At 41.8% G+C, this 62,934-nt stretch overlaps 1 protein-coding gene across 1 annotated transcript; it reads right to left on the bottom strand.

The window, feature by feature from the left end:
* Positions 1–32,962: 32,962 nt before the first annotated feature.
* On the bottom strand, positions 32,963–46,774 carry LOC124620741 (gamma-butyrobetaine dioxygenase-like). The gene is made up of 9 exons (XM_047147091.1): positions 46,645–46,774; positions 42,585–42,694; positions 38,975–39,166; positions 37,023–37,225; positions 36,249–36,383; positions 36,005–36,110; positions 35,692–35,894; positions 33,648–33,814; positions 32,963–33,535 (listed from the first exon to the last, which is right to left on the bottom strand). The coding sequence occupies exons 2-9, from the start codon at positions 42,681–42,683 to the stop codon at positions 33,372–33,374; spliced, it is 1,269 nt and encodes a 422-aa protein (XP_047003047.1). The 5' UTR covers positions 42,684–42,694; positions 46,645–46,774; the 3' UTR covers positions 32,963–33,371.
* Positions 46,775–62,934: the final 16,160 nt, after the last annotated feature.

The following is a 62,934-nucleotide window of genomic DNA, read 5'->3' as shown; positions in this document are numbered from 1 at the left end:
GAGTCATTCTACATTCACATTAGACTTCAATTTGTATATACGGTTACATTCTGAACATTAAGTTTTATTCCAAAAAGAAAAAAAGATATTCAAATGTTGCGAGTTAGTAAGTCCTAACAACCGCCTTTTATTCATTACAGGAATAGAAATTCTTCTACGGAATAGAAGGAGTTGTCTAGGAGAAGCTTCCTGTTTGTTTTAAAATTTTACTTTGCTGTATGTCAGATATTTTGTATCGCTGGGGAAGTGATCAAAAATTTTTATTACAGCACTGTGCATCCCTCTTTGTGCTAAAGACAACGTTAATGTGGAGTAATGAATGTCATTTTTCCTTCTCTTATTGTATTTATGCACATCATTGTTTCTTTTCAACTGTGGTTGTTTATTTACAACAAACTTCAAGCGGGAACAAATATATTGTGAAGCAGTAGGCAGAATACCCAGCTCCTTAAACAGATATGATTGGTTATTATGTTGTGCAGGCACCTTCATATCCAACAAAAAGAATGCAGAAAGTTGTACATAGTAATGATTGTGGGTGAGCTCCACATATTATTCTTACAGCACGTTTCTGCGCAGTGGAGACTTTCTTTCTGAAGGATATGTTAGCCCAGAACCTTATTCTATATGATGTTACTGAATGAAAATATACAAAATTTTTCAACTTACTGATTTGTCTCTCCCCAAGATTTGCAATGATTCTAATGGCAAATGTGGCTGAACTAAGATGTTTTAGAAATTCCAACATGTGCTTTTTCGAATTTAAGTACTCATCAATATGGACACCTAACGATTTTGAAGTTTCAAACCTATTTACTAGTTCCTCGCCATGTGTTACACTTATCATAGGTGTAGTACCCCTGAATGTGCAGACCTAAATTTTTTTTTTTTTTTAATGAGTATGAAACCATTCGCATAAAATCAGTCAGTGATACTTTTAAGAACTTTGTTTACCATTTTTTCTGTTTCTGTATGCATGCTTGGATTGAAAACAGTACCAGTGTTATCTGAAAAAGAATTAATTCGGCTTGTCGTATATTAGATGGAACATCGTTTACATATATGAGGAACAATAGTGAACCTAAGATTGAGCATTGGGGAAACCCATTTCGTGGATTCTCCCCATTCAGAATTATGTTCCCAGACTATACTGGTAGAATTACTAGGTACAACTTTCTGCATTCTTTTTGTTAAATATGAAGGTGCCTGTACAACATAATAACGAATCACCTAAAGTAACTGATGACAATGACCTGTTCTTTATTGCTCTGTTGATTTTATACTAAAGACAGGCATAAAATAGTAAACGTCATTAAAAGCTACAAGTCTATATCCTTCTTTAGGTACTTGACTAAACTGATGTATGTTAGTACCAGTTTGCATGTACACTTAATATTTGGGTACGAACTATGGTTAAACTACCTTCAAAGTAAAATGCTTAATTTTATCATAGCGTTCCTACCAGTCCAGCCTTTCTTAATATACGAGAAAAGACTGAACTGGAAATTGTTAGATTATTTGTTCAAAAGAAAGGGTAAAAAGACGTTAACGGTAGTGAACTAGACAAAAAGTCAGAGAACATAATATTGATAATTAAACTCAAAAATTAACCAACAACATGTCTTTGGGCAGCATGTAAGACCAGGCTAGTATTTCAAAAAACATTAACTTGCAAAAAAGAAGGAAGGTAACAGGACACACGATATGAGCTTTTACTAAACATATTTATTCATGGATAACCACAAAGAATCAATGGTGAACATCCTATCAACATTCTTAACTGATGCCTGAACATAAAGTAAATTAATCTGCTTTGAGAAAATAAAATTACTTTGTATGTACATGATGGGAAATAGAAGAAAAGGAACAGGAAACAAACAACTTCATTCATCCAATGAAGATTCACACGAAAAAAGACTAACTTCAGACAAACAAAGTACCACAATTACGTCCATGCACTAACCTCAAAGAGGTTTATACAGACTGAAACATCTTCTTATCATAAAAACACGACGCGAGAATTCACACACACAACATACAATGAACCGAACTGACCACGCAGTGGAATAAACATATATTTAACCGTTCCAAACAGAAATAAATGTAAAATCACGGGAAGTATGGAATCAATGAGGGAATACGACTACAGGAACGAAGAGATCATGAATGACACTGAATTGTTATCAAAACAAGCAAGGTGAAAGACGCCAATGGTTCAAGCAAACACGTGGCCTCCACTAAACAAAGGCAGTTACCAAACGTTCCCACAAAACACGAAGGTCCAACACTCAATTACATTATCCGGCACTGGTCAATTAAACGAGACGGGATAACACATAGAGACGAGGTAATGGGGCTGAAAGCCCAAAGAAACAGGAACACATGGGACAACAAGAACGAGACAGACACTATAACAGGCGAAAGATAAGTAGAATAAATAACAGGCAAAAGAAAACTAGAATAAATGAGAAGAATTATTGCACACACGTGAAGTCACAATTACTCCCGCATTCACACAAGGTCAAAAGTACCCTACCTCAGCCTAAATATATTCCGTGGAGCACACTCCACACAGCAATGTTCCTAACGAACAAAGCAAACTTCGAGCACGGATAAAATTATAAAATTAGCACTGCATGGAAGACCTCGATGAATTAATAGGAACACTTCAGTTAGGCTGGAGAAATTAAGTATCTCCATCGACTCAACACATGAAGACCGCAGTTAAAGATGCGACCCATCTCATCACTGGTAGCATACTCCTTACTTAAGAGCTATGAACCACACTCACCAATGGCTAGTACCAGAGCGATGCTCCACTCAGCGTACTCTAAGACCCACGTGTGAAACTGAAGCGACCAGAGGAGTCGTTTCTGTCACCAGCCTGATAGCTATCGAACAAAAGAGACAGATCTCTTTGTCCAGGTGACATATACAAGGTTCGTTAAGCTGTGCTCCCAGCAGACGGAAAGCATCACAACTACTAAACACAAACAAACCCGAAAAGACACAGGAAAATATGCATTGACTCACATTCTAGCACACTCAAGTCAAGGTAAAGGAGGGACATTATAAATATGGCTCTCTATTACTCATGGGAAATAAATGGATCATGTATAGAATTGACATACTGATGCAAAGCACTAGTTGCATGCATAACATTGAATTTTCATCAACTACATAGCTCAGTCTTATATTATACTAGAACTGACATGTGATTACATTTTCACGCAGTTTGGGTGCATAGATCATGAGAAACCAGAACCCAGAACAACCACTTCTGGCCGTAATAATGGCCTTGATACGTCTGGGCATTGAGTCAAACAGAGCTTGGATGGCGTGTACAGGTACAGCTGACCATGCAGCTTCAACACGATATCACAGTTCATCAAGAGAAGTGACTGGTGTATTGTGACGAGCCAGTTGCTCGGCCACCATTGACCAGACGTTTTCCATTGGTGAGAGATCTGGAGAATGTGTCGGCCAGGGCAGCAGTCGAACATTTTCTGTATCCAGAAAGGCCCGTACAGAACCTGCAACATGCGGTCGTGCATTATCCTGCTAAAATGTAGGGTTTCGCAGGGATCGAATGAAGGGTAGAGCCACGGGTCGTAACACATCTGAAATGTAACGTCCACTGTTCAAAGGGCCGTAAATGAGAACAAGAGGTGACCGAGACGTGTAACCACCCCATACCATCACGCCGGGTGGTACGCCAGCATGGCGATGACGAATACACGCTTCCAGTGTTCGTTCACCGCGATGTCGCCAAACACGGATGCGACCACCATGATGCTGTAAACAGAACCTGGATTCATCCGAAAAATTCGTCGTTGAGTACACCATCGCAGGGGCTCCTGTCTGTGTTGCAGCGTCAAGGGTAACCGCGCCATTGTCTCCGAGCTGATAGTCCCTGCTGCTGCAAACGTCGTCGAACTGTTCGTTCAGATGGTTGTTGTCTTGCAAACGTCTCCATCTGTTGACTCAGGGTTCGAGACGTGGCTGCACGATCCGTTACAGCCATGCGACTGCTAGCGATACGAGGCCATTGGGATCCAGCACGGAGTTCCGTATTACCCTCCTGAACCCATCGATTCCAAGCTCTGCTAACAGTCATTGGATCTCGACCAACGCGAGCACCAGTGTCGCGATACGATAAACCGCAGTCGCGATAGTCTACAATCCGACCTTTATCAAAGTCGGAAACGTAATGGTACGCATTTCTCCTCCTTACACGAGGCGTCACAACAACGTTTCACCAGGCAACGCCGCTCAACTGCTGTTTCTGTGTGAGAAATCGGTTGGAAACTTTCCTCATGTCAGCACGTTGTGGGTGTCGCCATCGGCGCCAACCTTGTGTGAATGATCTGAAAAGCTAATCATTTGCATATCACAGCATCTTCTTCCTGTAGATTAAATTTAGCATCGGTAGCACGTCATCTTCATGGTGTAGCAATTTTAATGGCCAGTAGTGTGATAGAACTATGCTGCTGACAAACTGTGCAGAGGATGACGTAAACAGAATCACATGGGACAAGAAGTCTTATGAAGCTACTCTCCAGAGACTTTCATCACCTCGAAAAGATCAAGCCAGCAGCACTGGCTATAGACCGCATTTGGGCTGTTCAGGACACGTGTAACCTTCCAAATATTCTCGTCATCCTTCTGGAAAATGTCAGTCACACAATGGTTTGTCCACTAGCAGAAAGACGAAGTAGTCACTGCGCGTCTTAACAAGGGACCGAGGCAAAATTTGACAGACCACAGAAGCAGCGTGTGTGTCTGTGTAGTGTGCAGAACGAACTGGGCCTGGCCGTGGAACGAAAACGACCCTTTGCAGAACTTCCCGCGACACTTCCTTTTGACAGCCTCCAATGATGGCTTCCTCTTTACAAGCATGGTCTGATAGAAAAAAAAAGTACGTGCAGAAGCATCGCGGCCAGAGATGTGTATTACGTGAAACACATATATTTGAAATAAAAATATGTAATGTTAAACTATTTCTATCTTGCATTTGAAATTCTGCTTTCAATAAGCATTTTCTGTTCTGCCTGAAATGGTTGAAATACAAGGCGAGTCAAAAAGGGCTTTACAACTTTGGAATGACATAAAAATGTATTGATCTAACTTACAGAATTTGCCGCAGTGGCTACACCGGTTCCCTTGAGATCACCGAAGTTAAGCGCTGTTTATTTATTTATTGTTCCGTGGGACCAAATTAAGGAGAAGTCTCCATGGTCATGGAACGAGTCAATACATGAAATTATAACACGATATTAGAAACAGATAAAATGAAATATAAAAAACCATATTCAGGTGACAAGTCGTAAGTTTAAATAAAGAAAATCGACAATGTAACACTGGAATTTGCTCAATTTTTTAGCTCTTCCAGGAGCTCTTGGACAGAATAGAAGGAGTGAGCCATGAGGAAACTCTTCAGTTTAGACTTAAAAGAGTTTGGGCTACTGCTAAGATTTTTGAGTTCTTGTGGTAGCTTATTGAAAATGGATGCAGCAGAATACTGCACTCCTTTCTGCACAAGAGTCAAGGAAGTGCATTCCACATGCAGATTTGATTTCTGCCTAGTATTAACTGAGTGAAAGCTGCTAACTCTTGGGAATAGGCTAATATTGATAACAACAAACGACATTAAAGAAAATATATACTGTGAGGGCAATGTCAGAATTCCCAGACTATTGAATAGGGGTCGACAAGAGGTTCTCGAACTTACACCACATATAGCTCGAACAGCCCGTTTTTGAGCCAAAAATACCCTTTTTGAATCAGAAGAATTACCCCAAAAAATAATACCATACGACATAAGCGTATGAAGATATGCGAAGTAGACTACTTTTCGTGTTGAAGTGTCACTTATTTCAGATACTGTTCTAATGGTAAATAAAGCAGCATTTAGCTTCTGAACAAGATCCTGGACATGGGCTTTCCACAACAGCTTACTATCTATCCGAACGCCTAGGAACTTGAATTGTTCCGTCTCACTTATAATATGCCCATTCTGTCTGATCAAAATATCGGTTCTTGTTGAATTGTGAGTTAAAAACTGTAAAAACTGAGTCTTACTGTGATTTAGCATCAAATTATTTTCCACAAGCCACATACTTATTTCATGAACTACATTATTTGATACTGTTACAATATTACACACAAGATCCTTCACTACCATGCTGGTGTCATCAGCAAACAGACATATTTTTGAATCACCTGTAATACTAGAAGGCATATCATTTATATAAATAAGAGACAGCAATGGCCGCAGCACCGACCCTTGGGGAACGCCCCACTTAACAGTGCCCCATTGGGACTGAATATCACTACCACTCTCAATATTGCGGAGAATTACCTTCTGCTTTCTGTTCTTAAAGTAAGAGGGGAACCAATTGTAAGCTACTCCCCTTACTCCATAATGGTCCAACTTCTGCAGTAATATTTTTGTGGTCAACACAGTCAAAAGCCATCGTTAAATCAAAGAAAACACCAAACTGAACATTTGACAGCAAATTATGTGAATTTAAATGTTCCAGTAACCTTGTATATACAACCTTCTCAATAACTCTAGCAGACACCGATGGAATAGAAATAGGTCTAAAATTGTCAACGTTATCAATGTCTCCCTTTTTATAAAGTGGCTTCACTACCGAGTACTTTAATCGGTCAGGAAACCGACCACTCCTAAAGGAAAAGTTACAGATATGACTAAGTACTGGGCTAACATACATAGAACAATACTTCAGTATTCTGCTAGATACCCCGTCATATCCATGAGAGTTCTTGGTCTTTAGATATTTAATTATTAACTCAATCTCCCTCTTGTCAGTATCATGGAGGGGCATTTCAGGTAACAGTCTCGAAACACTTTTTTCTAAGAGCGCTATATGATTCCCTGTTGGGACTAGGTTTCTATTTAGTTCACCTGCTATATTCATAAAGTGATTATCAAATACAGTACACATATGCGACTTATCAGTAACACGGACATTCCCACTACGCACTGATTCTATGACCTCGACCTCTCTCTGCAGACCAGCCACTTCCTTTACGACTGACCATATGGTTTTAATTTTATCCTGAGACTGAGCTATTCTATCTTCATACCACATACTTTTTGCCTTCCTAATAACATTTTTAAGCACCTTACAATACTGTTTGTAATGGGCTGGTGCATTTGGATTTTGACTGTTTCTAACGTTTTGATATACTGTAATTGCCACTTTGTTCTACAGGATATTCTTATCCCTCTAGTCAGCCACCCAGGCTGCCTGTTTGTCTGGTACCCTGTTTTGAACGTTCTAACGGATAGCAACTTTCAAAGAGCACGAGAAAAGTCTTGAGAAAAGCATTATATTTATCGACTACTGTATCAGCGCTATAAACATCTTGCCACTCTTGTTCCTTGATAAGGTTTACAAAGGTCTCTACAGCAACTGGATCAGCTTTCCTAAACAGTTGATGACTATATTTAACACGTGTTGCAGCACAAAAATCTTTTAGAGTTAAAATTTGTGCATCATGATCTGAAAGGCCATTCACCTTTTTGCTAACAGAATGCCCTTCTAGTAATGAGGAAAGAACAAAAATGTTGTCTATGGTTGTTCTACTGTTCCCTTGCACTCTCGTTGGAAAGAATACGGTTTGCATAAGATTATATGAATAAGGAGGTCTACCAGCATCCTCTTCCTTGCACAATCACTTAATATTGAAGTCACCACATATAATGCGAGAACTGTGGGAGACAGCGAGGTTCCAAGATACTGCATAAGGTTCCAAGATACTGCATAGCTTGGTACAAAGCTGGGAAGTAAGTTGTGTAACCAGGAAACGCCATATGGCCTCCTAATCCAGTGTGAGGGCCACGCATGGGGAGGATCCTATGCTTTGTAGAAGTGGGTCCAAAGGAACGATTCATTAGAGTGGACTGAGGAACACCTTACAAGGAATGTTGACTCACCGTTAATTTGCTCCCTGCTGGTGACGTTTCTGGTATAGATCAGAAATGGGGCGTTCACATGTTCTATTTTGCAGGTTGCATACTTTATAAATCAAGGCCCAGCTGTTACACCTGGAAAGACGATATCGATTTTTATCCCGCCTCTGTCTGTCCATCTCCTCCTCCCCCTTTCTCTGTCCACCTCATCCTCCCCCATCCCCCAGTCACTCTCCATCTCTCTCCTTCTCCCTCTCTCTCTCTCTCCTTCTCTCTGCTCAGCGGTGACCATCTGCACATAAGACCCCTGGCAAGCCTTGCAATACAACCTGCACAACACATTAGTCGTGCAGGAAGCCTGGATTCAGGGGGGGGGGGGGTGTTACAAAATGAAAGAGAGAAAGAAAACCCAACCCCCATCCCTATTGGAATTACGTGGTTCTTACCACCGCGTACTTCCTCCAGCCAATAAGTACCAAAAATCGATCCTTGGCTTAAGAGGAGGTGTGGAGCGCCCGCGCGCTCACACACACACACACACACACACACACACACACACACACACACACACACACCGACAGATTTACTTCAAATTTTTAACCAAAACTCTCATAAACATTCGGACAGATATATGTTATGTATTCCTTACTATACATATTATATTAATATGGGCAAGTCAAAAATTACCTACATTTTTCATTCTACGATTTATTAACATGAAGCTAGGGCTATACAATTCACATCATTTTTCTACGTAATCTCCCTTTTTCTCAATGCACTCGGCCCAACAGTCAACAAGCTTTCGTATTTCTGCCAAATAAAAGGCTTTCGGTTGGTCGTGAAGCCACTTTTGCGCCACATTTCAAAAATGGTTCAAATGGCTCTGAGCACTATGCGACTTAACTTCTGAGGTCAACAGTCACCTAGAACTTAGAACTAATTAAACCTAACTAACCTAAGGACATCACACACAGCCATGCCTGAGGCAGGATTCGAACCTGCGACCGTAGCGGCCACGCGGTTCCAGACTGAAGCGCCTAGAACCGCTCGACCACACAGGCCGGCCGCCGCATTTCGTACGTCCACATCTGAGGCAAATCGGCGACCATGTAAAGCACCCTTGAGTGGCCCAAACAAGTGAAAGTCACTTGAAGCAAGGTCTGGGCTGGAGGGAGGGTGTTCCAGTACCTCAAATTTCATATTGTTGATTGTTTCAATAGTGTGACTGGCCGTGTGTGGTCATACATCGTCATGCAACAACAACACCTTCTCCGACATCGGCGTTTGGTGCGAATTGCTGGCTTCAGCTTCTTTTCCAACAATTCACTATACCCCACACTGTTGATAGTTGTTCCGTTTTCCATGATCTGCCAGTATGAGTCCCTGTGAGTGCCAAAACACGGTTAACACAACCTTTCCTGCAGGTGTCTCGTCTTGAATTCTTTCTTCGTCGGCGATCCAGGGTGTTTCCACTGCATACTCTGGCGCTTTGACTCAGGCTCGTAGTGATGCAGCCATGTTTCATCTCCGGCGACAGTTCTGCTCAAAAATGCATCACCTTCGTTGTTGAAGTGAGTGAGTAAGCGATGGCAGACCCTAACACGGGTGAGCTTATGGTCGTCGGTAAGCTTTCTTGGTAGTACCCGCGCACAGACTTTATGGAAACCGAGCTCGTCGTGGATGATGTGATGGGCGGACCCATGGCTGATGTTCAAAGAGGATGCTACCTCTTCGATAGTGATTCGCCTATTCACCAGAACCATCTCTAGAGCTTCTTAAATGTTGTCATCTGTAGTGGAGGCTGATGGCTGTCCCGCTCCCTCTTCATGCATTACGCTTGTTCGACCACTTTTAAGCTTCTCGATCCACAAAAACACAGTGTTACGTGATAGTGCACTTCTTCCATATTGTGATGATAGCATGCGATGAATGTCTGCTCCTTTGACACCCTCTGACCAGAGGATCACTGCCCGTTGTTCCTCTCTGGTGCGCACTTCTAATGGAGCTGCCATGCAATATCTGCAACAGATGGAAGGACAATGACTGCCACAGATTTACCACAACAGTATAACAATGACAAGTGCGAGGACAGAAGACAACGCGCGCAATGTAACAAACCTTATGGCAAAAGTGTAGCTAATTTTTGTCTTGCCCTCGTATATAATATATGAAGGGGAAACGTTATTAGCTAAAATCTATAAAAGTTCTTGATCGATTTACTCCAAAGTTTTCCACGATACTCTGAGACACCGTTCACACCGAGATGATACGAAATTCGATCGAAGCATTGCAATAAAGATCGTGCGATGCGATCCTCATTGGTGAGACAATCGTGTTCCGACTGGGATGGTTTGACATGCGATACATGATTTGGCTCGCCATACAGCAGGCAACATGACATCACTTTTCTATTTCAGTTGCGATAATGATCTATTCTGAAGAGGACATTATTGTGGCTTATCATTATTTAAAGCTCAAAAAATTGTAAAGGAAATGCTGGCTGCACCATACAGTGCTATCTCAAGTATAGTTCACTGTGATTTCTCGTCAGCTCTGCCACCACGAACACAAATTCCACTTATTCTGCAGAAGGAGTCCAGAGAGTTTCCACATCCTGGTGCAACTAATATCAGCTACTCTGACAAAGCAGTAGACAGATTTTCGACTTGCTGCTAGTCCTGCTGAGAATCTACTCGCTGCAATTAAGCAAGCTGATGTAAGTGTCTGAGTGATGTTAAAAATGTCTCAATGGAAGTTTCATTTTTAGTAGGACCTCCTAGTATGCTACTTTTTTCAGTGTGTGCTTATATTAATAAAGGTTAAAAATTAATAAAGCTAATATAGTATTACTACAACTGTTCCATTCCACAAAGTCATATATGATTCCGATTGAGGAGTTTTCAGAAAAGACGTTGCTGCATTGGAAGGCATATCAGTCACCATCGACGGTGTACCTGTAGATGGTGTTCTCTGCGTGTTTGAAGAAGTGGAAGAAGGCCATGGTGATAAGGGAAATCCTGATGTGTCCTTCTCGGCTTCGTCCAGCTACTCGTGCAGAAGTAATAGAAATTTCAGGTTTCTTTTAGACCTGTTGCAAAATGTCCTGAAATCAGATAGCATGGACCGATAGGAAAAACAGTCATCATAGCCAGATGGCGAGTCCGAGCGTTTGTTATTTATTTCAGTAAGCTTTTTCATTTCCAGCTTCGGCTTATACGGGCTTGTTTTTACCAGTCCACAGCAGATACCCAGATAATGCAATATTACTTGGCGGTGACCTTAACCTACCGAGTATAGATTGGGACGTTTATGGATTCGGTGCAAGAGACGCAGACACACTGTTTTACAAAGAACACTCTACGGCATTGGCCCCTTAACTAGCTTGCGTTTATCCGTGAATCTCCCGCCCAGCACAAACTCCCTAGCGACTGGAAAAAAGCGCAGTTGACTCCAGTATATCAGAAGGAAAAGAACGGATCCGCAAAATTACAGAGCAATACCCCTAACCTCGGTTTGCTGCAGAATCCTTGGACATACACTACCTTCCATAAGTTTGGAAACACCTGGTAATTATAGACAATGGAAAGGAAATACATTATATAAATGCATTTTGTTATTGTCCAAATGTTTATTAAGCTCAAATAATACACAAGAAGATGCAACAAATAAATTTTCGATTTCTCAAACTAGCCACCCTTTGCTTTCATCACTGCCTTGCACACTCTCGGCATGCGTTGCGTCATTTTTGCAAGGTTTCAGTTGGAATTAATCTCCATTCTTGCTGCAGGACCTCGCACAATTGTGACCCACTCACGATTTCCCGTTTTCGGATCCTCCTGTCCAGTTCATCCCATAGTAGCTCGATTGGGTTACAATCAGGGGATTGGGGCGGCCAGTCCATTTTTTTCAATATTTTACGAACTTCTAAAGACTTCATATAGTTGTGACACAAGCGAGACGTATGTTTCGGGTCGTTCTCTTGCTGCAAGACAAAGCCTTTCCTATCAGACGCAAATCAGATGTCTTAGCATGTCGCTGGAGAATGGCATGATAATCCTTTTGGTTCGATTTTCATCTATTTTCACCAAATCTCCGACTTTATTCCCTCCAAAGGATCCCCATACCATCACAGAACCCCCTCCATGCTTTGCAGCTGGAATTACGCACTGAGGATTCAAGCGCTCATGGGGTAAACGGCGTACAAATTGACCGCGTTTACTTCCAAATATTTCGAACTTGGATTCATCAGAGAATAAGACTCTTTCCCAATCCCCCGCTATCCAATGTTGGTATGTCTTAGCTCACTGAAGCAGAATACGGAATACGGAATAGCAAGCTCAAATAACGCTTAATAATGACACGTACAGTATTATACACTTAATTACTGTACATATACATACATACATACTAAACACGCCAGGTGGCGCTAGTAGCCCGCATGGCTATGTAGAGGTACGTTGGTTACATTTCTGTTCACTTGTAGTTGCGTTTGCATAAAGGTATAACACTTGTTGACAGGACCAAACAGTGGTTTCCTTGTTGCTACATAAGCTCGGAGGTTGTTGTCTGCCAGGCGTCGTCTCACTGTTGACTAACTCACCTGTATATCCCTCGTTGCGTTTAATTCACGGACGGTTTTTAATCTGTTATGTTTACTGGTCACCACCAATTACTTTTCCTGGCGTTCTGATATTTTCCTGGGTGCTCCTGAGCGAGGACGATCTCCATAGGAGCCTGTTTCTCGATAACGGTGTATGGTTTTGACAACTCTGCTGATTGAAATCGTCAGTTTCTTTGCTGTTTGTCGGACACTATTGCCTTCTTGGTGCAAAGTGATTATCATTACCCGTGATTCATAAGGAATCTGGCACTTTAGGGCCATTTTGAATTACGTTCGCGGCGTGTTATACTTTTATGCAAACGCAACTACAAGTGAACAGAAAAGTAAACAACGTACCTGTACATAGCCATGCGGTCTATTAGCGCCACCTGGTGTGTTTAGTATGGATGTATGTATATGTACAGTAATTAAGTGTACAATACTGTACGTGTCATTATTAAGCGTTATTTGAGCTTGCTATTCCGTATTCTAACCAATAACTCACATAGATCAATTCTATCTTGCTCTGTTGTAATACGCAGCATGGTGTTTGCAAACTTATGGAGGCCAGTGTATTCTCAGTTCAAATATAATAAACCTTCTTGAGACTGAGAAGCTTATGTCCACAAATCAGCAAGGTTTTAGAAAGCATCGCTCATACGAAACTCAGCTCACCTTTTTCTCACATGATACACTGAGAACTATGGATGAAGGGCAACAGGCAGATTACGCATTTCTAGGTTTTCGGAAAGCATTTGACACAGTGCCCCATTGCAGCCTGTTAACGAAGGTACGAGCATATAGAATAAGTTCACAGATACGTGAACGGTTCGAAGATTTCTTAAATAATAGAACCCCTTATGTTGTGCTCGACAGCGAGTGTTCAGCAGAGACAGGGGTATCATCAGCAGTGTCCCATGGAAGTACGATACGACTGCTGTTGTTCTCTGTATACATCAATGATTTGGTGGACAGGCTGGGTAGCAATCTGTGGTTGTTTGTAGATGATGCTGTGGTGTTCGGTAAGGGGTCGAAGTTGAGTGACTGTGGAAAGATAAAAGACTTAGACAAAATTTCCAGTTGGTGTGATGAATGGCAGTTAGCCGTAAATATGGACAAATGTAAGTTAATGCGGATGAGTAGGAAGAGCAAACCTGTAACGCTCGGATACAGTATTACTAGTCTGCTGCTTGAAAACAGTCAATATCTGGGCGTAATGTGGCAAAGCGACATGACTTTGAATGAGAATGTGAAAAGTGTGGTTGGGAAGGCAAATGCTAGTCTTCGATTTATTGGGAGAATTTTAGGAAAGAATGGTTCACCTGTAAAGGAAAGCGAATATAGGACGCTGATGCGACGTATTCTTGAGTACTGCTCGAGCATTTGGGATCCGTACCAGGTCGGACTGAAGGAAGACATCGAAGTAATTCAGAGAAGGGGTGCTTTATTTGTTATCGGTAGGTTCGAACAAAACATAAGTGTTACGCAGGTGGTTCGGAATCCAAACGGGGATCCCTGGAGAGAAGGCGTCGTTCCTTTCGGGAAACACTATTGAGAAAAATTATAGAACCGGCATTTGAAGCTGACTGCCGAACAATTCTGCTGCCGCCAACATACATCGCGTGTAAGGAGCACCAAGATAAGATACGAAAAATTAGGGCTCATGCGGAGGTGTACAGACAGTTGTTTCTCCTTCGCTCTACGTGGGAAATAATTAGTAGTGGTACAGGTTACCTTGTTACACACACAGTACGGTGGCCTACGGAGCATATGTGTAGACGTAGATATAGATAAGAAAAAGGGAAACAAGAGGCAGCTCCGCACTCCGCATTGTACACCATAGCGCAGTGATCGTCAAAGCTTTTTACTCGAGAGTCAGTATTAACACTGAGGGACGGCACCTCGGGCCGCATGTGCACCAATCTTATTACTAATTGCTAAGCTATACAAATCGGGAAGTTGCAAGCGTCCAGTAGACTAGTAGTGGTAAGGGCGCGATAAGTCGGCAGCCGTCCCTCATGTAGTGATTGTTTAAAATCGGTACCATTCAGACCACTTCGTGTCGGCTGATCTCTATTTCAGACTGTTGCACCCTCAGCGACCCCAAAGTTGTAGCACAGCTCTTCCTAACCAAGTCTTGTGTTGTCTGTGTGAACGGATGGTTAATTGTGTTGTGGATTGACAAGAGAGCCAACCCACTATGAGAGGAAGCCGAAAGGCACGCGTTTTAGCTCACGCCGGCTGGCGTGAGGTCTGGAACAGGACAAGGAAGTTAGACTAGAAAAAATGGATGTAGCTGGTGGAATACTTAATTTTAATCCATTAACGTTGAACGTAGCTCTTGTTTGTACATTATTTACAATATCAACAGCAACTGATAATGGCGCCTTGCTAGGTCGTAGCAAATGACGTAGCTGAAGGCTATGCTAACTATCGTCTCGGCAAATGAGAACGTTTTTTCTCAGCGAACCATCGCTAGCAATGTCGCCTGTACAACTGGGGCGAGTGCTAGGAAGTCTCTCTAGACCTGCCGTGTGGTAGCGTTCGGTCTGCAATCACTGATAGTGACGACACGCGGGTCCGACGTATACTACCAGACCGCGGCTGATTTAAAGGCTACCACCTAGCAAGTGTGGTGTCTGGCGGTGACACCACAAATTGGTTAATAAAAGCAACTGCACTTATGATTCACAGCGTTATTCAATATCAGACACTATGACATATGATTTGAACGTCAGTTTTCTTCTAGTCATTGCACTGTATTATAAGATCTTTAATGGAATGTTCCTCGCTGCAAGTAAGTATCACATTTGAAGATGACCGTCTCTGTAACCCGCATTGCCGGCCGCTGTGGCCGAGCGGTTCTAGGCACTTCAGTCCGGAACCGCGTGACCGCTACGGTCGACATGGATGTGTGTGATGTCCTTAGGTTAGTTAGGTTTCAGTAGTTCTAAGTCTAGGGAACTGATGACCTCAGATGTTAAGTCCCTTAGTGCTAAGAGCCATTTGAACCATTTTGTAACACGCATTCACAAACCCATGTTACTTCCGTCTCAAAATTCATACTGTAGCAGCTGATCGCTGCGAGACGCTCCCACTTGTGAGTTATCGGTACTGGAAGACAAAACAATAAAAGTTTCCCGCTGTAACGCAGCGGTGGCCGCGCTTCTTGACCCCTATACCCCTGAGGTAACTTTACTTAGCTCATGAACGAATTCATCAACATCGATTAAAATTAAGCACATCTTAAAATCGTGACTGGCTGTGTACGTATTTTTTTGTTACTAAGCAGGAAAACTACAGCTCTTAACGTTAGTTGACGTTTTGGAGTCGCCTGTTAGTTGTCAGATGCATATTGTTATAAAATGCGGCTGAGAATCGTGGGCCACAAGAATAGTTGATTCGGGTCGCATGCCATACGACGACCACTGCCATAGCCGGTGAGAATTCCGTCTCATGTGGCACCTAGCTGCCGATCTCGACGTGGACAACCTCGAATATATCTCACATTTTTTCTCGAGAACGGAAAGTGGCATCGCTGTCCATCCAACCTTTAACACTTGCGGTTTGTTATCTATATTTTGTAAGCCTCAACGAATGACATAAAACTGCCTGTGACTTCGTTTTCCACTGCTGCACCTCGCCACTGCGACGGCCACCGCCGCTAGCAGCGAAGGACGCACTGGTGTGTCACGTGGGCTAAGCCACTTGAACGGATATTGTTCCGTGCTGTGCGAAGTGCTTCGTACCTCGTCATATTCCTACATCTGTAACGACCCTGCTTTGTTTCTGGACAGTCTCATCTAGACCATTGGTGTACATTCAGTGTGTGTCTTATGAAAACTCTTATTCTGTTTGTAGTTTACACTTTCGTAACGAAAGCGGGCGGAAAAGATTGACTTAAGCGAACAGAGGCGAAGTGACTGAAAGATACGTCATCCCTCGCCCTCATTCCGCCCCTCCCCCCCCTCTGACATCCCTGCCCCATTTACGTGCTTGTGTATCTGTGTTCACAATCTTAGTATCTTCTACTACGTGAAATACTGATACTAGTGAGTGCAAACTTCGATTTTATAGTGTAGAAATTTTATAAAGTTGTCGCACTTGTGAAAGACTGCGTAACCTAAATACTAGTACTCTCAGTTCTTGGGACAAATGCTTTCTAAAGCGGTTCTTCTACCTTTTACTTGCGTGGAATGAAATGTAACAAACTGTGTCCCACCTCCCCCCACCCCCCGACACACAACAAGATCCTGGATCTGCAGTTGACCTGCAGTGATCAGATAATTGAATGATTCCTGATCAACTTTATGATGCAACAATGTTTCAAATCTGCACGCAATGGGCTTTCCAGACGTTATGTCAATGATCTGTCGTGAGGGTTTTGACCCGGGTAACGTCACACTGACTGGTTGAGGAATTTGACAGGGCACCAGGAGTAGACAATATTCGGTTAGAAGTACTGATAGCCTTGCGAGAGCCATGACAAAACTATTCCATCTGATTAGCAAGATGTATGAGACAGACGAAAACCCGCAGGTTTCAAGAAGAATATAAAAATTCTACTTTCAAAAAAGCAGAAGCTGATAGATGTGAAAAGATGTGAAAATTACCGAACTATCAGTTTAAAAAGTCATGGCTGCGAAATACTAACACAAATTCTTTACAGACGAATGGAAAAACTGGTAGAAGCCGACCTCGGAGAAGATTTGTTTGGATTCCGTAGAAATATTGGAACACGTGAGGCAATACTGACCCTACGACTTATCTTACAAGATAGATTAAGGAAAAGCAAATCTACGTTTCTAGCATTTGTAGAATCAGAGAAAGCTTTCGACAATTTTGACTGGAATACTCTCTTTCAAATTCTGAAGGTGATAGGGGTCAAATACAGAGAGCGAAAGACTATTTACAATTTGTACAGAAACCAGATGGCAGTTATAAGTGGAGGGGCATGAAAGGGTGGAACCAAGGAAGTGGCTGGGAAGGGATTGAGGCAGGGTTGTAGCCTATCCTCGATGTTATTCAATCTATATATTGAGCAAGCAGCAAAGGAAACAAAAGAAAAATTTGGAGTAGAAATTAAAATCCACGTAGAAGAAATAAAAAGTTTGAGGTTTGCCGATGACATTGTAATTCTGTCAGAGACAGCAAAGGGCTTGGAAGAGCAGTTGAACGGAATGGACAGTGCCTTGAAAGGTGGATATAAGATGAACGTCAACGAAAGCAAAACGAGGATAATGGAATGTAGTCGAATTAAATCAGGTGATGCTGAGGGAATTAGGTTAGAAAATGGGACACTTAAAGCAGCAGATGAGTTTTGCTATTTGGGAAGCAAAATAACTGATGATTTCCGAAGTAGAGAGGACTGGCAGTGGCAGGAAAAGCGTTTCTGAAGAAAAGAAATCTGTTAACATAGAGTATAGATTTAAGTGTCAGAGACTCTTTTCTGAAAGTATTCATGTGGAGTGTAGCCATGTGTGGATGTGAAACATGGAGAATAAACAGTGTAGACAAAAAGAGAATAGAAGCTTTGAAATATGGTGCTACAGAAGAATGCTTAAGATTAGATGGGCAAATCACGTAACTAATGAGGAGGTACTGAACAGAACTGGGAAGAAAAGAAATTTGTGGCACAACCTGACTAGAAGAAGGGATCGGTTGGTAGGATACGGTCTGAAATATCGAGAGATCACCAGTTTAGTACTAGAGGAAAGCATGGAGGGTAGAAATTAAGGGGGTGACCAAGAGATGAATACAGTGAGCAGATTCAGGAGGCTGCAGGTTTCAGTAGTTACTCGGTGATGACGCTTGCACAGGATACAGTAGCATGAAGAGTTGTGTCAAACAAGTCTGGATAAGTTCGAAGAGCACAACAGCAAGCAACATCACTCTGCTGCCATGGTCAACGAGATGTTAGTCACAAAGGTACTTCAGATTGTAACAGCATCTATATGAAGAGCAATGCGGTAGGTCATTATCATGCTTAACCAGCTTGTGCTAATGCCAGACACCTGCTAGAGATTCAGATACCACATTCCCATATAAATCAGCTAACTGTTCATTACAGGGCATGGAGAATAATAAAAGGTGTGCAGTAGACTTGTAAAACTACCGTATACCAGTATACACTATCACAAGCAAGTCCAGATTACAATACTTTTCCTAGTAGCTGTGGTCAGTAAGCTCGTACCTGCGTTACCAGAAAGATAACTGTGTTGCATACCTATTGGGCGTTACCTCACAAAGATCGCTTCGTTTATGTAAGGAATCAGTTATTACTCGATTTCCCTAAAAACAGGGAAGTAGTGAACCGTCTAGAAACTGAATGAGAATATATAAAGGCTCAGGTAACCTATGGAACATTTTTGTTTTACATAGTTATCCTCCTGTTTGTTATTTAAAAGTAAACAGTGTTATAGTAAAATCTAAACTGTTGGCATGTGACGTGAAACAGGGATGTTGTAGTAAAAATAAAGAAAACAATACAGATTTATCATATAGCGCTAGAAAATGCAGTTTCCTCAACAAAAAGGTAAATAAAAAGAAACCGCAAAACAAAAATATATCTGTTGTGGTTGGCAGGAGAGCCAACACCGTGTTACTAGAGGAGGCCGAAAGGCACAAGTTTTAGTTCACGCAGACTTGCGTGAGGTCTGGAACAGGACAAGGAAATTAGAATTTAGAAAAACGGACGTAGCTGGTGGAATACTTTAATCCATTAATGGTGAACGTCGGTCTGGACGGTACATCATTCACAAAATCAATAGTAACTGATTATGGCGCCTTGCTAGGTCGTAGCAAATGACGTAGCTGAAGGCTATGTTAAACTATCGTCTCGGCAAATGAGAGCGTATTTTTTCAGTGAACCATCGCTAGCAAAGTCGGTTGTACAACTGGGGCGAGTGCTAGGAAGTCCCTCTAGACCTGCCGTGTGGCTGCGCTCGGTATGCAATCACTGATAGTGGCGACACGCGGGTCCGACATATACTAACGGACCGCGGCCGATTTAAAGGCTACCACCTAGCAAGTGTGGTGTCTGGCGGTGACACCACAATATCAAACATTGCTTCAATAATTCGTCGACCTTACATACAACTTGTTTCCGCTATTCACAAACAACTTTCACATTTATCTATAATAACAGGAAACTTCTGCCTTTGATCATGATGAAGGACGTTCTATTGAGCGCAAAATAGCAATAATAATTATAAATATATATTTTTTATGTTTGTGCGTATAAACTGTACTTGCATCAAAACTAATTGCTTTGGTTACATAAAAGCGCAGAAGTTACGCGGTCAGCTAATTTTTATTGCTTATAAAATGCAATTTGTGTTCCCTAATGCTGTAAAATACACATTGAATGATGTGAGGCTCTAATTAATTGAAAAACAAACAATCAAAACAACAACAAAAAAAAACAAAGAGAAGTCTTCGGCTCCTAGTTCCTCTCTTACACATTCATTTGTTTCTTTCCCTGCAGTTGTTACCAACACTACCGGGAATACTACCATTTATGTAGTGTACCAATACTACCGAATGGTGGTTCTGGTAGGGCGCAACTCTAGTGTGCCGTAATCCCAACGAACTCTCAAAGTAAAAAGGTGAAAGGTGGCCTAGACTGATAAGAGGCGTAACTCGCTAGAGTAAGTTCTTCGAAAAGCATGATACCTGCTCCAACAGGGTGTAATTCAAACTTTGGTGGCACCCTTGCCGCATGGAGTGTGTTTTTGTGAGATAAACTGGGTTTCGTAGTGTATCTGTCATCATTTCTCACAGACAGACGTTACAAGAACCTGCTGTTACATGTAGTTATTTGCTTATTCGGCTGCAGCGGCCTGCTGGACACCAATAATTACAAGCAGTACATGTATCAGACGACTGCTGCCGAGCCGCCTAAGAGAGATTCGATGAGTGCTCCATGGACATTAACGTACATTCATGGTCCTTGAGAGCACCAGGCTTCGATGTCGATAAGCACATCACTGATCCGTTTATAGATACATGACCGTCTTGACTGTAGTCGGTTGCTATCATTTGTCGAGTAATCACACATGTCTCCAGACTCGGGCGATTCTCGTTCTTCTTTTCATGTTCATTCATTTATTTATACATTCCTTCAGAAGCAGCGCCTCTGTAACGTCTACAGACGACAGATATTGACAAATCCTAATCTATTCACAGTAATAATTACTTCTAGGTTACTTTATATGTGTACATTAGGAGAAAAACAACTACTTTGAACGAAGCCACTGCTCCTTCTCCTATACTGCTCAGCATCTGTTCTTATTCATACTTGGAACATAGCATTTACGTAACTTTACAGAGACGACCATCATCAGTGTATTGTCTGTGACAATGGCAAAGACAAGATCAGTTTTTCGGAATTTACTTCCCCTAGTTCTGATATTCCGATAAACTGTAGGAGTGGCTAATGCTTACATGGCAAGTTAGTTTCATTCTTATGCCTTCAGCGTAGCAAGTTTATAGTTTTTACGATATAATTTAAAGATGCTGTTCTGTACGCCGGGCAGTGAGGCAAAGATGTGTTTTTGCTCTCCGGGACGTTCAATTGTCTTCCTCTTTACGGAGGCAACAACGATACCAGAGAGAGCAGTTTATGTTCACCAGCTCGTTGAATTACACGCTTCTATTACGAATTCCGCTATAACTTTCGTGTTTAAACCAGTAAAAAACCAAAGAGGTAAAAACAATTCCGTTTTGTTGTTTCTCTGTTTATTAATCCAGTCAGAATTTTGCGTTCCCGAGTAACGTGGCTGCAGAGGGATGGGAAAAAAGCTATTTCTTCTATTATTCTAGGTAATTAAATGCTTTAAAGAACGTTAGAGCGAGGAACCCGTGGCGTTATATTGTCCACACCAGATAATATTATCGTGAAATAGACATTTGTTGTTGCCATACGACCTACAAGAAATATAATATATGTGGTAACATCTGACTTCTAGGAGGTGAGATATAATATGTGGTGTTCTTTCACTTTGATTTTGAATATTTAGAGATTTCTAATTTTCTACCCGATTCCTTTCCGCAACCTACAATGAACATTCACACCGGGGTAATAAACTCCTCTTCGCTCTACAAAGGGACGCATAGTCTATATCGAAAATATTTTTACTTCTAGTAATATGTTTGTGAGTTGTGCTGTTCATCCTAAATTCACTCAATACCATTATGGAGTACATATAATAGAAAATAAGTTTTAGAATCACTAGGTCCCAGAAGGAACTTCAACAGATGTTCTCTTATCGGCTTCACAAACTATTCGTACTATACACTTTTCTCGAATAAATACTCTTTTGTCTTTAGCTGGATTGTCTTGGACACTAGATTATGCCATAGATTAGTACTGACATGCAAAACTACATTAGTTATCCCACCTGCAGGTCAACACATGAGAAAGACTTCAAAGTGCAAACCTGAAAGAACGGAGCTTTCTTGTTAATTTGCCACCTCAGTTAGTTATCCGCCTGGATGCTTAGGAACGCCACTCAAGGAACCTCATACAGTGTGTATCCACTGATCTCTATTTCTGGTGGGTAAACCATTCTTATTCGTTTAGGATGTCGTAATATTTTGTAAGATTAAAGGATAAGCTGTTTGCTGTGGATTAGTCGTAAGTTTGTTCCACTATTCTCCTAGCTGTGTCTGGTACGAATTCAGTTTCTGCCCGTTATCAGTGTACTTGTACATAAGTAAAAATCATAGTTTTTCAAGTCCCAGATCAAGTAATTATGTAGGTCAAGAAATAGGCTCAAACCAATTACTGTACGTTGCTAAATTCTATGTTTAATGTTTCTCCACTCTGAATTTAGTCGTACTCCTGTCGAATAATTTGTCGATGAGTTTCTCTGTTTTTTTATTTATTGTTCAGATGAGTTTGGATCTATACAAGACGAATGCCTTTAATGGAGTACTGTTCTGTAAGGGGCAGTCAAATGAAAACGAGACAAATGGAAAAAAGTAAAGTGTTTATTACTTCAAAAGTAATGGTCAGAACTGTTAATACATACAGAGAAGCTCATTTCCAAAAGGTGCCAAATCTATGAAATCTAATTTAAGAGGAGAGACAAAAAACGCACATTTTACAATCACAGTAGCATCAGAATATGTTTTGTACCTTTGTTGTTATATTCAGACAAATGTTGAGACACGTTACACCAAGTATCTCAATTAAATGTTTAATTGTTATTGCATGAATAAAAATGAATTTGTCACCTTTTGGCAGAGAAGTGTGTTAATTTGGTAACTGTTGTTCTGTAGCAGCACCGAAGCTGAAATCGTTATAGGTACAGAAAGCTGGCTGAAGCCAGAGATAAATTCTGCCGAAATTTTTACAAAGGCACAGGCAGTGTTTAGAAAGGATAGATTGCATGCAACCGGTGGTGGAGTGTTCGTCGCTGTTAGTAGTAGTTTATCCTCTTGTGAAGTAGAAGTGGATAGTTCCTGTGAATTATTATGGGTGGAGGTTACACTCAACAACCGAGCTAGGTTAATAATTGGCTCCTTTTACCGACCTCCCGACTCAGCAGCATTAGTGGCAGAGCAACTGAGAGAAAACTTGGAATACATTTCACATAAATTTTCTCAGCATGTTATAGTCTTAGGTGGAGATTTCAATTTACCAGATATAGACTGGGACACTCAGATGTTTAGGACGGGTGGTAGGGACAGAGCATCGAGCGACATTATACTGAGTGCACTATCCGAAAATTACCTCGAGCAATTAAACAGAGAACCGACTCGTGGAGATAACATCTTGGACCTACTGATAACAAACAGACCCGAACTTTTCGACTCTGTATGTGCAGAACAGAGAATCAGTGATCATAAGGCCGTTGCAGCATCCCTGAATATGGAAGTTAATAGGAATATAAAAAAAGGGAGGAAGGTTTATCTGTTTAGCAAGAGTAATAGAGGGCAGATTTCAGACTACCTAACAGATCAAAACGAAAATTCCTGTTCCGACACTGACAATGTTGAGTGTTTATGGAAAAAGTTCAAGGCAATCGTAAAATGCGTTTTAGACAGGTGCGTGCTGAGTAAAACTGTGAGGGACGGGGAAAACCCACCGTGGTACAACAACAAAGTTAGGAAACTACTGCGAAAGCAAAGAGAGCTTCACTCCAAGTTTAAACGCAGCCAAAACCTCTCAGACAAACAGAAGCTAAACGATGTCAAAGTTAGCGTAAGGAGGGCTATGCGTGAAGCGTTCAGTGAATTCGAAAGTAAAATTCTACGTACCGACTTGACAGAAAATCCTAGGAAGTTCTGGTCTTACGTTAAGTCAGTAAGTGGCTCGAAACAGCATATCCAAACACTCCGGGATGATGATGGCATTGAAACAGAGGATGACACGCGTAAAGCTGAAATACTAAACACCTTTTTCCAAAGCTGTTTCACAGAGGAAGACCGCACTGCAGTTCCTTCTCTAAATCCTCGCACAAACGAAAAAATGGCTGACATCGAAATAAGTGTCCAAGGAATAGAAAAGCAACTGGAATCACTCAACAGAGGAAAGTCCACTGGATCTGACGGGATACCAATTCGATTCTACACAGAGTACGCGAAAGAACTTGCCCCCCTTCTAACAGCCGTGTACCGCAAGTCTCTAGAGGAACGGAAGGTTCCAAATGATTGGAAAAGAGCACAGGTAGTCCCAGTCTTCAACAAGGGTCGTCGAGCAGATGCGCAAAATTATAGACCTATATCTCTGACGTCGATCTGTTGTAGAATTTTAGAACATGTTTTTTGCTCGAATATCATGTCGTTTTTGGAAACCCAGAATCTACTATGCAGGAATCAACATGGATTCCAGAAACAACGATCGTGTGAGACCCAACTCGCTTTATTTGTTCATGAGACCCAGAAAATATTAGATACAGCCTCCCAGGTAGATGCTATTTTTCTTGACTTCCGGAAGGCGTTCGATACAGTTCCGCGCTGTCGCCTGATAAACAAAGTAAGAGCCTACGGAATATCAGACCAGCTGTGTGGCTGGATTGAAGAGTTTTTAACAAACAGAACACAGCATGTTGTTATCAATGGAGAGACGTCTACAGACGTTAAAGTAACCTCTGGCGTGCCACAGGGAAGTGTTATGGGACCATTGCTTTTCACAATATATATAAATGACCTAGTAGATAGTGTCGGAAGTTCCATGCAGCTTTTCGCGGATGATGCTGTAGTATACAGAGAAGTTGCAGCATTAGAAAATTGTAGCGAAATGCAGGAAGATCTGCAGCGGATAGGCACTTGGTGCAAGGAGTGGCAACTGACCCTTAACATAGACAAATGTAATGTATTGCGAATACATGGAAAGAAGGATCCTTTATTGTATGATTATATGATAGCGGAACATACACTGGTAGCAGTTACTTCTGTAAAATATCTGGGAGTATGCGTGCGGAACGATTTGAAGTGGAATGATCATGTAAAATTAATTGTTGGTAAGGCGGGTACCAGGTTGTGATTCATTGGGAGAGTCCTTAGAAAATGTAGTCCATCAACAAAGTAGATGGCTTACAAAACACTCGTTCGACCTATGCTTGAGTATTGCTCATCAGTGTGGGATCCGTACCAGATCGGGTTGACGGAGGAGATAGAGAAGATCCAAAGAAGAGCGGCGCGTTTCGTCACAGGGTTATTTGGTAACCGTGATAGCGTTACGGAGATGTTTAACAAACTCAAGTGACAGACGCTGCAAGAGAGGCGCTCTGCATCGCGGTGTAGCTTGCTCGCCAGGTTTCGAGAGGGTGCGTTTCTGGATGAGGTATCGAATATATTGCTTCCCCCTACTTATACCTCCCGAGGAGATCACGAATGTAAAATTAGAGAGATTGGAGCGCGCACGGAGGCTTTCAGACAGTCGTTCTTCCCGCCAACCATACGCGACTGGAAGAGGAAAGGGAGTTAATGACAGTGGCATGTAAAGTGCCCTCCGCCACACACCGTTGGGTGGCTTGCGGAGTATAAATGTAGATGTAGATGTAGATGTAGTTACATTATATTACTACAAACAGTAAAATACAGTTGATTGCGTCATTTGCACTGTTTCGTTCTACAGTTCACTTTGAACTGTTAGATTTAGAAATATTTCACTTTCACACAACCTGGACAAATGGCATTCCATGGCACTTTCTCAGTATTGTCACATCCATGCAGAACAGTATTAAAGATCTACTGTACAACGAAGTCTACAGGTGACAATCGACGAACATTTATCAGCCTGAGGAGACTGACGTCATTACAACACCCTTTTCCTGGGTGTATGGTTCATAACGTTCGTTCTTGTGTAAGTGAAAAAATACTGATATTATAAACATGAAAATAAACATGTTTCAAAACTAAGAATAGCATTACTTTGCTACAGATTGTCTTCATTAATCACTTCTATGTCACTAACATTGGTTCAAATGGCTCTGAGCACTATGGGACACAACTTCTGAGGTCATCAGTCCCCTAGAACTTAGAACTACTTAAACCTAACTAACCTAAGGACATCACACACATCCATGCCCGAGGCAGGATTCGAACTGCGACCGTAGCGGTCTCGCGGTTCCAGACTGTAGCGCCTAGAACCGAACGGCCACACCGGCCGGCTCACTAACATTATTGGAAGATTCTGACTGTTACTTCGTTCAAGCTCTGTTATAAAAAGATAAATCCGCTACTGAACATCCCATGTCCCCAACAAGTTTAATTACATCACTTCTTTCTGCAAGTTGTACGTGGCTTTTAGCATCTAATTTCATGATACCTGCCATACTATGCTCATATTTAATTGGTTCTTTTTTTTTTTTTTTTTTTTTGGAATTTTATGTTCACAATGAGACGTTTCCGCATAGAAAGGGTGTACACCAACCAGACCTGTTTGTGCCTGCAAAGTAATCCTCATCGGTTTGCTTGTTTTGGAGGTAGCATACAGGCTTTTGACATACCTCATCAGCTGACCCAATTAAAATCAACATCTGACACATGCAATTTTACAGTATTTTTAAAAATCATATCATATTCTTCTGGCAAATGATACAACTTTTTGACCTGATCTTTTTTTTTTTTTTTTTTTTTTTTTTCCAACCAGTCCAAAAGCTCCATCTGCAGCCTTGTAGGAATGACCTTTAATGAGAGAGAATCACTATACCTCCAACTTGAATTGATGTGCAGTTTCTGACGACATCAAAAGATTACAGTAGTTTTTGTTCTGAAATGAACAGCTGTCACAAAACACTCTTAATGCATCAGATCACTTCTCCTTTCAAAGGCGAAAGAGTGTTTGCAAGAAAAAGTCCCACAAATAAGAATTTATTTTGTTAGATGCCTTACCCCTCATTTTCTAGCCATCTGTTGAAGTGTGTTGTATTCTCATCAACAGTTTTATCTTTTTCCACAGTACCATGAATATAATACCACAGCTACCTTGAGTAATAGGTCTACCCAATGGTAGTCTTAGGCACAGGCTGATAGTGCATCAAATCAAAATTTATAGTCAGTGAATTTTCAAACAACTGGTTAAGATTCTGAAAAATGCCTTTGCCCCGGATTTATGAACCATGCTTGAACAACCTGATTTAAATTGTATACTGTGTTTCAGGCATTCGCTGTAAGTGTCCTGTTTCATGCTTTCAGACCGTAGTTTGAATCTGACAACAGATATCTGTAAAAAAAAGAACAACGGGTTGTAGCGATAAAATATTTTCATTTAGAGTAAATTATTTAAAAATCGCAAAGAATCATAAGAACACCCAGTATAGAAATACAAGTGCATGGCGAAGAATATGAGAGTATGCTTCCTTGCAAAGTCCATTACAGAACTTTTTTCCCACTTTTCAACCAAAACACACTCATGTTCAGAAAAAAGCAGCGCACCTTGACCGACTGGAGACAGTATGTTCGTATTCACACGACAAGTACATTAGTATGTTCTGCAGAAGTGCTTAGCATTTGAACCACGTCGGCTCGCAGGTTCAAGGTCAACGTCCATATCAGGTTGCAACACCACCTACCGGTAAAATGTGCCTGAGGCTCTCATTGTCGCTATACACCGAAGGTAATGGATCAGTGTGACTCGATCAGACGTGCAGGATGCCTCGCAAACGTAAGCGCGAACCGTGACGTCAAATTAATGAGTTTGAAAGAGGGCGCGTTATCGGCATGAGAAAATGTGATACATCCGTCCGGGAAATTACTGCTCGTGTGGGACGAAATATTTCCGCTGTGCATCGGGTGTGTGCAGCATGGTTCACGGAAGGCCGTAAAACAAGAGCGGATGAGTCAAGTTGCACCACCCAGATATCACCCCTCCCTCATCCCAATGAAATTGCGGGACAGATTCGTGTCCTCCTCGGCTCTGACGCAACAGTGGAACAGTCTAAGACATCGTACTTTATCAGTGGTGGTCGTCCGCCGCCGTTTATTACGGCAATGTGAAAGACGTGTACTTCATTCAGCATTCAGTGCTCGTATTTCATATTTGTAATCCCAGCATTCAGGTATTCGGTAATATAATGATTCAGACCCTGTTAATAATTTCTATGGGTTGGCTAATTTATTTGAGGATGTTTACAGTTTGTCTCACACTGATCTGTGAGAGGAGCTTGGCGCTAGGAATTTTCTTTATTTATGTGCGAGGGCGGCAGTCTTCCTAGCAGCCATGATGGCTTCCCGTTTCCCATCCTTTTTCCGATCGCCAGGGTAGCACGTGGTGTCATTTGAACGTTCTCCTACTCTCAGTTCCCCAACCTGCCTTACCAACCTTGTAACTGCTATTTCTGCTCGATTTTCACATCGCGAGGTCGCCTCCCTGTGAGATTCCGGCCCTCTGATTGGCCAGTTCGGGTGCGCGCCCGTTTCTCGCGGGTGGGCGCCAATTGCCCTCCGCGGGTGGATAGTGGACAAAGGGGCAGTAGTCAGTTCTAGTATGACCGTGCCTAAGATTGGAGGTGCTGCTTCCAGAAGATGGAGTTTCGGTAAGCACCATAGGTTTTCCGTGTACGATTGGGCATAATGTGCGCGATGTGTTGGTTAGTCACAGTAGCTTGCAGCTCGGCACTAAAGTCTATACTTTCATGCTCACTTTTCCGCTTCGACTGGCAGTCGCTCTTTCAGTTCTCCCGTGCAAATTTGACTCAGAGTTTAGGTCTTCCTAGCTTGAAAACTTGTACCCTTTGTCCTACGCTACGTGGTGAGTGTCTGGCGCCCCTTCATGTTTCGTTAACGTAGTCGGACCACGAACCAAAGTTATCTATTATCGCCTGTATTAATAGTTTCGTGTCTTGCTGGTTTTATTCCTTTAGTACAGGAGGCTACCTAGCCATTCATCCCCAGTAGCATCTCTCTTAGTCTTTGGCTGATTTATGGTGGTGGTCGTTGCATGCCTGCAACCCCTCCCTTTAGTAAACTGAACTCCATTTGATAAATACGTCTATCGTTCCTAAAATTCCTTTTCTCCTGCCATCGTGGCTTATTATGAACGTATGTTGGGGCAGGCTGCTGAATTCAATTCCTTCTTCCCCCACACCCATTTCATTGTTTAAGTGTTCAATATTCAACTGTTAAATAAATGAGTCCTTTAATCTTTACATTCTTCCTTTCATTACGTGAAATCACCCTAAGTTTCACAGTACAATAATGCAGAACTATTCTCATGATAACGGTTGCTATAAGGTCGTGCAGGTCTCGCGCCTTTAATGATAGGATAAAGATTCAATATCACCCGCCTGGCACGACCATTGCACGCATGGTACCGATAATATTAATAATAATTTTTAGTTATCCCCCATTGATAAACTGGGAAGTGTTCACGGCTCAGTGTGAGTACGTGAGCACTAAATCCACTTGATGTGGTGGAAGTAGTGGCTCTGTTTTACCTTGCTGGTTTAGAAAAAATATCAAAATTACAGCCCCTACAGCAAGGGATAGTAACCTGTAAAAGAACGAGCCACCGCTTTTAATGGGTTACATGAGCGTCGTCCAATTCTCCACTTACCTTTGGCGAATGTGCAGATACATGCTAGGCGGCAATGATTTATGGAACAACGTCACTGGAGACAGGAATGGCATCAGATAGTGTTTTCGGACGAATCCAGGTTTGAAAATGATGGCTGCATTTTGGTTCGCCGCAGACAGGGGGAGCGGCATCACGCTGAATGCATTTGCACGAGATATACACCACCAACTGGAGGCCTAATGGTATGGGTGCTGTTTGGGGACAACCACAAATCACAGTTATTGTGTTTCCAGGAGACTGTGACCAGTGTGACCTACATGAATGACATCCTGTGACCTGTAGCCATATCCTTTCTGCACAGCGCCCCTGACACCGTTTTTCCGCAAGACAATGCATGACCCCATGTTGCTGCACGAACATGTGGCTTATTGGTGTCACAGGATGTCAGGCTTTTGCTCTGGCCCACCAGACTACTCGCCAATAGAAAATGTGTGGGATATAGTGAAAAGACTGGTGTAGTGCTGTGACCCAATGCCAACAACCGCAGATGAACTTTGGAGCCAGGTGAATGCAGCATGTATGGCTATATCACAAGACGCCATTCGCACAAGTTATCAGAGTTCATTGCGGATCCTGTGCCCACAAAGCAACAGGAAACATACTGAACCGAGGTTAATGAAATGCTTACTATTTCTGCAGAACATAATAATGTACATGTCCTGTGAATACGAACATCCTGTTCTGTTTTTTCTGAACATGAGGGTATATGGTATGAATACTAATCAAAATGACTTTGTGTTTTCCTAACCTTTAAATTTACAGTGAAGTAGAGTTTAAGTAATATTAAAGGAGAGAAGATAGCACATCATCTTGTAATACAAACTGTAGGTCCAGTAAGGTGATACCCAAGAAATTCCATGTCCTTCACAAAATAATATCCACATTTTTCGAAAATTCAGGTCTACATGAATATATTTTCTCCCTGGTGCTCCACCTCGGCCTTAATGCTTCTGTCTGCGTTTGAGTGATTGAATATGGGAAGAAATTTCTTCTTGAAGTCTAGTCATTTCAGCTGTCAATCTAGCTAGACCCACCTCTCTTCCATGGACCAGTAACACCTGTCCCTCGTTTTGCCTTTGCAACTCTCCCAATCATTCCCCTACCAATGTTCGATACACTTAGAAATGTATCTCGACATACATTCACCACCTCAGACTGAGATTTTTTCTTTATATTTTACAGACATAGTTTTCCTGGCACCTTTACCGTTTTCCTAATTGGGGGTGCGCCTTTGCGGTGAATTGCATCAGTGTAGGCCGAAATGAACTTCTTTTGTGAACCAGAATCTATTTTCTCATAGAAACTGTAATGGAACTCTTGAATTTCATTTGGTAAAAAACGAGCAGCACTGCAGAAGTCACTGATATGTTCGCAACTAATTTGAGACCTAACACTCCCATTTTTTGCACGCTTACCTTGCTTCGCTACATTTTTCTCCCACTTACGGTCTACATGCCCTTTTCTTTGAGTTTTCAGTTTCTGTTGGTGATTCATAGTATTCCTCTGATATATCAGACTCCATAATTTAATTAAAAACTCGCAATGAACCAATAAAATGCCAGACACGTCTTTAGAATATAACGTTATGTAAACAAATGTGGGCCATGTTGTGTGTGACGTCATTACCAAAAAGAGCAACGGTTGGCTGCCGGGATTTGGCACGTCTTGAAAACAAAACAAGACTGGATTTGGTACTCTTCACCATGAACCGCAAATATACAACGGATATGGTACGTTTTGGCACACATATCAGTTCTTGTTACATAGGTAACACCTGTTATAACATTTTTCAATTTTTCAGATTTGGTACCTTTCGGAAATGAGCTTCTGAAAGGTCAGTGCCTTCGTGGAAAGATGTTTGCGGTTGTCTTCGGAAACATGATTGTGAACAGACGAGCATCTCCATGTCCAAATAACTGACGGCCACGAATATGTTTCTTCAGGGCTCCAAAAATATGGAAATCGTATGGGGAGTTTTAGGGACTGTGTGGAGGATTTTTAAGGGCTTACCACCGAAATTTCTGCTGCGTAGTCGGAACGACCTTGGCAAACTGTGGGCGAGCATTATCCTGCAACTGAATAATTCCAATCCGTCAACATTCCTGGGCATTTGGACTACGCTGAGGAACTTTCGCGGGAAGACTATACAATCTTCATATAGTCCCGGTCTCTTCCAATGCGATTTCAATTTTTTGAGCCCTGAAGAAAGAAGTTCGTGGTCGTCGATTTGCTTCGGACGAAGAGTGCACGTCTGGATACAATCAAGGTTCCGCAGGCAAACGCAAACATTTTTCAATGAAGGCACTGACCGTCTTCTCTCACAGTGAGATAAATGTATTAACAGTTACGGCGATTATTTTTGAACTAATAAACAGTTTACTTCCATTTTTTCCATGTATCTCGTATTCATTAGGCTGCCTCTTATACTCTAGTTTTCTATTACTTACGTGATGAACACAATCGAAGGCCTTGGCGAATAGAGAGCGAATGATTATTTCTTTTGAATAGATTTCATATTGATTGTGGCCGGCGGGGGTGGCCGAGCGGTTCTAGGCGCTACAGTCTGGAACCGCGCGACCGTTACGGTCGCAGGTTCGAATCCTGCCTCGGGCATGGGTGTGTGGTATGTCCTTAGGTTAGTTAGGTTTAAGTAGTTCTAAGTTCTAGGGGACTGATGACCTCAGAAGTTAAGTCCCATAGTGCTCAGCGCTATTTTGAACCATATTGATTATGTGTTACCGCAAGGTTACCCACGAAGACATACAATTCGAAGTGGGGCTACTGTTTGTTGTCTTAGTCTGTTCTGCTTACCAAAACATCACGGGAAACTGCACGGTAAATTATTTGCAGTATTCTCGCGTTTATCAAAATTACCTCTGATTATGACACATTTTGGTTAGGAAGCATAGGTTGATAGGAAATCATGTCCTGAGGCGTCAAGGCATAGTTAACTGGAAGGGATGAGTGTGTTTCGGTTGGGTGGTAAAAACTGTAGACGGAGACTTCAGTGTGTGTGAAATCTTATGGGACTTAACAGCTAAGGTCATCAGACCCTAAGCTTACACACTACTTAACCTAAATTATCGTAAGGACACACATACACACCCATGCCCGAGGGAGGACTCGAACCTCCGCCGGCATTAGCCGCACAGTCCATGAAGCGCCTGAGACCGCTCGGCTAATCCCGCGCGGCAGACGGAGACTTATAAACAGACAAGTAAGCAGTCGATCGGAGGTACGATGCAATAATTATGCTGATATGATGAGATTTGCACATGGTAAGTGCTACATCACAACACTCTTCGGACTGTAGGCTACATCAACAAAGATAAAATAACCACCTTCAGATCGTGGGAGGGGAAGGTAAGTGTGACAGATTTAGGCTCAACTATCAATTTCAACACATAATTTATTTTTCGTATTTCTGTGGGCAAAAATAAATACTAAACAATTTTACAACAATAAAAGTGTGAACCACATGCATATGACGGAGCTACGGCTAATACTCCACAAGCTTGAATCATGTCTTATCAGTCTTAAGTATGTAATGTAATGACAAACATATACACATGTATACAAAACGTTTAAATTAGTAACAATCACATACAGCGTTGTGCTGCGGAACACAAGAGACTATATTCCATCACAATCTCAGTACTTCAGGCAAATGGTAGTTTGTCCATGAACATTCCTTGCTGATCACAGGCGCTTGTGATGATGCAGTGTCACAACTGTCTTCCAGACAATTCCCACGGCACTGAATTTTGCTCATATCGCAGAGAGCGAATTAAGATGTAATACTAGTATTTAATGAGACCCGCTTCCTTGCGGAGAACTCTGAGGCGAGAGAAGACTTCGTCCCAGTCGAGGAACTGGCCTATGATGTGCCTCTCGTTGCCCGGTTTGTCGTCGTAGCCTTCACGGGCGTGGATCAGCCGGATGTTGTCGAATGTCAGGATCTCTCCTGGAATCAGGACACGATATTCAGCCAGGCTACACTACACAACACATTCTCTTTACATCATCGGAGAAACCAATGTTGTTTATGACTAGAAGGTTTTTAGCCTTGAAAATACCTGGGCGGGTCTTGAAGCGAACTTGGTTCTTTGGGCTGTGTAACTCTTTGGTGAAGACGTCGTACGCTTTATACCAGGCAACAATCTGGTCAAGAGTGGCATTGAAGTGTGAAGATCTCTGAGGCTGGCTGTAATTTATCCTCATGAACTCGCCAAACATGTCATTACTGAAAAGAAGTAGCATTGTTAGAATAGGTCCTTATTATGGTGTTCGGTGTCAAACTGAAAACAGACGAAACGTAGGTCAGTGCCCAACTTTGAAACTGCCAACAATAATTAAAGAAAGTTAGTTTTATGTACCACCAATATCTGCCGATAAAATTTTATTAGCTACCAGTTACGAGCAAAACGATCACCAGACAACATAAAAATGGGTAGCAGCGAAATTGGCATCACATTAAAATACAGAGGGGTCCAAAAAAATGTATCCACTATTTAAAAGTCCATAACTGGCAAACTAATTGACGGAGTTGTCTCATCTTTGGTTGTGTAACAGTTCCGGCTGTCAGATGACAGTCGCCATATAGTGTTTTGTTCTTAGTTGCACCTAGTTACTCGAGTAAACATGGCTGGCGCAAGGCTTAATGAAACGAAGTCAGTTTTGAAGTGGTATTTTAAGTACGAAAACATTAATGAGGTTCAACGGCAATAGCGAAATGAGTATCAAACAGAGCCCCTGACACGTTTAGCGATTCGTCGCATTCGAGACAAATTTGAAGCCGAAGGCTCTGTTAAAGATGTACACAAACAACGATATGGACGACCCGTTGCAGTAACAAGTCCAGCTAACTCACGTCGTGTGTTACAATAGTTCTCTCGCTGACCACAGAAGCCTGTGAGACAGTGTGCCCGTGAAACTGGAGTGAGTCGCTCAAGTGATCGGCGAATGGAGTGCTTCGAGTGGTTTACTAACATGGTGCGCAATGATGAAGAGTTTGCAGAGATGATTGTGTTGTCTGATGAGGCACAGTTCAAACTCAATGGTACAGTAAATCGCCGCAATTGCATCTGCCGGGCTGCTGAAAATCCGAACGTCCATGTAGACAAAGCCGTGAATTTGCCAGGAGTAAATGTGTGGTGTGGGTTGTCTTACCGGGGCTTGATTGGGCCATTCTTCTTTGACGGCACAGTTATCGGTGAGGTGTACCTTCAGAAGTTTCAGACATCCATTTTACCTGCCATCCGAGACTTGTATGGAGACGGAAGAGTTTACTTTCACTACCAAAATCGTGTTAGGGCGTATCTCGACGAAAATCTGCCAGGAAGATGGATAGGCCGTAGAGGTGCTGTGGAGTATCATACCCCATGTTCCCCAGACCTTACTTCTCTGGACTTTTAGCTGTGGGGAACAGTAAAGGACGTCGTTTATCGACAAAAGCCACGCTCATTGGATGAACTTCGAGAACCCACCGTCCATTCATATGCAAATATCCAACTGAACACGTTGCAGTCAGTAGTTCGTAGTGCAGTTCGGCGGCATCGTTTGTGTGTGGATGTTAATGATGACCGTTTCGAACACCTACAGTGATATCTTTAAGTTGGACTTTAAGCTACACTTTCACCAAGAATGAGACGACTCCGCCAATTAGTTTGCAAGTTATGGACTTATAAACAGTGGATACATTTTTTTTGGACTCCTCTGTAATATTAGTCATTTTGCATCACTGTCGTCAAGCGTAAAACACATTTACACTGGGTGGCAACATAAAACTGGCCCGGAAAATATTTCATCCACCTCAATACAGACAGCCCAACTTGCATCTTCCACTCTAGTGCCAGATGGTATAAGTTGGGTTGCCTGTTTTAAAGCGCACGAAATACTTTCTGGGCCAGTTTTGATTTTGCTCACCCTGTACAATATTGAAAAATCTTACACTATTGTCTGTTTCTATGTGGAGTACACTCTGCATGCTCAATTAAATTTCAGTTTAATTGTGGCACATGTTCTAACAGAGTCTAACTCATGGCAACCTTCAGTACTTACGTATTCGATACAACTGTTGTGTCGCAGGTGCGCACTACACTATTCTTGTACTGGACTTACCATATGACAGGTGCCCTGTACAAGCTGTAGAACGTCTTCCCTCCGTCCTCTCCGATGTCTGCCCACGTAACAGGGACCGTGCTAAGAGCTTTGTAAGCCTCTGGGTTTGTAACTTTCAGCTTTTCGCTCAGGTAATAAGCATCAGCCAATAGGTTATCACCTCCAGCTCCCTCTGTCTGAACCAGACAGTGCAGCATGTTTATCTGAAATGCAAAAAGGTGTTGTTCATATTACTTGTGACTCGGAGCTGTTTCTACCTACAGAATTTCAAGTACTCATTATTGTTTACTGTAGGTTGGTGTGAGAGTCTTACCCCAGGTTTGTACTCGTAGTACATAAGGTCGGTGTGCATCTCTAGCTTCTCCTTAAGATACGCCACATTTGTGGTGTTGGGTTTGTCCCTTATGTGGAACTGCACTCTGCAAATTTAACGAACATTGGATATGAGTTTGTGTATTTTATGTCTTAACAACTTTTCACTGACACAAAACAGTAAATACTTCAAACAGAGAACCAAAGCATTTATAAAACAGCAAAAAATATGTAATGAATTTTACCCATAATGCGTCCTTCTTGGGAACATCACTTTGTCTCCCAATTCGAGCAATGACTCTTCTGTTGGTGGTGTGTCGTACACTATAGCGACACCATATACAGCCATAGCTTCAAGCCAACCTCGAAGGTGTTCCTTGCTGGAAGTCAAGAGGAGAAAGGCAAAAAAATGATTTAGATGGCTGTGAGCACTACGGGACTTAACATCTGAGGTAATCAGTCCCCTACAAATTAGAACTACTTAAACCTAACTAACCTAAGGACATCACACACATCCATGCCCGAGGCAGGATTCGAACCTGCGACCGTAGCGGTCGCGTGGTTCCACAATGAGTGTGATTGCTACTCTGAGGTGCCACATGAGAAGAAATCGATGTAGACCACATCAAACCAGTCAGTAGACTAATGAAAAGAAAAAAAAAATGCTTGTGTAATGTTCATCAGTAGTTCTTTGGCTTGATGAGTGACTCCAGAATGTGAAAAAAATGTGACTTTAGATTAGTTTCATGGGGAGCGGGAAAGGGGTAAATTAATGATCTTGCATAATTTGTTATCCATAGCTTTTCATCCGAAAGCACATTCTATCGGAATATAAAGTTCTAAAATTATACACAGTTAACTGTCTCAATGTAGATTCACTTCCTTGCAACAGCAAGAATAATTTGCGAAGTTTACGTAATCGAAATTCGTAGAGCAGAAACCGTGCACAGTCATGTAATGGTTTGCCAGTATTTCGTTCCGCCACGCAACAGTGGCTCATTTCTTGATTTAGTTCTTACCTGTTTACAACGTCACTGTACTTGAATCTCTGGAGGATGGAGTTGTAGTTTTCGGCGTTCCAGGCAACCTTTGGGAGCCTGTAGGTGGTGTCGAGCCACTTCCTCTGGTCTTCCGGCAGGAGGCTGCGGTCTTTGAGCCACTCCAGCGTGAACTCGCTCCTGTGGCCGTCCGACCACTTCACAGCTAACTTTTCTTCGTCCGCCTGTCAAAAAGAGTAGAATACGGAGTCACACCACAAATTTTCCGTGAAGTTTAGCTGTGAACATGGTTGTTTCACCTAATGAAAAGATTCCCATTTGCAATATTTGAAAGGCGTTGCTGCTCCAGACGATTAGGTATAAACACACGTAAGAGTGAGCGTCTGAAAATAAGTTCTAGGAAAGTGTCGTGATTATAAAAATAAAACAAGGTTCATAAAGTGTCTTTTAGCTGAAGTTCATTTTCCTCATTAGAATTAATTTTTTATTATTATTGATTTGGCAACGGCGTTGGCGCAGTGGATACACCGGTTCTCGTGAGATCTCCGAAGTTAAACGCTGTCGGGCGTGGTCGGCGCTTGGATGGGTGACCATCCGTGCCGCCATGCGCTGTTGCCATTTTTCGGGGTGCACTCAGCTTCGTGATACCAATTTAGGAACTACTCGGCCGATTAGTAGCGGCTTCGGTCAAGGATACCATCGTAACGACCGGGAGAGCGGTGTGCTGACCCCACGCCTCTCCTATCCGCATCCTCCACCGAGGATGACACGGCGGTCGGATGGTCCCGGTAGGCCACTCGTGGCCTGACGACGGAGTGCTTTTTCTATTATTTATTTATTCGAATTTGAGTTTACAGCGCACGTTAAAACAATATTTCAATTCTGGCTGCACACAGTCTTCTTCCTCTTCGCCCACATTCGTTTCATGTGTTCCGATCTCTGCTTCGCGCACTTTTTGAAGCAGAGACCTTTCTTGTTCGTTACTGAGGACAACTTTCTGAATTTTGTTCATTAATAAAGTCCTGTTATGTATGTCCATTATGTTGATGGTTGCTTCTTTGAGTTCTTTCAGCTTCATAACTGTATTACAGATACGCTTCGTCAGCGTGTCCTCATACTTGTACATGTCCAAAGAACAACATTCTTCTTTTGAAGAAGGTGCATTGTGTTCTTTACATGTTCATAGATTTCTGTGCTAATTGTTGCCCTTGGGCCAAGTATGCTTCTAACCAGTTTGCATTCTATTTTCGTGATTTTATTTACGAACCCTTCTGCACTAGTTATAGGGATTCGGAACCGTAGAGAGCTTCGAGTCTCACTATTTTACTATGATGTTTAATCTTGGTGTCACTCGCGAGAGTCCTCTACTTGTGTATGTTTCTGGTATTCTGGAATGCAATGTTCATCTTATATACTCTTATCTCGACACTGTCCTTCTCACTGTCGTTAATGCTCAGCAAATCGACCAAATGTTTGAAGGAGCCGACTTCCTTTGTTTTGTTTTGATTTATGAGTAATTTCTGTGAACGATTATTAATGTTTGTTATAAATTCTATCTCTGGGAAAGCAATTTTTAAACTCACTTTTCCTATTTAGGTTTTGGCATTTCCTGGTGTATCTGTTATCAAGGAAATGCCGTCTGCGAATGTAAGGCAATTTTCATAGGTATTATCTTTTGGTCCCCAGTTTGATACATTTCGTGTCGGATTTTCACCGATCTCCTTTTTCAGAGCCCAGTTGAAAAGCGAAGGTTACAGTCCGCCCCCGTTATTCTTCTACTATTGAAAATTCACGTCTACATGCACGCGTGATCCATACATAGCAGTGGGAGTCAAGTACCGACGAGGGGAGGGATCCATCGAGAGACGGAGGCAACTTAGTCACTGAAATCTTCAGGTAATTTACATGCTTACTTTTTTAAAGTGAGAAACTTGGCTTATTGTCGACCTAGAGGATAAGGAATTGGCACTTACCTGTACGTCGGTGGGCTTGACGCTTGTGTCCAGCTCGTCCCAGTAGATGATGCGCGACATCTGCTGGCTGTTGAAGCACTTGGGGCACTGGCAGTTGTCCCTGAGCCACATGGTGGGGAGCTTGTGGTGCTCCCCAGAGGGCAGGTGTAGCGACACCAGATCACCGTCCACAGTCGCCACGGGTTTTGGGTGCTGCAAACAACAGCAGTCATTCACATTACTACTAGTGCCGTTATCGTTGGCCCAAAATCGACTGCAAGTCATTGTAAATCACTTCAGAGGAACTGTTGGGAGCACAAATTACTGCAACGAATTTACCTAGTACGCATTGTCAGTGAATTTCTTTCCACCACTACCTACTTTGTCCCAAAGTGTCCTGCTTACAGCGCTGATGAAGCCTACAGTCCTACTCGACGTCAACGGAAAGCTGACCACTAGCATGTTTATTCCAACATGATATCAGACATTGTTCGAAATATCAAGTAAAATACGAAACAATAAAATGCTCTACACCGGGCAATAAAAACTTGTCTTTCGAAGAGAGTCCCATCTCTTCAACTCGTCCCACATGATGGCAAAAGCTGCAGGTGTAATCAGTATATAGGCATTTTCAAGTTGAATTTCGTGATGGTGCAACGTGGGTGACTATTGGTTTTCCTTGTTGTTCTGGACATAGTAATTGTGTGGGACTGAAGGGTTTTTCCATTTCCTGATATGTTGGCTTACAAGACTTATACACTGAATTGGAGTACATGTATGTGTTCGTTCACAGTATCCACACGTCCAAAGAATCCTGTCGCAGATGATGTTTGATATCTGCTTCACTTTCCACCTTATACATCTACATCTACATAGATACTCTGCAAACCACCATGAAGCGCATGCCAGTGGTTTAGGCTTTCTACCCATTCGAGTCGCGTATAGAGCGGGGGAAGAATCACTGCCTCGCCTCTGTAAGTGCAACAATTATTCAAATCTTAGCGGCCCGTACGGGAATGATAAGTATGGCCTCAATATTACACTCTACATACGTCACTTAATACTCCTTCCTGAAACTTTGAAAGTAGCCTTTTAGCGTCTGCCAATTCAGGTTTTTCAGCATTTCCATGACTTCCTCTTGTGAGGAAAACCTGCCACTTCCCGTTCTTCTGTGTTTATGTTCAATATCTACTGCTAGTCCCATGGTATGTGTCCCGGATACTGAGCAATATTCTAAGTCTGATTCTTAAGCAGTCTCCTTTGTAGATTAACTGCATTTTTCCCGCATCCTGTCACCGATCCGATATTTGCCATCTGCCTTTTCACGAATGAGCCTATCTAACCGTTTCTTTTCATATCTCTACAAACTGTTACATCTTGGTATTTATGTGAGCCGGCTGCTTCTAATTGTAATGCACTGATTTTGTACGATACTTCTTTTCTGCGTTCCGTTAACTGCACAGGTTTACGCTTGTGAACATTTAAAACAGATTGCCAATCTTTGCATTACATTGAACTTTTCTCAAGACCTGACTGGACATTAGTGCTATTATTTTCAGACAGTGCTTCATTATAGATTATTGCGTCATCTGCAAGCAGGCCGAGGTTACTATAAATACTGTCTGCCATGTCATTAACATACAACATGAACAATAGGAGTCCCAACACAGTTACCTAAGGCCCACCTGAATTTCCTTTCACTTTCTATCTTGGATTACATGCTGCGTCCTTCCTGTTATGAAATCCTCAACCCAGTCATATATTTTGTTTGATACAGTGGAGACGCGATTACACGGTTCTCGGTTACGCGGATTCGCGATTATCCGGACTGTGAACCGCGAGCAAGTGTCTTTGTACTGTCTAGTCCGTGTACTATCCGCCCGCGACCCGTGAGACAAACGAACAGCAGCAAAAGCAAGAAAATGAAACAGAAGGAAACAAAGGTGCAGAAAATCATCCAGAACCATCTCATGCAAGTGCATTTCAAGCCCTCGAAACAAATTTCATAAGGTTCTAAAAAATGGTTCAAATGGCTCTGAGGACAATGGGACTTAACTGCTGGGGTTATCAGTCCCCTAGAACTTAGAACTACTTAAACCTAACTAACCTAAGGACATCACACTCATCCATGCCCGAGGCAGGATTCGAACCTGCGACCGTAGCGGTCGAGCGGTTCTAGACTGTAGCGCCTAGAACCACTCTGCCACCCCGGCCGGCTCATATGGTTATAAAAACAAACAGAATGTGATCCTGTGAGTTTACTACAATTAAAATGAATTCCGGATGTAGCAGCAATGACGAAAAACTGTTTACATGATATGACAGTTACCAAATATTTTAAACAAACTTAAACTACAGTGACGTCCTATGCGACTTTTGTTAGATATTCCGTAACTAAGGTTGCAATACCTTAGTAATTTAAGAAAATATGTACGTATGTCTGAAAAAGTGTCCCTAGCCTCTTAACAAACCTTGATTTTTGTTGATTTTGGTAAGTTTAATTTGTTTTTCTTGTTTTGAATAAACACCTAACGTGATGTATTAACGGTAGAGAGGCAATTATATTAAAACGTACCTAAAAGATAACTGTATGCAGCGACGTAGTTTATCTGCCTAGACTTAATAATACAACAATCACCGATCTTCATATCCAGATTTTCGGTTATCCAAGTGACTTACGAAAATAATTAGTCCCGTTAATCGAGTCTCCGCTGTACTTCATTCAATTGTTATTTTGTTACTAAATGTTGCGGTTGTACAAGTCAACTGCTTCGCGGAAGCCGTGTACCTGATTGCATCGATCCATGGTTTTCGAAATGTCATGAAATAAATGCGTGAGTGCGTTTCCGCATGATGGATGTTTTCGTAATCCATGCTGGTTTCCATGGATAATGTCATTCCTTTCCAGTTACTCCATTACTTTAATGAGAAATCTGCGTCATTCTAAAACGTTAACAACAGCCAGGTATGAGGGAAAACGAAATGATAGATGTTTTGACTACAGAGGAAGTGGAAGTCAAATAATGTATGGAAATCATCTACCTGATTATCTCGATCCTTGGTTTTTAGAATGTCATGTAATAAATGCGTAAGTTGCGTTTCCGTATGGTCGATGATTTCCCAATCCATACTGGTTTGCAGGGAGGATATAATTCCTTTCGAGCTACTCAATTACTTTAATGAGAAATCTACGTCTTTCTAAAACAGGTATGAACGGAAACGAAATGAAAAAATGTTTTGACTACAGAGACCATACACAGTGGAGATATCATTGTGGCGTCACAATTAAATGGTTCAAATGGCTCTGAGCACTATGGGACTTAACTGCTGAGGTCATCAGTCCCCTAGACTTAGAACTACTTAAACCTAACTGACCTAAGGACGTCACACACATCCATCCCCGAGGCAGGATTCGAACCTGCGACCGTAGCGGTCACGCGCTTTGACTCTAGCGCCTTGAACCACTCGGCCACTCCGGCCGGCGGCATCATAATTAAAGAATTTCTTTGCATAGCTATCTCTTCAGCAGAGAAACGTGGAACAAGGAATTTAATAGGTCCTAAAGCAGTGGGGAAGACAGGCATGTGTAAGGCTAAGCTAGTGGTGCTCCAGTCTTCAGTGTTGGACGTACCTGCTGAACGGCTGCGGCAGCCTGAGTAGCCACCAGACGGCTCTGCCTGCTCATGGGCACCAGAGAACGCGAGGCGCTCACCAACAGGTTACGCAGCATCTTTCCCTTTTCTGGAAGACAGAAAGAACAAGTGGTTATAGCAAGCAACAAAAACAACCTCTGGACAGTGTGGATTTCGCTGAGGTCGATGACCGAATTCCTAAAATTATTGCTGTTGGAAATTTTTGTCAGTTGGGGAAGACTTGACTGTGTGAACCAGGGCCGGCCACGGTGTTCCAAATTTCACGCGTGCAGGTTGTGCGGGTTGCGGGCAGGGCAAGGCAAGGCGCGCCCTGACACTGGGGTTTACACGGTTCTTCTCGGAAGCAGCCGATACAGTGCCACGTTTCATTTAGTCTAGTGGTATGACATTTTTAGGTCGGTACAACTTTATTAAGTTCGGGATTAAGCGACGGGTATTGTAAATTTTCTATGTTACGATATTACAATACTGTGCAGAAAGAACTGAAAGTTAATTGGCAATGAAAACCACAAATATCGACAGACGAGATTCATTATTCTCTACCTCAAGATGCGCTTTTTGCCAAATTTGCAGTCATGGAGCACGTGGAGCGGTTGGTGATACGAACAGAATAGTTCTGAAGTCGCAGTTGCTACAGTTGTCGATAGAACTGAACGAAGACAATGGAGCTTTTACATATTATTGCAAAGCACGTTGGTCAAGAGGCATGCTAGGATCGATTTTTCGAATTTTCGATTTAAAACTTACTATCGTTGAATTTATGAAGGAAAAAGGAGTGCAGGAACGAAAATTAGAACATCTGGAACCGATTGCAGACCTCGCATTTCAAGTGGACGTAACTGCATACCACCTACAGTAGGACACTGAAAGGAGAGAAACAACTTGTTTCTGATTTGTTGGGGACACATTTAAAGAGAAAATCGCGTTTTAGAAGGGACACGTTCTGACAAACACAGTCCAGTTCCCTAAGTTCACTGACATTAAAAGAAAATGCGAGGTTTGAAGAACACTTTGGGGTCTTGAAAGATTTACATGTTTAGTTTTCTACTCGTTTTGAGGACACTGCCAACCTTACACCTGTTTTTGAGACCGTTTCCCATTTCATTTGAAAGCGACATTGTGTATGTGCAGATGTGACTCACTGACCTGCAAGGTAAGTCCTAGTTTAAAGACAAATCCCTTTAACGTTAACACTGTCCGGCATGTTTACATTGCTTTTCTCGGGTAGAGTTTCCACGTCTCCATAATGAGATGATCAGCATATGTGTGTTAAAGACGTTTTTTCGATTAAGAAACTAAATAATTCACGAGTATGCGGCGTCTTGAGTGCGAAAATTTATGAAATTGTTTACGCCTGTCCGTATGTCGGCAGTTTGTACCAGATAAAAATTATGTGGCTTCACTGTGCTAAAAGAAAGTTAAATAACACTGAAAATATGTTTTGCTTTTTATGTGTGTTGTTGAAAACTATGAAATATAAAACCGAGTCCTGCGCAATGCGTCTGCATGGCCATTTAAATGCGGCCCGTTCGCAGTTTCTTCCTGACGTTCAGCTTGGTGCGGCGGTGCGGAAATCGTGACCCAGCCCGGCTGCGCTCTATGGCATTCGTGTCACGGCACGGCCTGTGGGCGGAATTCTTGGCCACTCCTGGTGTAAACCATGATATCCACATTCAAAAGTTAAACATTGTGGCAAAGTAGAAGTCCGTTCGTCGTTTTTATCTTATAAGCATGACAGAAAGCTTGGTTTAGCAGTTTCATGTCCCTCACATACCAATTAACACTCATAATTTTGAAACATCAAGACAAAGTGTTTTGCTGGGTTCTATTTTGGATCCAGAATTGTTCACAAACCTGTATCGTCAGTAGATGCTAATTTTGACTAAATTTGCACATTATGAGCAATGTTAGGCTAGATGAGGAAGAAACTGGAATTAAAGTAGCTGGGATAAATATAAAGAACTTTAGATAAGCTGATGATACCATACTAATGGCGGAAGTTGAAGAAGATGAAAGATCCGCTTACCGAAGGTGAAAAAAGAAAGTGCAAAGACTGATCTAATGCTGAATGTCAAGAAAACGAAAAATTATTATCACTTCATAATCAATAGGAGCAGAAAAATTGAGGTAGTTCTCACGGCTCCCAGATTTCTGGTGATGGTGACTGAGCTACGAAATCAAGAGACGCTTGCTATTTGGCAGGAACGTAATGTTCACCCGTGACAGTGTTTTAAAGAGTAGCGACATAACTTTAACTACAAAGGATCGTATAGTTAGGGCTACAGTCTTTGCAGTTGTGATATACGGATGTGATAAGAAAGGCTGAACGGCACAGATTCCTTTGAATTGTGGTATTGTAGGAAGCTCCTTAGAGTTCCATGAACCGCAAGGAGAACGAATAGGTCAGATTACAGCAAATAAAACCAGATTGCTCCTTGAAAGATCTGATACTGAAACAAAAACTGACCTGCGATGAGCGTATTATAAGAAATCACGAGTCGGTGATAAAGACGTTAATGCTGGGGAAGATCGACAACAGAACAAGAAAGCGGCAAAGTATGGTATGTACCGACTGAATCACAGAAGGAATGGATTAGAAACTGGAAAGTCTGCGGGAGAAAGTGCAGGACAGAAGAAACTGGCGCGCTTTGGTTCGTGGGTCACGGAGAGTCGGAATCGAATAAATGAGTAGAGAGAGAGAGAGAGAGAGAGAGAGAGAGAGAGAGAGAGAGAGAGAGAGACTCAGTACATGCAATCCAGTAATAATCGTAGAACTTAAAAGCTATAAAACATTCTGTTTTAAAAATTAAATACAAGTAGAAAGTGATCACGTTTTGGGACGACAGTTTGCAGCCTTAATTACCAACTGCCACCCCACAAATAAAGAAGTGCATTTGTGCAGTTACGTGTAAAGTACGCATGATTACAACTATAGGTGATTTAAACATGAACGAATTAGTTTAATCTGCAGTTACAGAATAATGTTCAGGGGAAACTCAACAAATATTTTCACAATGCGTGAGTGTATTATAAAAATTCCAGTTGGCGATAGTTCTAGAATATGCTGCAAAAGTCTTTAAAAATGTTTCGTTTTGACAACTGCTTCAGAACAATTAGGTTCATTAATATCATGTGTCTTTAGCAATATTTCACTTTTCTCAAAAAATACCACAAAACATGAATGTAATGCTACGACGAAAAAAAACTCAACGAAGACTTCAGGAGCTCAACAGCAATATACAAAGGAGTCGGATGCATTTAGCAGCATGCCAGAACTTATTAAATTTTCTAATGGGTAATGAGGTGGAGCTTAAGACTGAATTAAAGGACTTACTAACAACAGCTCCTCCTACTTAACTGAAGGGGTATCTTCATAGAAACTCTTAAAATTATAAGATTCCTAGTTTAAGCAGCAATCGGGGTTTGAGTTAACAAATTTTTAAACCATACATGTGACTGACTGCTGCTTATATTGTAAACCTTATAATAGTACCAGACGCGTTCCTCAACATGCCAAGATGTTGTAGCATTAGTCTTAGTAAACGTATTTTAGTTCATATTATAATTAATATTAATAGAGCAATGCAATAATATTTTGCAATAGGAAGCGTTTCCTGAAGCTTTTGAAATGTGATAAAACAGAAGAATACTGAAGATTAGGTGGGTAGGTAGAATAATTAATGTGTATGTTCCGAATCGAAATAGGGAAAAAAACTTGTGCCACAATATGAATAAAAGAGGGGATCGTTTCACACGACACACCCTGGAATCAAGAAATTGTCAGTTTAGTAATGGAGGATATGCTAGCAATAAAACTTGTGAGGGATACCAACGCTTGAATACAGCAAGCAAATTCAAATGGACGTAGGTTGCGGTGGTTGAGATTAAGAGGATTCCACAGGATCGACTAGCGAAGAGAGACCTGTATCAAACCAGTTTTCGGGCTGAAGACAGGTTTACTATTGGTTGTTACGAAAAATGTAAAATAGCGTACAACTAATGGAATACAAGCGAAACTGGAAATAGACTGACACTTACTTGTGGTTGCGTCGGGAAAGAGTGAAAGAGTACAAGCACTCGAGAAGGCTGACCCGAAGTATGGGCTTTGTCAGGCTACAGACTGTATCCCCCTAGAATGTGGCCGCGGTTTATATGCGCTATCTCGCACATCGTAAAATCCCCGCGAACTAGCTCCGCGTGCGTCTTATCAGCACGCCTTTGACCCATCGCATGACCTGTAAGGCCTCTGTTTGACAATAACAGTGAAACGCGACGCCGGTCACCCAAGAAAATAACTTCACATTTTCCTCAAGCACGCGGACATCAGGGAAGGTTACAAAAGTCCTTTGCATAGCTCCACAATATTTCGAAGTTTATTCGCTCAGTAGCTTATCAAGCTGCCCCGTCACTCACCTAGTATCCAGGAGCGTTCTCACAGGTTAGTTAGTTAGTTAATTAGTTCCATGTTCCGTTCATTATTTTGCTCAGTACATTTTAATGATGTGGAACGAGTCATTTTACATTCACATTGCTCTTTAATTTGTATATACGGTTACATTCCTAACATTAAGTTTTTTGTCCAAAAAGAAAAAAAGATATTCAAATGTTGTGAGTAAGTCCTAACAACCGCCTTTTATACATTACAGGAATAGAAATTCTTCTACGGAATAGAAGGAGTTGTCAAGGAGAAACTTTCTGTTTGTTTTGAAATTTTACTTTGCTGTCTGTCAGATATTTCGTATCGCAGGGTAAGTGATGAAAATTTTTTGTTGCAGCACTGTGCATCCCTCTTTGTGCTAAAGACAACGTTAAAGTGGAGTAATTAAAGTAATTTTTCTTCTGGTATTGTAATTATGTACATAATTGTTCCTTTTTAACTGTAGTGGTTTATTTACAACAAACTTCAGGAGAGAACAAATGTATTGCGAAGCAGTAGTCGGAATACCCAGCTCCTTAAACAGATGTCTACAAGGTGATTGTGGGTGAGCACCACATATTATTCTTACAGCACGTTTCTGCGTAGTGAAGACTCTCTTTCTGAAGGATAAGTTAGCCCAGAACATTATTCTATATGAAATTACTGAATGAAAATATTCAAAATTTTTCAACTTACTGATTTGTCTATCCGCAAGATTTGCAATGATTCTAAGGGCAAATGTGGCTGAACTAAGATGTTTTAGAAGTTCCAAGATGTGCTTTTGCCAATTTAAGTACTCATCAATATGGACACCTAAGGATCTTGAAGTTGCAACCCTATTTACTAGTTCCTCGCCATGTGTTACACTTACCATCGGTGTAGTGCCCCTAAATGTACAGACCCAATGTTGTGTTATTTTTAAAAAAATGAGTGTGAAACCATTCGCAGAAAATCAGTCAATGATACTTTTAAGAACTTTGTTTATCATTTTTTTATGTTTCTGTATGTATGCTTGGATTGAAAACAGTACCAATGTTACCTGCAAAATTAACTAATTAGGCTTGTTGTATATTAGACGGAAGATCGTTTAGATATATGAGGAACAATAGTGAATCTAAGATTGAGCATTGGGGAAACCCATTTCGTAAATTCTCCCCAGTCAGAATTATGTTCCCAGACTATACTGGTAGAATTACTAGGTACAACTTTCTGCATTCTTTTTGTTAGATATGATGGTGCCTGTACAACATAATAACAAATCACCTAAAGTAACTGATGACAATGACCTGTTCTATATTGCTCTTTTGATTTTATACTAAAGACAGGCATAAAGTAGTAAATATCATTAAAACTACAAGTCTATATCCTTCTTTAGGTACTTGACTAAACTGATGTATGTTAGTACCAGTTTGCATATTTGAGTACGAACTATGGTTAAACTACCTTCAAAGCAAAATACTTAATTTTATCATAGCGTCCCGACCAGTCCAGCCCTTCTTAATATACGAGAAAAGACTGAACTGGAAATTGTTAGATTATTTGTTCAAAAGAAAGGGTAAAAAGACGTTAACGGTAGTGAACTAGATAAAAAATCAGAGAACATAATATTGATAATTAAACTCAAAAATTAACCAACAACTTGTCTTCGGGCAGCATGTAAAACCAGGCTAGTATTTTAAAGAACATTAACTTGCAAAAAAGAAGGTGGGTAACAGGACACAGGATATGAGCTTTTACTAAACATATTTATTCATGGATAGCCACAACGGATCAGTGGTGGACATCCTATCAACACTCTCAACTGGTGCGTGAACATAAAATAAATTAATTTGCTTTGAGAAAATGAAACTACGTTGTATGTACATGAGGGGAAAGAGAAGAAAAGGAACAGGAAACGCACGACTTCATTCATCCAATCAAGATTCACACAAAAAAGACGAAGTTCAGAGGAACAAAGCACCACAATTACGTCCATGCAATAACCTCGGAGAGGTTTATACAGACTCAAACACCTTGTTATCATTAATACACGACGCGAAGTCCCCCTTAAACATCCCAACAACCACCACCACCACACGACGCGAGAATTCACACACAAAACATACAATGAACCGAACTGGCCCCGCAGTGGACTAATCACACATTTAACCGTTCCAAACAGAAGAAAGCGGAAAATCACGGGAAGTATGGAATCAGTGAGGGAATACGACTACAGGAACGAAGAGATCATGAATGACACCGAATTGTTATCAAAACAAGCAAGGTGACAGACGCCACTGGTTCAAGCAAACACGTGGCCCCCACTAAACAAAGGCAGTTACCAAAAGTTCCCACAAAACACGAAGGTCCAACAGCTCAATTAAATCATCCGGCTCTAATCAATTAACCGAGACCGGGCAACATATACAGACGAGGTAATGGGGCTGAAGGCCCACAGAATCAGGAACACATGGGGCAACAAGTACAAGGCTGACCCTATAATAGGCGAAAGGTAAGTAGAATAAATAACAAGCGAAAGGTAAGTTGAATAAATGAGAAAAATCATCGCACGTACGTGAAGTCACAATTACTCTCACATTCACACAAGATCAAAAGTACCCTACCTCAGCTTAAATATATTCCGTGGAGCACACTCCACACAGCAATGTTCCTAACGAACAAAGCAAACTTCGAGCACGGATAAAATTATAAAATTAGCATTGCATAGAACTCCCCGATGAATTAGAAGGAACACTTCATTTAGGCTGGAGAAATTAAGTATCTTCAACACGTGAAGGCCGCCGTTAAATTTACCACCCATCTCATCACTGTTAGCATACTCCTTACTTAAGAGCTATGAACAACACTCACCAATGGCTAGTACCATAGCGATGCTCCGCTCAGCTCACCCTAACACCCACGTGTGAAACGGAAGCGATCAGAGGAGTCGTTTCTGTCACCAGCCTAACAGACAGATAGCTATCGAACAAAAGAGATAGATCTCTTTGCCCAGGTGAGAGATACAAGGTTGGTTAAGCTGTGCTCCCAGCAGAAGAAAAGCATCTCAACCACTAAACACAAACAAACCCGAAAAGACACAGGAAAAAATCCATTCACTTACATTCTAGCACACGCAAGGCAAGGTAAAGGAAGAACATGATAAATATTATTCTGGATTCCTCATGGGAAACAAATGGATCATGTAAAGTATTGACATATTGATGCAAAGCACTAGTTCCAAGCATAACATTGAATTTTTATTAACTCGACGGCTCAATCTTTCTGGAGGAGATAATAGAACTATACTGCAGACAAACTGTGCAGAGGATGACGTAAACAGAATCACATGGGACAAGAAGTCTTATGAAGCGACTCTGCGGAGACTTTCATCGCCTCGAAAAGACCAGAGTCGGCCGTTGTGGCCGAGCGGTTCTAGGCGCTTCAGTTCGGAACGCGCTGCTGCTACGGTCGCAGGTTCGAATCCTGCCTCGGGCATGGATGTGTGTGATGTCCTTAGGTTGGTTAGGTTTAAGTAGTTCTAAGTCTAGGGGACTGATGACCTCAGATGTTAAGTCCCATAGTGCTTAAAGCCATTTGAACCATTTCTGAAAAGATCAAGCTGGCAGCATTGGCTGTAGACCGCATTTGGGCTGTTCAGGACATGTGCCACCTTCCAAATCTTCTCATCGTCCTTCTGGAAAGTATGTGTCACACAATGGTTTGCTCATTAGCAGGAAGACGAAGAAGTCACAGCTTGTCTTAACTAGAGAACGGGGGACGAGGCAAAATGTGACAGACCACAGAAGCAGCGTGTGTGTCTGTGTCTTGCGCGGAACGACCTGGGGCGTTGTCGTGGAACGAAAACGGCCCCCTGCAGAGTTTCCTGCGACACTTCCTTTTGACAGACTCCTATGAAGGTTTTCTATTTACAAGCATGGTCTGATAGAAAAAAAAGTACGCGCAGCAGCATCGCAGCCAGAGATTTGTATTACGTGAAACACATATATTTGAAATAAAAATATATAATGTTAAATTATTTCTATCTTGCATTTGAAATACTTTTTTTCAAAAAGCATTTTCTGTTCTATTTGAAAAGCTTGAAACACAAGGCGAGTCAAAAAGGGCTTTACAACTTTGGAATGATATAGAAATGTATTGAGATAACTTACAGAATCGGTAGATATATCATTTTGTAGCAGACAACTTCAAGCTTAACATAAATATCCAATGAAAAATAGCCCACAGCTGCACTAATTATGTTTACACTAAATCTTGACCATGGTTTCAGCTATAATAATATAACCTTCTTCAGAAGGCTTGACGAAGATCGGACGATAGAAAATTTAGTGGTCGATTTGAAGGTCGAACTAGATTGTGCGAAAGTTGAGAAAAGTCAGCAGTTGCGTCTTGCACATGAATGTTCAAAATTAAAAAAAAAAGAACGTAAGAAGGTTAGCAAAAATAATGAAGAATATAGGATTATAAGCGGCATTAATATGAAGTTGTAGCAACATGAGGCCATTATTACGAAGCCTGGCAAGGGAAACTCAGTTATTGTAGCGAATGTTAGCGAGTATATTGACGAGACCATGCAATTTTTCAACGCGAATAACACTGTAGAACTCGAGGTAGACCCGCAGGAATAGTTTGCAAAAAGGCATCAGGGATGCTCTTAGTAACACAAAATGCCTTATAGGCGAATACAAAAAGAAGACATTAATTAACATGAATCCGAAGCCAACTAAGTCACGAAGCCAATTTAAGGTTCTCAAAAAGGACCATCCGATTCGTCCGATTGTCGACAGTTCCCATAGTGCTCATCATAAATTAGCTGGTTTTCTGCAAAGTAAGTTAAAGGAAGTGAATGTGTTCGAACATGTTTACTCGATCAAAAATTCCTGGGAGTTAGTAGAGAGGCTTAAAACTATCTCATGCTCTTCTATGACTAAATAGTGTCGTTTGACATAGTTAATTTATATTCCAGTGTCCCAGTTGACATCACTCTCGGTATCATAGAACGAAACCTACGGTATCGTAAAAAAGTAACAGCGCAGGAAACAACTGAGATGATGACGCTTCTACGCATAACTCTCAAGTACAATTATTTTGAATTTAATGCGAAGATCTATGAACAGCCGTATGGCCTGGCCATGGGCTGCCCGCTCGATGGGATTATGGCAGACATTTTTATCAATTCAAAAGAAACCAGTTTTTTCAACAGCGTTATGGACGTTAAAGGTAACATTAGATTCTATGCACGATATGTTTATGATTTGTTGTTTGTGGTGGAAGGGTCCCATGAGGAGCTGGAGCAGTTACATGCTCATTTTAATTCGATGCATGGAAAAATGAAATTCACAATGAAACTAGAGAATAGTAATAGAAAGATTAATTACTTGGATTTGACTTTATCTGTTGTCAACGATGGGATAGAGTTTAATATTTATCGAAAGCCTACGTTTACGGATTGCGTCATTCCCAACGGATCGTCGCATCCGTGGGCGCAGAAAATGTCTTTTTTCAATTCGAGTGTAGACAGGGCAGTAAATTTACCTCTTACCTAGGCTAACTTTCAAAAAGAAGTGTGTACCCTAAAAGAGATTGCCGGTAATAATGGTTATAGCCCCAACATAGTTGGTTATATAATTGAGCGCAAGGCAAGAAAGACAGTTTCCACGTTGGCGCGGTCCGTGAGCAACAGGGATGAACAGAGTGCCTTTTCTACCAACAATAGCTTAAAATGGAATTTTGGATCTTTTGCCAGTAACAATTATAATAAGCTATTGCAATCGGGAATTTATTATTTGCAATGTAATGATTGGCCGGCGTATTACATAGGGCAGATAGTAGATCTATATCCATAAGATATAAAGAACGTATGCCGTCGAATATGGGTACGAATAAGAATGGGTCAACGGTTGCCGAACACATGATTGAAGAAGGACATACGCCCAAAGCTGTTAATGACACTGAGCTATTGTGTAAAGAAGGCAAGGGTATGAAATTAGATTTACTGGAGGAGGTGCAGATATATAAACACAAAATGGGTGACAACAGGAATTTACTGAATGATTAGTGTTATTTGAAAAGTTCCAGCTTCCTTGAAGGTTTTCAGCCCGTATTGGGCATAGCAGATAGGCGCTAGTGGTGACTCGATTGTGCCATATTGTCATATGATTGAGATAAACTGCTGTTTTAGGACAATGCTCCAGCAAAAAATTGTCGTAAAGAGGCATGAGCTGTTGTTATGTTAGCAGTAGTTTGTGTTGAGACAGTTATGTTAGTGTGCCTTTCATTGTCTTGGGCCATGTTACCGCACTTACGCAGTAGACTGCTATTCGTAGAACTATCGGTCATTCATTAGTAGTGAGCCTTTGTACAACGATTAAGGTCGGCTGGTAGAATTAGCCCTATAAGCTGTTAGAGCGTATGATGTAAGCTGTGGTTTTTTTTCCAAATAACATCCCCGTTTTCGAATGATGCTTCGAATAGTGATGCAAACTTCGTTATATGAATTTGTTAATGTTTGACCACTTCAATGATCGTATGCAACAGCATTTTAACTGTCGGACAGTCGTATTAATAAGTATATGGTCCTTCAGTTGCACTTGTAGGCTTGTGATTAATATTTTATCGTAGATATCGACTAGTTTCCTGATAAACGGTGCGTTGTAGCTGAATGTGTGGAGCGCCACCTATGGCGCACGGGATGTAGCACATTTGAGGACCGTGCGCCTAATGTAACAGTGGCGTAGGACATGTGGTGCCATATGTAGTTTTACTTGTGATCGAAACAGGCTTATGTCTGTTGAAGTTATTTTATTTTATTGATCGTGACGCAGCCGCTGGGCTAAGACGTTTTTAATTTTAAAAGCTTATGTAAGTAATATGTTATCACATACGTAATTTTAGAAGTTTATGAATAGATTGTATTGCTGGTCTAAATGTTATTTTGATCACTTTTTAGCACTTCTGAATAAGGCTATATTATTATAGTTGATACCATGGTCAAGATTTAGTATAAAAAAAGTTAGTACAACTGTGGGCTGTTTTTCAAACGAAACAATTTCGTAACGGTTGCTGCTGTTGCTGCCATGATGAAAATAACTTAAGTGTCAAGTGTCATATTGGTTCGATGTGACTAGCATTTGTGATGTGGCAAATATCCCACCGGTAATCAATTTTTTCCCACACTCGTTGCAGCAAATAGGGCGTACCTTGTGCAACGGCAACGTAGATTCGGTTTTTCAAGTCAGCTAAACTCTTTAGTAAACATGGTCTTTAAACAGACCCCAGAGAAAGAAATCGAGAGGTATCAAGTCTGGGAAGCGAGTTGGCCATGCGATTGGCACTTCGCGGCCAATCCATCGACCTAGGAAGAGATTATCGAGGAACCCTCGACATTCGGTGAGGAAATGAGGCGGTGCACTGTCTTGTTGGAAGTAAACCCAACTCGGTCATCTTCATAGATCTGTGGCATTAAAAAGTTTTCAAGCAGAAGTTATGACTGATTTTCTGCAACGAGTCTGGGTAGAAATTAACTAACGATGAAATGTTTCCTGCTTCACAAATGGTGACACTTGACACTTTTATGTGTAACGTGAGGTTGTTTGCAACAAAACGGCACATTTACCGATTCTGTAAGCTATCTCAATAAATATGTATACCGTTCAAAAGTTGTAAAGTCGTTTTTGTCTCAGCCTGTATAGATATTTTGTGTATGTAGAATGCAATATTCTTATCTTGAATTCTGTATTTCGTTTTTCGTAGTTTTCACTCATTTAATGATCCACTTGTTTAAGCAAAAGCAGTACCACGACGGATACACGCGCACAACAAGCTCCAAAGTCGCAAATGTCAAGTTAATATGACCAAGACCATAATTATTAGGAAAGGCAGTAAGACTTGAGTATGAATTACGTATATGTTTACCATCATTGTTTGTTTAATGTCAAATGTAACGAAATCATCTGATAAGGATACAGGAACTGAATGAAGGAGGGAGCAAGACCACACGCTTTATATTTAACAGCTTCAACATATATTCATACAAAAAGAGTTATCTTGCAGACATGTCAAAACATCAACCACTTTGGAATCTGTCCAAGGTCTCTCAAATCTTGTGAAAGCCATTGACAATCAACTGGGAAATTTCCCAGTTATCCATGTCTAACACGATGAAATTCTATTGAAGATCTACTCACAGTCAAGGATACACTAAATGAAACTTAAGGAAACTCGGATTGTTAGCTTTTAAAGAAATTGAAATACAATTTCTTGATGAATACATGAGCTGTTCAAAACCTATTTCTGACAGAATAAGAAGTTTAGAAGGAGATACGTATACCTACTGTAGATGTCTTCTGCTAGAAGTAATGGTGATGAAAAGAATAATATGCAGTTTGCATATGGATAACACTGCTTTTGACAATGTTGACTGGAATACTCTCTCAAATTCTGAATGTGGCAGGGGTAAAATACAGGGATCGAAAGGCTATTTACAATTTGTACAGAATCCAGATGGTAGTTATAAGAGTCGAGGGGCATGAAAGGGAAGCAGTGGTTGTGAAGGGAGTGAGAGAGGGTTGTAGCCTATCCCCGATGTTATTCAATCTGTATATTGAGCAAACAGTAAAGGGAACAAAAGAAAAATTCGGAGAAGGAATTAAAATCCACGGAGAAGAAATAGAAACTTTGAGGTTCGCCGATGACATTGTAATTCTGTCAGAGACAGCAAAGGACCTGGAAGAGCAGCTGAACGGAATGGACAGTGTCTTGAAAGGAGAATATAAGATGAACATCAACAAAAACAAAACGAGGATAATAGAATGTCGTCGAATTAAATCGGATGATGCTGAAGGAATTAGATTAGTAAATGAGACACTTAAAATAGTAGAGGAGTTTTACTATTTGGGGAGCAAAATAGCTGATGATGGTCGAAGTAGAGAGGATATAAAATGTAGACTGGCAATGGCAAGGAAAGCGTTTCTGAAGAAGAGAAATTTGTTAACATCTAGTATAGATTTAAGTGTCAGCAAGTCTTTTCTGAAAGTATTTGTATGGAGTGTAGCCATATATGGAAGTGAAACTTGGACGATAAATAGTTCAGACAAGAAGAGAATAGAAGCTTTAGAAATGTGGTGCTTCAGAAGAATGCTGAAGATTAGATGGGTAGATCACATAACTTATGAGGAGGTATATAATAGAACTGGAGAGAAAAGAAATTTGTGGTACAACTTGACTAAAAGAAGGGATCGGTTGGTAGGACATGCTCTGAGACATCGATGGATCACCAATTTAGTATTGGAGGGCAGCGTGGAGGGTAAAATTCGTAGAGGGAGACCAAGAGATGAATACACTAAACAGATTCAGAAGGATGTAGGTTGCAGTAAGTACTGGGAGATGAAGAAGCTTGCACAGGATAGGGTAGCATGGAGAGCTGCATCAAACCAATCTCTGGGCTGAAGACCACAACAACAACAACCCTGCTTACAGTGGTGTGCTGACAGACATTTTTAAAGAAAGTCTTAAGAGGTTACCTACTATGGAGGTCTTCTGTCGAAACTAATGAGGATGCAAATAACGCTAAGCAGCTTGAAAATTAATAACCTTTGTACTGTAATGTGCTGATAGAAATTATTAAAGTAAGTCTTAATAGGCGTTTTGAGAGATTCTATAAATTAGAAGAACCAAAAGCAAAAGGATGACGTATTATCATCCGTATCTTACCCTTTTCTCAAACTGAAATGGGTACCGAAGGCTAGAAGATAATACATTAAAGAATTGTGCGCAAGATAAAACGAGAAGAAGGAGATGGGAAAAACTTGCAACATTCTGATAAACAAAGGTTGAATCTTATTATATTTTAATTCAGGCTCTGATTCTTCTGCAGCCAGTGATAGTGGCGATACCATAATAGATCTGGAAACACTACGATATTTAAAACATAATGATGATAATTTAGATTCCTTGAACAGCTATCCAACTGCAAAATTTTTTTTCCTTAAATATCTTCTTCTTCTTCTGTAGTGGTCAATCCAAGGATTGGTTTGCAACAGCTACAATGGCAGCTTGTCTCCATTCTGTGCGTCTTTCAGCTTTTCTCTTCATTTGTTTATAAGTGTTACATCCCACATCTTTCACGATTTGATCCATGTACCTCAGTCGTGGTCTTCCTTTTGGTCTTTTTCCCTCGACATATCCCTCTATGATTGTGTTCAGGAGTCCTTTATGTCTTAAATATAATACTTGTTTACTAAGTTGGGCTTTTGTTGAACGACTATTTTCCTTTTGGTGGAACAATAACGAGGCCACAAAGGGAGAACATGAGAGATGGAATATTTGAACAATTATTGGTGTCAAAATCAGCGAACTATGTGGCATGTAAAATGTTCGCTAACTAGTGGTTTTTATATGCATAAAGGTATTTTGAGAATATGTATTTTGCATTTTGTATTTAAATACTTTTATTTAAGTCATTTTGAATTTACATTTTCAATAGAAAAAATGACCTAGAAATTGCATTTCGAATTTAAATAGTTTTAATAAACTATTTTGCACGTCTCTAATCGCAGCCAATGACAGCTCATCTTCCCCTTTTTTCGTTGGTGATGAATCCACGTGTTGCGATGCTAGCTTTGCTCCTCTGCCCCTGTCTATTCACTGATCCTTCAGCCCGCCCAAAGGAGCTGCTGAGAAATTTCTAATTGCACGTTTATGGTGGTAACCACCCAATCACATCGCTCAACGAACTGAGGTATAGGCAGTGTGTGACGTCGGCGTATAAGGCAGCACCAAGCGCGGCTTCCATACCACCCACTGAAATTGCAGCTCAACAATACACCTTCAGCGTTTTTCATCAGGTGCAGCAGTTGATCGGAAACCCGTATTTACCAGAATATAAGACGACCCTAATTATAAGACTATCCCCTTATTTTCAAGAAGCTTCTTGAGAAAAATTTATTTTTAAGATACACTGATCAAAATTACAAACTGTTTTATTGACAGAAAATATCTGCCTGAAAAGTTAACATTATACTATTCTAAATTAATGCCACCTATTGATGGTCTACATTTCGATAACAGAAGGATAAAATAAATGAATTGGAATGGTTTATATTAAATTGCGAATCGTTTTCTTTTCTGCATATTTTGCTTACTAACCCTATCGTCTGTGGCATCAATATTTTTAATCATCATCCTAATAGCAGAGCTGTGAAATTTGTATCTTCGTTTTCATAAATATTTGGCTATTTCTTCGGGATATGTTGCGATTTCTGAGGTTGTGGTTACCGCTGGCCGTGAGAACACAGCTGTTTCTATCCGAATACGTGACTAATTTCGCCTCTGTACTGATGTATGTTACAGTGTCTCTTGCTGCTAAACATATTGTCTGCCCGCCGGTTTCTAACCAGCAGCAGACACGCGCCCTTTCGCTCCCGTCAAGTCGTGGATAATGTGACAACATTGCAGCATGAAACCACGCAAGTATGCCACTGGCCCAACTTAAACTTTTACTGTCTCCAGCAGAAATGAATACTATTGTTCAGTATTTGTCCAATTTTAAAGTCAATTCAGTTCCGATTACAAACAGATTCAGGCAAACTGCAGAGTTTTAGATGTTTCTAAAAAGGCAAAGAACGTGGTATAGATTTCCGTAGTTGGCAGCATGACGTAATCTGCTGCCCGCTCGTTACTCCCCTCCCCGCTCTCGACAAGTTCTCACAAGCTGGTATCACAGATCCCCCTCCAGTCTTTGCGTAGCGCTGTGTCTGCGATCTATTGACGTCTTTTGATTCTATCTCCACCACGGGTTTTCCAGCAGTAATTTATCCTCGTAACAGTTTATTATGATTTATTTCTTTTGTTAGACATTTTATTCTGGATTAATTTTCCTTCTTGTTTCTACCGAATGCCACTATGTTTTAAAGCTGATTAAAAGCTACTAAAAATTTACAAGGTATTTTAATACGTGAATAGTGATCGAATTTTTCATTTACAACCCACTTAGTAAATCATTACAGTCTCTCATGATCAAACCAAATATTGATCTGGATTCAGAATCCAGTAATGTTTTGTAAAGGGCAAAATTTCCGCTTTACCTAGAAAGGATCATTACCTGGTAATGTTTCTTCACGGCATCCATACATGTATGACAATTTTTATTGCACATCTATTCAAATACAACAGGAGTTTTAGAACGACAGAATTTAATGCTATTCCCTCTTATGTTCCACTAAGTTGTTAAATTTTAAGCAGGGCAATAGATGATTGTAGTGTCTAGTTCACAGTTTCTCGCGTATCCCTTGCACTAGCGCCGCCCGAGTCAAATACACGTGGTGCCTCGAGCAACGGTCGATACTCAATCGAGCGTTTCGGCGTGTCGGGAAATCGTGAGACTGTTCGAACGCGAATATCGCTTTGCACAGCCCAGCCCTTCTGAATTCTTCAAAATAATTCTGCACGTGACGTCAATAGCCAAAGCTTCATCTCTAAACATAAACCGATCCTTTGTTAACCAATGTAAAAATATTAACCTCAGCAGCAATAGTTTCATCTGTGAATATAAGACGAACCTGTATTATCGAATGACAAATTTGGGAAAAAACCTACGTCCACAATTATTTGCTGGTTGCATTCCAATTTCTGTTTTCCGCTATAGTTTTTACCCTCTACAGTTCCCTATAGTATCATGGAAGTTATTCAGTGACATCTTAATAGATGTCCTGCCACACAGACCCTTCTTCATCCAGACCTCCTTCTTGTCAGTGCCGGCCGGTGTGGCCGAGCGGTTCTAGGCGCTTCAGTCTGGAACGGCGCGGCCGCCACGGTCGCAGGTTCGAATCCTGCCTCGGGCATGGATGTGTTAGTTAGGTTTAAGTAGTAGTCTAGGGGACTGATGGCCTCAGATGTTGAGTCCCATAGAGCTCAGAGCCATTTGAGCCATTTTCTTGGCAGTGTTTTTCACATATTCCTTACCGAGAGAGGTGGCGCAGTGCTTAGCGCACTGGAGTTGCATTCGGCAGGACGAAGGTTCAAACCCGACGGTTCAAACCCGCGTCCAGCCATTCTGATTGAGGTTTTCCGTGACTTTCCTAGGTAGGTTCAGGCAAATACCGGGAAGGTTCCTTTGAAAGGACACGAGCTACTTCCTTCCCCATCCTTACATAATCCGATGGGACTGATGACCTCTTTGTTGGTCTCCTCCCCCCAATCAACCAACCACATATTCCTTTCTTCACCGATTGTCCGGAGAACCTCCCCATCCTTACCTTATCAGTCCACCTAATTTTTAACATTCTTCTGTAACGCCACAGCTCAAAAGCTTCGATTCTCTTCTTTTCTCGTTTTCCCACAGTCCATGTTTCACTATCATACAATGGTATGCTCCAAACGTATGAGGTGCATTCAAGTTCTAAGGCCTCCGATTTTTTTTCTCCAGACTGGAAAGAGATAGAAACATGCGCATTGTTTTAAAATGAGGCCGCATTCATTGTCAATACGTCCCAGAGATGGCAGCACTGTATGGCAGATGGAATTTTACCACCAGCGGCGAGAATGAGAACTGTTTTAAATACTTAAAATGGCGACGTTTTCCTTACTTGAACAGCGTGCAATCATTCGTTTTCTGAATTTGCGTGGTGTGAAACCAATTGAAATTCATCGACAGTTGAAGGAGACATGTGGTGATGGAGTTATGGATGTGTCGAAAGTGCGTTCGTGGGTGCGACAGTTTAATGAAGGCAGAACATCGTGTGACAATGAACCGAAACAACCTCGGGCTCGCACAAGCCGGTCTGACGACATGATCGAGAAAGTGGAGAGAATTGTTTTGGGGGATCGCCGAATGACTGTTGAACAGATCGCCTCCAGAGTTGGAATTTCTGTGGGTTCTGTGCACACAATCCTGCATGACGACCTGAAAATGCGAAAAGTGTCATCCAGGTGGGTGCCACAAATGCTGACGGACGACCACATGGCTGCCCGTGTGGCATGTTGCCAAGCATTGTTGACGCACAGCGACAGCATGAATGGGACTTCCTTTTCGTCGGTTGTAACAATGGATGAGACGTGGATGCCATTTTTCAATCCAGAAACAAAGCGCCAGTCAGCTCAATGGAAGCACACAGATTCACCGCCACCAAAAATATTTCGGGTAACCGCCAGTGCTGAAAAAATGATGGTGTCCAAGTTCTGGGACAGCGAGGGCGTAATCCTTACCCAGTGCTCTCCAAAGGGCACTACGGTAACAGGTGCATCCTACGAAGATGTTTTGAAGAACAAATTCCTTCCTGCACTACAACAAAAACGTCGGGGAAGGGCTGCGCGTGTGCTGTTTCACCAAGACAATGCACCCGCACATCGAGCTAACATTACGCAACAATTTCTTCGTGATAACAACTTTGAAGTGATTCCTCATGCTCCCTACTCACCTGACCTGGCTCCTAGTGACTTTTGGCTTTTTCCAATCAGAGACACTCTCCGTGGCCGCACATTCACCGGCCGTGCTGATATTGCCTCAGCGGTTTTCAAGTGATCAAAAAAGGCTCCTAAAGAAGCCTTCGCCGCTGCCATGGAATCATGGTGTCAGCGTTGTGAAAAATGTGTACGTCTGCAGGGTGATTACGTCGAGAAGTAACGCCAGTTTCATCGATTTCTGGTGAGTAGTTAATTACACTCCTGGAAATGGAAAAAAGAACACATTGACACCGGTGTGTCAGACCCACCATACTTGCTCCGGACACTGCGAGAGGGCTGTACAAGCAATGATCACACGCACGGCACAGCGGACACACCAGGAACCGCGGTGTTGGCCGTCGAATGGCGCTAGCTGCGCAGCGTTTGTGCACCGCCGCCGTCAGTGTCAGCCAGTTTGCCGTGGCATACGGAGCTCCATCGCAGTCTTTAACACTGGTAGCATGCCGCGACAGCGTGGACGTGAACCGTATGTGCAGTTGACGGACTTTGAGCGAGGGCGTATAGTGGGCATGCAGGAGGCCGGGTGGACGTACCGCTGAATTGCTCAACACGTGGGGCGTGAGGTCTCCACAGTACATCGATGTTGTCGCCAGTGGTCGGCGGAGGGTGCACGTGCCCGTCGACCTGGGACCGGACCGCAGCGACGCACGGATGCACGCCAAGACTGTAGGATCCTACGCAGTGCCGTAGGGGACCGCACCGCCACTTCCCAGCAAATTAGGGACACTGTTGCTCCTGGGGTATCGGCGAGGACCATTCGCAACCGTCTCCATGAAGCTGGGCTACGGTCCCGCACACCGTTAGGCCGTCTTCCGCTCACGCCCCAACATCGTGCAGCCCGCCTCCAGTGGTGTCGCGACAGGCGTGAATGGAGGGACGAATGGAGACGTGTCGTCTTCAGCGATGAGAGTCGCTTCTGCCTTGGTACCAATGATGGTCGTATGCGTGTTTGGCGCCGTGCAGGTGAGCGCCACAATCAGGACTGCATACGACCGAGGCACACAGGGCCAACACCCGGCATCATGGTGTGGGGAGCGATCTCCTACACTTGCCGTACACCACTGGTGATCGTCGAGGGGACACTGAATAGTGCACGGTACATCCAAACCGCCATCGAACCCATCGTTCTACCATTCCTACACCGGCAAGGGAACTTGCTGTTCCAACAGGACAATGCACGTCCGCATGTATCCCGTGTCACCCAACGTGCTCTAGAAGGTGTAAGTCTACTACCCTGGCCAGCAAGATCTCCGGATCTGTCCCCCATTGAGCATGTTTGGGACTGGATGAAGCGTCGTCTCACGCGGTCTGCACGTCCAGCACGAACGCTGGTCCAACTGAGGCGCCAGGTGGAAATGGCATGGCAAGCCGTTCCACAGGACTACATCCAGCATCTCTACGATCGTCTCCATGGGAGAATAGCAGCCTGCATTGCTGCGAAAGGTGGATATACA

Source organism: Schistocerca americana, chromosome 1, assembly GCF_021461395.2.
Source record: "Schistocerca americana isolate TAMUIC-IGC-003095 chromosome 1, iqSchAmer2.1, whole genome shotgun sequence".
In the NCBI taxonomy this organism is placed as follows: Eukaryota; Metazoa; Arthropoda; class Insecta; order Orthoptera; family Acrididae; genus Schistocerca; species Schistocerca americana.
The sequence above is the reverse complement of the archived record's forward strand: the minus strand, read 5'-3'. Positions and strand labels throughout refer to the sequence as shown.

Coding starts and splice junctions, on each gene's coding strand:
- LOC124620741 (XM_047147091.1), bottom strand. CDS start 42,683: ATGCTGCGTAACCTGTTGGTGAGCGCCTCGCGTTCTCTGGTGCCCATG. Junction 37,226..38,974: donor TCAAGCCCACCGACGTACAG/GTAAGTGCCAAT, acceptor TCTTTTTGACAG/GCGGACGAAGAAAAGTTAGC. Junction 36,111..36,248: donor CCAAGAAGGACGCATTATGG/GTAAAATTCATT, acceptor TTAAATTTGCAG/AGTGCAGTTCCACATAAGGG.